Below are 70168 nucleotides of genomic sequence, written 5' to 3'. Positions count from 1 at the left end.
TCCTTGTCCTCCCTTGCAAGGTACAACTCCAATGAGGCTTTAGCTTTCCTGCTTGCCTCCCTACATCTTCTGACAACAGTCTTACATTCATCCCAAGTGGCCATCCCTTCCTTCCATCATCTCTAGACTCTCTCCTTCCACTTGAGTTTGCCCAACAGTTCCCTGTTGAACCATGTGGGTCTCCTGGCTCCCTTCCTGGACTTCCTACCCGCTGCATGCTCTGATCCTCAGCCTGGAAAAAGGGATCTTTGAATACAGACCAACTCTCTTGGGCCTCTTTGTCCTCTTAATACCCTGTCCCACAAGATGTCCCCTAGCAATTGCTTGAGAAGGCCAAAGTTGGCCCTGCTAAAGCCCAGGGCTGTGGTCCTGCTTGGTATTCTGTTCCTACCACAACAGATCCTGAACTCCACTCTGTGGCTGCTGCAGCCAAGGCTGCTCTCGACCTTCACCACTTCCACAAGACCCTGCTTGCTCATGAGCACAAGATCCACTAGTGCTCCTCTCCTAGTTGGCACATCCACCACCTGCGTCAAGAAGTGATCATCCATGCACTGAAGGCATCTCCTAGACTGTAAGTGGCAGCCATGTAGGTCTGCCAGCAGGTGTCTGGGTAGTAGGATGTGCTGCACCAGCCCTGGTACCCACCCACCCTCTCCTGGCCAATAGCCACAGCCTACTGCTGCCTGGGGAGGAGCTCAGTCTCTGCCTTGAGCTTGGTCAAGCCCTGAGGGGCTTTGGCCAGAATAAGTCTTGAGAGGGTGAAAGCTCTCGAGCCCCTGAAGCACCTGGCTAGGGCACTGCAGTGCTCAGCAGAGAGCAGGGCAGCAGCCTCAGAGGGGGCACAAAAGCAAGCGAGTCCCTGCCACGTCCCCCCAGGGCCAGATACAGCCAGAAGCACCCAGCACACACTTACATAGACAGCCACGTCTCTGGGAGCACTGCTGACAGCCACGGACAAGGAGCCTTCCTCAGGGACGTGCTGCAGAGCCACGGCACTCAGCTGGACTCGTGCTGGCAGCCTGATGACAACCTGGCCAGAATGCCCTGGGAAACACCAGCGCCTGCCCCGGGAGACATCCGTCTGCAAAGCAGCACAGGACAGCACTGAGACAGAAGCGAGTGCTGGGGCCAGCGCCGCTGCTCCTCTGGCCTGGAGCACAGGCGCCGTGTGCCTGGGGCTCTGCTCCAGCTGCAGGAGGAGGCACTGCCATGGCCTTGTGTGGAGCTGCTTTTTGCTTGGCAACAGGGGAAGGGAACTGCAGCGCTGTCCTTGTAAGCAGCTCTCAAAACATGCCCTGGATCTCAGCTGGATCCACCTCCAGCCCGGCCAGGCCAAGCTGGTGCCTCTGCCATCACTATTGAAGAAGCGAAATCTAAGCCAGAAGAGGAGGTGGTACAAAATGGAGCAGAGCATGGGGATCCCAGTCAGAGAAGGAGGAAGGAAAGAGCAGCACTGGACCAGAGACCCCCCTGTAGCCCGTGGTGAGAGAGCAGCTGTGTCCCTGCAAGCCGTGGAGAGCAATGGCAGGGCTGAGAGGCACCAGCAGCTCTGGGTCAGTGCACTGGTAGGGAAGAGGGTGGCAGCGGGGTCACAGCAGGGCCCCTCAGTCCTGATCCGCTCCCTTCCTGAGGGAAACTGCTGGTTTCTAGCAAGCCCTGCCCTGTCTTGGAGCTCTGGTTTCAGGAACCTGACCAACGCTGTGGGCTTCCACAGGAGCAGTGGCAGGCAGGCAGGCAGGCAAGCAGCACTGATGGTTTCTGCTACAGTACCTGCAGGATGGTATCAGGCCCATCCTCAGGGTACCTTCTGCTCAGAACAATGTTGAAGATGCAATTCCAGCTGCACCTGTAGGTCTTGGAAGTTCTTGTCAGGTCAATGGTGGCACCTGTGAGGAAGGGAGAGCAGATGACTGCAAGAGCCACAGATCAGGAGGCCTCGGTGCCCCGAGATCGTTGTGAGGCTGCTGAGCAGCTCCAGGCCTGTCACTCCTGTCCCTGTGGCAGGACAAGGGCTGAGGGTGCTGGGAGACAGCAGGCGCCCATGTGGGTGTCAGCAGAGCAAGGCTGAGGGCCTACTGCACCGGCAGCAAAGATGACCCAGCCAGTCCCCTTCCAACTGCCATGGAGAGGAGCAGAGTCCCTCCATCAGCACAGGAACGTGTGTGGGGGCAGCAGCAGGGGCACACACGGGCCGAGGGCAGGAGCGGGAGGCTCTCTGAGAGCCACGCTGCCACAGCCTTCCTCTTGGGCTGCAGCGAGCGTGGCAGCTCCCCCACTTTGGAGAGCAGTGCCTGGAGCACAGTCTCCTTGGGGCTTGCTGCACACAGGCACGGGGCAAGGAGATGGGGCTGCCTGTGTCCTTACCCAAGCTTTTCAGGGCCCAGTTAGACTTGATCATGTCTTCTAAACTCATCCCCAACGCTCCCTGGTCGTCTTCCTGGGAAAGCCATGAAGGAACACAGAAAAGGCCATCAGCAGGCTGCTCAGCGTGCCTGCTGGCACCCAGAGATGCAAAAGGTCGGCGTCAGCAATTGGAGGCAAGCCTTGTCCATGGAGCTGAGAGCTGCTGCTGCTGACCTGAGCCACAGAGCCTGAGAAACACTGTCTGAGGCTGTGGCTGTGAGCTGGGTTGACAAGGGTTCCCACACCCTCATGGGCACCCTCCGTGCTCTCCAGGTCAGCTGGGAGATGGGCTCAGGCCCTGCCAGCGGTGGCTGGCCCTCTGAGCGTGCCTGGCTCTCAGCCCTGCCTCAGGGGCGCAGGCAGAGCACCGGCACTACAAGGGAAAGGACGTCAGGAGTCCTGCACTGCCTGCAGCAGCTCGTTAAACTGGAGAAGGACCAGGGCAGGGCAGAAGCTCAGCCAGCAAGGCCCTGGCTGCTCCCTTGCAGGAGGTGCCCATCCCACCAGTGTCACCAACCTCTGTGCGTGCCTTTGCCTGCATCCTCCACGCTGCCAGCAGGGTCCCACAGTAAATGCCAACTGCAATTGACATCAGCAAGAGACAGTTATTTGCCTGGGGCTGCAAGCAGTCCTGCACTCACCTTGCCTCCTCCCTGTTGCCTTGGGCTGGGACAGCAGGTTAACTGGAGAGGTGGGGAACGGGAGCTGCAGAGAGAGGCCGCGTGCCTCTGCCCGGGAGCCATCAGCCCAGGCTCCAGGGGCTGCGCAGCCCTGGGCTCCAGCTGTGCTCGGGACCCCATTTCCCCTCCCTGCTTCCCTGAGCTCTGACACCAGGCTACAGGGGCCAGGGGAGGTAACTGTCCATCAGTGCCCTGCATGGCCCCTCTGGCAGTCTCCAGTTCAGGCTTGGAAATACACAGACCGTTCTGTCCCAGACACAGGCTGAGCCCTCTGGCTCGCTGCCCAGAGCAGCATTGTGCCGGAGACAGCACCAGCCTTAGCGGTCGTACAAAAGCTGGTCCCAGTCAAGGACATGCTCAGGAAGCACTTGGGCCCCAGAATTCCCACACACAAACAGGAGAGCTGCCCATCTGAGGGCTGCCATCCAGCACACACGGGCGTTTGCTCTCGCCAGCTCACCCAGAAGCACTGCAGGCACCGCCAAGAGCTTGTTTTCAAGGGCTGCCCTGAACCTCTTGCTTTCCAGGGGTGTCTTCAGCCTGAAACAGAGGGAGTCTTGTGGCCGTCAGTGAGTCGAGCCTGGAGCAAAGCCCTTCACAGGCAGATTTCCCTTTCCAGGCTGAAAAGCCAGTGTTTGGATGCCTGCTGCTGCCAGAGAGAGAGCTGGCAGAGCAGCGCCCAGGAGGAACACATCCTGTGCTCACCCTTCAGCAGTGCCAGCAGCTTTTGCCCAAGGGAAGGGCTCCAGGAGCACCTTCCAAAGGCCTTGACAGTCATGCTGGAAGCAAAGAGGTGGAGCAGACACGGAGACTGCATTTCAGCAGTCTTTCTGCTGGGGACCTTGCTCTCTGTCTGGCTGAGAATGCAGGCGTGCTCTCGCTGCCGTCACACAGCTCTCTCTAAGGGCTGTTTCTGCACAGCTGGGAAGCGCAAGAGCCTCGTCTGGCTTTGCTCTCAGGGCCCTCCCACACCTGCATGGTCTCTTGCCACAGCTGGGGTTCACCCTTTTCCTGTGCAAGTGGCTGGCTAGTGACTGTGCCAGCGTGGCCAAAGTTTGGGCCTCTGGCAGATGTGCGAGAGAGAGTGCCAAGGGGCTTTGCTCTTGGTTCTCCCTGTGAATGGCCACAGCCCCAGCAGTGCCCAAGCTGCGGTGCCCAGGGGGGAGCAGGGGGCAGCTGCCTGGGGAGGCCTCTCTGCTCTCTCCTGGACTTGTGCTGGCCCTCAGACCTTCCCTTTCTCCCCTTGTCCCCAGCAGAAGCATGCAGCACGTACCTAGCAAAGGTGTTGGAGGGTGGCGGGCGGTTCCACAGGCAGACTGCCAGTGTGCAGGCGAGGCTGAAGATCATCCCTGGGCAAAGAAACCAGAGAAAAGTCAGGCCTGTCTCTTAAGGCCTCTTCTCAGGGATGAGAGAGTGTTTTGCCTCCCTGCAGGGACACCGGCAGAAGACAAAGGCACAAAGGGCAGAGGAGCCTGCGCTTCTCCTGCCGCTGCTGCCACGGGCACAGCGCAGCTCTCCCAGCTCATCCCTAGGACCTGGCAGCAAGCAGCAGTGCTGAGCTTACCTGGAACCTCTCGGGCTCTGTGGTACCACGCCACAGGCCGCTCTGGAGCAGGGACCGAGCTGGGAGCTGATGGCAAGCTGACATCCAGCTCTACACTGATGGTCCTATGGCAGGAGAAACAAAAGAGGTGCCGCTTGCCCACTGTCTGCAGGCTGTGTGAGCCAAGGCCCTTGCCAGCAGCTGGGCTCTGGCAGCCTCCCAGGGCATGTCCCAGCTGCAGAGAGAGAGGGCAGCAAGGCTGGGCTGCTTCCAGGGCTCTCCCCTCTCCTTTCCCCATCCCTAGCTTCACAAGGCCTGCAGTGGGAGGAGAGGAACCAAGGTGGCAGCAGCCCAGCCAGCAGCCCAGCCCCATTCTCCCCTCATCCCTCCCTGCACCCCCTCGGACCTGCTCGCCTGGGCTGGCTCCGCTGCCTTTTCCTCTGGCTTCCGCGAGGGCCGTCGGCCTCTTGCCGCCGTTGCCTTTCTTCTCGGCATCTCTGGGCAGAGACAGGCTCCCTGCTCACACCCCAATCGAACCACACAATCGTTTGGGTTGGAAAAGCCCTTTGAGCTGCTGCAGTCCCAGCCCTCTCCTCACCTGCCAAGCCCAGCACTAACCCACAGCCCTCAGCACCTCAGCTCCACGGCTTTGGGATCCCTCCAGGGCTGGGCACTCCCTGGGCAGCCTGGCAGAGGGGCTGACACCCCTCTCAGGGAAGCAGACGTTCCTTTATGGCAGCGCTGGGTGCACGGCGGATCGCTCCACTCAACGTGCCCCTGTGCAATGAAACAACACTCCTCATACACATCAGAGAAACCAAGTGATGGTCTTGTACTTGGGCCTCACTGACACTGTTGGGAAGCTGTTTCTCTGCTCTGTTGTAAGGCTCTCTCCCTCAGCCACTCCCCAGGCTGGTTTTAAGGGCCTCAGCTCACAAGTGTCTGCACAACAGAGAAGTGGCCATTGGTGCTTTGAACCCTGTGCTTGCAATTCTCTCACTATTCAACTCAACATCCAACTCAGGTGTGTATAAAACAGCAAGTGAGGGTAGGAACTTGAGGTCTGTACATGAGAAATCTCTCAAGTCTGTTATCAAAGAGACTCCTGAGGAAGAGCAGTGAGGTCAAGAACACAGACACTCATGGGGGCAGGAATGAGGGTTCTGACAGGCCCCTCAGACAGCCTCCCCCTCCCATATTATGATGGGTCCATCAACAGAAAGACAGCCTGGGGCTGGGAAGGTGGAAGATCACATTGCTCACACTCGCAGCCTAGGACCAGGAGAACTCTGTTCAGATCTTCTGGCAAAACTTCCCAAAACTCCATGTCCCAAATAATCTTTAAGTCAAGGATTTGACAGATTGACAGAGCCCAGAGGCTGGTGATCAACGGCACAGAGTCGAGTTGGAGGCCTGTGGGCAGTCGAGATCCACAGGGATGGGTTCTGGGGCCAGTCTGGTTCAACATCTTCATCAACCACCTGGGTGAGGGGACAGAGGGACCCTCAGCAAGTTCCCTGCTGGCACCAAACTGGGAGCACTGGCTGATTCCCCAGAGGCTGTGCTGCCATTCAGTGGGATCTCGTCCAACTGGAGAGTTGGGCAGAGAGGAACCTGCTGAGGTTCAACAAGGACAAGGGCAGAGTCCTGCAGCTGGGAAGGAACAACCCCCTGCACCATGACAGGCTGAGGGTGACCTGCTGGAGAGCAGCTCTGCAGAGACAGACCTGGGAGTGCTGGCTGAAAATAAACTGACCATGAGCCAGCAACGTGCCCTCGTGGGCAAGAAGCCAATGGCAGCCAGGGGGCATCAAGAAGAGTGTGGGCAGCAGGTCAAGGGAGGTTTTTCTCCCCCTCTTCTCTGCCCTGGTGAGGCCTCATCTGGAGTCTTGTTTCCAGTTCTGAACTCCCCAGCTCAAGAGGGACAGAGAACTTCTGGAGAGAGTCAAGCATGGGGTCACCAAGATGATCAGGGGACTGGAGCATCTTTCATACTAGAAAATGCTGTGGGACCTGGGGCTGTTTAGTCTGGAGCAGAGGAGACTGAGGGGAGATCTTGTTAATAGATACAAATATCTAGAGGGTGGGTGTCAGGAGGTTGGGGCAGCACTTTTTTCGATGGTATCTAGCCACAGGACAAGGGGTGATGGGATGAAGCTGAAACACAAAAAAGTTCCACTCAACCATAAGAAAAATGTCTTTCAGTGTGAGGTGAGGGAGCCCTGGCCCAGGCTGCCCCGGGACGGTGTTGAGGCTCCTTCCCTGGAGCTCTTCAAGACACATGTGGGACATGTTCCTGTGTGACCTGATCTAGGTGGGACCTGCTTCTGCAGGGGGGTTGGACTGGATGATCTCTAAAGGTCCCTTCCAAACCCCCACCATTCTGTGATTGTGTGATTCTATGTGCAGAGCACTGGGCAATGGGGCATGGGAACAGTGGGATAAAGATGCAGCAGAAGCCACTTGGGTGGTTAACAGCAGAGGTTCAACTGACCGTCCTGGTCCTGCCCAAACAAAACCCCTGCACACTGTGGGAGGAGAAGAGGTCCCTGGAGTGCACCCAGGGCAGTGGCTGGGGAAGGCAGGATGGGCTGCACCTTGTAGGAAGGGCTCCTGGAGCCTTGCTTCAGGATGGGTTTCCCACGCACTCACAGCCTCCTTCAGGCATCCACCCGCTCCAGCGTGGGCTCCTCCATGGGCTGGGAGTGGCTCTCTGCTCCACCAGGCACCTCTCTGGGCTGCAGGGACACAGCTGCCTGAGGTGAAGCACAGAGAGATGCAAAGTACTGACAAGAAACACCAAGCATGAAACCTCCTTTGTTTTTTCATGCCAAAGAGATTTGCATTCTCATGTAGGCACTTGGAGTGGAAGCAGGTGCACAGATGAGCTGCAAAGCTGTGCACAAGCAGAAAAAGGGCTGCAGGCAGCTGGCTGCTGATGGGAGCTGGAGACAGAGTCCTCCTTGGGAAGAGGCAAGAACTCAACTCTGGTTGAGTCAGAGAGACACTCTTTGACTTGTGTGAGCTGCTGCTGCCGCCAGCTGCCGGAGGCAGCACGGCCACGTTCTCCCCAGGCCCCCGGAGCACAGTCTGTGCTGCAGTTTGTTGCGGGAGGGGTGTCCCATCCCTGCTTGTGCCTCCCTCCCCTGCTGGCCCCCTGCGTGGTGCCCCATGCAGAATGGCCCCCGCCCCAGCGCCCGCAGGCAGCGGCTCTGTGACATCAGCCCCGGGGCCGAGGTGCCGCGGGCAGCGCCAGCACTGCGGGCATTGCATGGGCCGCAGCGCTGCTGGGCACGAGCCCTCCCTCGGCTCTGGCAGCTGCCGCGTGTTGCCGCAGCAATGAAGCTTGTGCTGGTGTTTGTCGTGCTGGCCCTGTGCTGCTGGCCTGCGAGCGTGGCAGGGGACAGCTGTTGGTAAGTGGCTGTGGGAGGGAGCTGGGGCAGCCCTTCCCTGCAGGGTGTGCCGGTGCCACGAGCTGGGAGCCGGGCTGCCGGCACCACTCGTCTGCGGGGCGAAGGCAGAGGCCGGGGCCAAGGGTTCCCCAGCGGCCCCGCTGCCCGTGCGGCGCTTGCTGCGGAGGGCAGACGGCTGCCCTGCAGCCCCAGCAGCAGCCAGCCCTGGAGCAGGACACTCCTGACTTGCTCTTTGCAGGGGGAGCTGCGGCACCCGGCCCCTGGCTGAGCAGCCGTGGCGCGTGGTGGGTGGCGTGAATGCCCCTGTGGGGGCCTGGCCCTGGACCGTCAGCATCCAGAATCCCTGGGGAGCGGGCACCGGGCATTTCTGTGGAGGGAGCCTCATCCATTCCCAGTGGGTCCTGACCGCAGGACACTGCGTCGACTTCTACCGGTGAGTAGGAGCAGGGCAGGGCCGTCCCCCCGGCACTGGCAGGGGCCCTGTCTGCGGCCCGGCCTGCCGCTGGCGTGCCAGGGATGGCGTGTGCCGGGCACGGGCCAGGCTGGTGCCGCCGCTTCCTGGCAGCCTGGGGCCGGCGCTGCCTGGAGCCCAGGGCACGCCGGGGCAGCCGTGCCCTCCGCAGCGCGGCTCGCCTCTCTCCCTCGGCCAGCAGCAGGCAGGGCACCGCTGGGCTGGGCCGGGCTGCAGCGCACGGCTCCGCTCCCTCTGAGCCCTCTGCTCCCCATCTGCCTTCCAGGAGACTGCCGTGGTTTCGGGTGGTGGTCGGGGCCAACCAGCTGACTCTGACGGGCCCCGAGGTGCAGGTGCGATACACCACGCGGGCGCTGCTCCACCAGAGCTACTTCAACGTCACCGACTACGACATTGCCCTGCTGGAGCTGGACCGGCCCGTGGAGTGCAACCAGTACGTGCAGGTGGCCTGTGTGCCTCACCCCGCCGACGTGCTGGTGTCCCAGCTGAGAGACTGCTACATCGCTGGCTGGGGCCACACCACCGCACGAAGTGAGTTCCCCCGGGGAAAGCGCTGCTGTGCCCAGGGCAAGCCTGGCACGCTGGGGAGACGGCTCAGGCTGGCGCGGAGCCCAGGCGGGAGCCAGAGTCAGGCTGCGGGGACGGGCGGCTGCAGACGGGCCTGAGCTCCCTCAGGCTGCCACGGTGCTCAGGGCTCTGGGACACCTTTCTCGTGAGGAGAGCACCTGGAGCTCTCTGACCTTTGAGAGGAAACCTTCTCAATGCTGAGAGATAGCTCAAGGGCTGGGGTTTAGAGGCTGGGGCCAGGTTGTTTTGGCTGGGGGCCAGTGACAGGACGAGGGGTAAGGGGCAGACGCTGGAAGACGGGAAGTTCCCCTGGAAGAGGTGGAAAAATGTCTCTGCAGTGAGGATGCTGGAGGCCTGCACAGGCTGCCCAGGGAGGCTGTGGAGGCTCCTTCCCTGCTGGTTTCCAAACCCAGCTGGACACGTTCCCCTGCCTCCTGCTTGAGAACCAGCTTGAGCAGGGGCTTGGGCTGGATGAGCTCTCGAGGGCCCTTCCCACCCCCAGCCTTCTGGGACGCTGTGATTCTCAGCCACGGCCCCAAGGCAGCCCCACGGGAAAGATGGGTCCGGTGTCTCTTTGGCAAGGTGCAAAGCCAAGGCCCAGGGAAGGGCTCTGGCAGCCAGGGGAGGGGAAGTGTCCCACAGCTGCTGGGGGCTAATTCCTTGCTGTGCTCGCAGCCCACGGATCCGACGTGCTGCAGGAGGCCAAGGTGCGCCTCATCGATGCCAGGCTGTGTAACAGCAGCCAGTATAACAATGGGTCCATCCACAGCTACAACCTGTGTGCCGGCTACGCGCAGGGCGGCATCGACGCCTGCCAGGTAGGAGCAGCCGCGAGTCAGGCGCGGCAGCAGCCGCAGCCCTGTCCCACCTGGGGCTGCTGGGGCTCCCCAACACCCCCCTGAGCCTCTGTCCTGTGCTGCAGGGTGACAGCGGGGGCCCGCTGGTCTGCAGAGCTGCGGGCGCCAACTTCTTCTGGCTCGTGGGCGTGACCAGCTGGGGGAAAGGCTGTGGCAGAGCGCACAGGCCTGGGGTCTACACCTCCACCCAGCACTTCTACTACTGGATGCTGGAACAGATGCGCTCAGCAGGAAGGGCTGCTGCTCTCACCCGGGCGTGGAGACGTTTTCCCAGCGCCTCATGGCCCTTTCACCGGCCAACACAGGCACCAACCGCGGCACCAAACCCAGCGTGGAACTGGAATCCAACCAGCTCAGGACCCTTTACCTGGGAAACATTTGCCCCAACCGCGGCACCAACACAGGCACCAAACCCGGCGTGGAACTGGAATCCAACCAGCTCAGGACCCTTTACATGGGCAACATTCGCCCCAACTGCAGCACCAACACAGGCACCGGCCCTGACACAAACCCCAGCACCAGCACCAGTAGGCCAGGTTGGGTCCTGCCCATTTCCCCTCCAGAAGCTCAGGGATTTCTTTAGGCGGGTCCAGGAGCTCCTGCAGGCCATGAAGGGACAAGCGGCTTGAGCAGCAGGACGCTGCTGGAGGTGCAGGCCTGGGCTCTGCCCCTCTGCTGCAGGTCTTTAGCAGTAGCCATTAGGTTGGAGGAAGTAGAAGCTGTAGTTGCAGTGTGTCTGGTATCTTGCCCTGGGTTCAGCCAGGATCGAGTTCAGTCTCCCTTTGTGGTGTTCTATTAAACTGTCCTTGTCTCAACCCGTGTTCTCCTTTTGCTGCCACCACCACACATTGCTCAGCTCTCACAACGCCGCCAGACCAGGACCAGCAAGAGGAGGTCACACAGGAACTCCTCCGGGTGGGTTTGAATGTCTCCACAGTCCATCTGGGCAGCCCCTTGCAGGGCTCCCTCACCTCAACAGGGAAGAAGTTTTGCCTTGTGTTCCTTTGGAACCTCTTCTGTTCCAGCTTGTGCCCGTTGCCCCTTGTCCTGTCATTGGCCATCCCTGGGCACAGCCTGGCTCCAGCCTCCTCACACCCACCCTTGATGGATTTGTAAACACGAATGAAGTCACTCCTCAACCTCCTCCAAGCCCCAGCTCCCTCAGCCTTTCATCACAAGGGAGATGCTCAGCTCCATCATCTGTCTGGCCCTACACTGAGCTCTCTCCAGCAGCTCCCTGTCTGTCTGCAACTGAAGAGCCCAGAACTGGACACAGTATTCCAGATGTGGTCTCACGAGGGCAGAGGAGAGGGGGAGAAGAACCTCTCTCCACCTACTGCCCACAGCCCTTCTAATCCACGCCAGGATGCCTTTGGCCTTCTTGGCCACCATGGCCCATTGCTGGCTCATGCTCACCCTGCTGCCCAACAGCATCCCCACATCCCTTTCCCCTACACTTCTCTCTGAGTTCGTTCCCCAGCCTGGTGTCTGGGTAGTAGGATGTGCTGCACCAGCCCTGGTACCCACCCACCCTCTCCTGGCCAATAGCCACAGCCTACTGCTGCCTGGGGAGGAGCTCAGTCTCTGCCTTGAGCTTTGGTCAAGAACCCTGAGGGGCCTTGGCCAGAATAAGTCTTGAGAGGGTAAAAGCTCTCGAGCCCCTGAAGCACCTGGCTAGGGCACTGCAGTGCTCAGCAGAGAGCAGGGCAGCAGCCTCAGAGGGGGCACAAAAGCAAGCGAGTCCCTGCCACGTCCCCCCAGGGCCAGATGCAGCCAGAAGCACCCAGCACACACTTACATAGACAGCCACGTCTCTGGGAGCACTGCTGACAGCCACGGACAAGGAGCCTTCCTCAGGGACGTGCTGCAGAGCCACGGCACTCAGCTGGACTCGTGCTGGCAGCCTGATGACAAGCTGGCCAGAATGCCCTGGGAAACACCAGCGCCTGCCCCGGGAGACATCCGTCTGCAAAGCAGCACAGGACAGCACTGAGACAGAAGCGAGTGCTGGGGCCAGCGCCGCTGCTCCTCTGGCCTGGAGCACAGGCGCCGTGTGCCTGGGGCTCTGCTCCAGCTGCAGGAGGAGGCACTGCCATGGCCTTGTGTGGAGCTGCTTTTTGCTTGGCAACAGGGGAAGGGAACTGCAGCGCTGTCCTTGTAAGCAGAGCAGCCCCACAGGAGAGGCAGAGAGGAGCTGCAGCATTTGGAGCAAATGAGCATCGGAGCAGCCAGTGCAGGGCTGCCCTGTGTGTGAGGGACCCCAGGGGCTTGCAGGGAGGACGGGTGCAGAGCCCACCTGCCCTGAGGAGGGACAAAGGGCAGAAGCTATGGTGAACAGACTGACTGAAACCCCCACTCACTGGCCCCCAACCCCCCCAAGCCATTTGGGGTGTGGAGGGGGTAAAGACACTGGGATCAGGGCTCTGAACCAGGGAAGAGGAGGGGAGGTGTGGCAAAAAGGTGTTCTTAAAAGGGCTGGTTGGACTCTTCATTGTTGTATTAATCTGAGTTGTTTTATTTTGGCTATGTTTTGGGTTTTGAGGTTATGTTTCAGTTGATGTTGCATTACATTATTTTCTGTTTCCTTCCCCAAGCCCAGTAGCCTGCTCTGTTTTGTCCTGAACCTTAAGTTGCAATTAAGCTCTCCCTGCCCTTTGGCAGTTCTCAGCCTCTTCAGCACTTGAGGCTAATGGTGGTCTTCTGTTCCCTGATGGGCCTAAACCAGGACAGTGACCCACAGTGCTCCCCCTCCCCTGGGATGGCCTCTGCAATCATTCCTGGCAATACTTTAGAACTTCAGCTTCTACTAAAGGCACAGCACTGCTCACACTGTCAGCAAAAGTCTAACACTGAGCAGGGCTGCAGGGAGGAGGCAGCTGGGGTGCAAGAAACCCACTCCACAGTGGCTCCCTGGGACAGCAGCACGGAGGCTGGGACAGAGTGGAGACTGCGTGGGCAGCCCTGTGAGCTCTTGCAGAAGAAGGGAGCTGCAGGGTACTGTGGAACTCACAAGCTGCATGTTTGTGATGCCAGGAAAGTGCCAATCAGGACTCAGTAGCCAATGTGACTGTCAAGCAGGGATTCTTTCTGGCAGCGCTGGGCACACAGGGGATGGCTCCACCAAGTGTGTGCCCTGCTTAGAGCAAAACTTTCCACATGTCCCAGACTAGATCTGCATGTTCATTGCACCTTTTCATGAGTTCCCCCCATTGTCCTGCCTCAGCCCGCCCAGGTCACAGCTCCCTCACGCCGCCTTCGCTGAGTCACAGGGGCCTCTGAGGATGAAGATCTGAGTCTTCCTCACAGTGTATTTCTCACCTTTGGCTTCCTGGTGTTTGTCCAAACCACAGAACAGGCTTGAGCGGGTGCTGATTCATTTGTCTCACTCTGATGGGTCCAAGATAAGTTCTGCTCTTGCCAGATCACAACAGGAGTGAGATGTGCTGCAGTGACAGCTTCTTGTGACTCTAAGAGATCAGCCATGTCCTGAAGCTTGTACTGCCACAAGGGTAACAAGTTCCTAAATGGCAATATTTCAAATGGTTACAGATGTGTGCTTGCAGTTTTCTGGCCAAATGCTGCTTCTGTAACATCTGCAATTCATTGGACACCCTGGGCCAAGAGTCTGTCACTTTTCTAGCAAGCGCTGGGCTTTGGGTGCACCTTGCTCATCAGACTCTCATTATCATGGGGCTGTTTAGTCTGCAAAAGAGGAGACTGAGGGGGGATCTGATGAATCGTGACAAATATCTCAATGCTGGGTGTCAGGAGGCTGGGGCAGCACTTTGTTTTGTCTAGCAACAGGACAAGGGGTGATGGGATGAAGCTGGAACACAACAAGTTCCACTTAAATAGAAGCAAAGACTCTTTCAGTGTGAGGGGAGGGAGCCCTGGCCCAGGCTGCCCAGGGAGGCTGTGGAGGCTCCTTCCTTGCAGGTCTTCAAGACCCGTCTGGGCATGTTCCTGTGTGACCTGCCCTAGGTTGACCTGCTCTGGAAGGGGCGTCACACTGGATGATCTCTAAAGGTCCCTTCCAACCCCCACCATCCTGTGATTCTATGATTTTAATACCCAAACACAGCTCCATCCCAAAGCCCACCCACCTCCAAGCTGCCACCAGTCCTCACTGAGCGTGTGCTCTGCATTCTCCTTACCCCACACCTTTAAAAGCAAAGTGAGAGCATTACACAGCAATCCAGATGAAGGTCTGTGTGACCAGAGTCACTCCAGCCCCACCTCAAAGGGAAAGAAAGACTATAAAATGGCTTAAGAAAGGGGCTGTTGGGGAAGGCACCATCGTGAATCAGTCAGGGAAGGTTCCATCTCAGGCTGCCTCTGACTCCTGGGAGCAGCCAACGGCTGCAGCTCCCTCCCCCCACAGGGACACCTCTGGCTCAGAGCTGGTTGTGCCGAGGGCTGGTTGGGGAAGCTCAGAAATCCTTCTGCACAGTCGCTTCTCTCATCTCCTGCTGCACCATTCGCAGCCTCAGCTTCTGCCTGTGCTTTGGCACACGCTGTGTCCACCCCAGCAGCCCACCAGCACCTGGGGAACCTGTTGCTGCCAGCAACTGCACCGTGGCTTCAGCTGGGTGTCAGAGTCTCAACGCAGCTGGGGAAGGGTCACGAGAACCGCTGTGATGAGGAGAGGCTCAGGGAGCTGGGGATGCTGAGCCCAGAGGAGAGGAGGCTGAGAGGACACAGGATCACTCTCTACAGCTGCCTGAAGGGGGTTGTAGTGACCTGGGGGTCGAGCTCTTCTCATTTTTAGCTTGCAAAGTGGTACCTTTTGGAAGAAATCCTCATTTTCACCATCCAAAGTGAGAGTTTTCTCCTCCAAACCCTCATTTGGGGCCCATACCCTCCTTTTTAGCTTCCATTGCCTTCTTTGGAGGCCTAAGCCTCCATCTTAAGCTTTCAAACCTCACTTGGTGACCCAAACCCTAATTTTTGCTCCCAAAGCCCGATTTTCAGCTTCCAAACCTTGGGTTTAGATTTAAAATCGTCCTCTTCTACATCCAAACCATCATCTTTACTTTCCAAAGTCTCATTTTTGTGTTCAAACCCCCATTTTATGCTTCCTAACCCTCATGTCTTAGCTTCCAAACACTCAATTTTAGCTTCCAAATGCTCGTTTTGTGGCCCAGATGCTCATTTTTAGCTTCCAAAGCCTCTTTTTTGCCTTTTTCAACCTTATTGCCTGGATCCCAGCCCTCAAGATTTTGATTCCAAAGTCTCACTTTGTGGCCCAAGTTCTTATTTTGGGTTTAAACTGTTCCTTTTCAGCTTTCAATCCCTCATTCTCGGGTCTCAATCTCAGTTTTTAGCATACAAGGCCTCGTTTTTAGCTTTCCAAAGCATCCTATTGGGTAGATTTAGACCCAAACCCAGGTGTTATACACCTAAAAGAAGGATTTAGACCCTAAAAACTAGGCTTTAGGCCCAAAAAGTCAGGATTAAGACCCTTAAACCGGGAGCTTAGACCTAAAAAAGATGATTTAGACCCTAAAAGCTTGGGGTTAGACCCAAAAATGGGTCTACAACTGGGGGTTTAGATCCCAAAAACAAGGCTTTAGACCCTAAAAGCTAGACTTTAGATCAAAAAAATGAGGGTTTAGACCCCAAAACTAGGGTTTTAGCAATAAAAAAGAGGGTCTAGACCCTAAAACTAGGAGTTTAGACACCAAAAATGCATATTTAGATCCTGAAACCAGGGATTTAGTCCTAAAAATACAGATACAGACCCTAAAACTGGGAGTTTAGACCCGGAAAACAAGGATTTACACCCTAATAACAGGGTTTAGTCCTAAAAACAAGGATCTAGACCCTAATACTGGGACTTTACACATCAAAAAAGGGGATTTAGACCCTAAAACCATGGGTTTAGACTAAAAAACGGGGATTGAGACCCTAAAAGAGGGGTTTTAGACCGAAAATAAGGATTTAGACCTTAAAAACAAGACTTTAGGCCCAAAAAATGAGGATTTAGACCCTAAAACTGTGGGTTTAGACCCAAAAAATGAGGATTTAGATCCTAAATGTTTGGGGTTAGACCCAAAAATGGGTATACGACTGGGGGTTTTTCAGGTTCAAAAAGACCTGCTCCTTTTTAGCTTCCAAACCCTCATGCTAGGGCCCAGGTTTCTTTTTTTGTCTTCCAAAGCCTTGTATCTAGGTCCAAACTTCTGTTTTTAGCATTGAAAGCCTCGTTTTTAGCTTTCCAAAGCATCCCATTGGGTCAAACCCCCTCCTTTTGAGCTGCCAAGGCCTCCCCTTGGAGGGCACAAGCAGGAGCTGGGCAGATGCTGCCCTTGTGTGTCTCTGTGCCCGTGCGGCCGCTGCGTGCCGCGTCCCCTCACACCCCAGGCTGCGCATGGGCAGTGCCTGGGGGTACCCAGGGAGGGCCTTGGGTGGCCGCCCCTGTGTCAGCGTGTGCCCGGCACCCCGTGTCCCGTCCCTGCCCACCACACAGCACACACCGGCCCCAGCCTCTCGCCCCCCGCCCTGCAGGGAGCCCTCAGCGCTGAGAAGGGCCCCTGAGCTCAGCCTTCTCCTCTGCAGGGCCACAGCAGCTCTGGCTGGGATCTCTGTGCTGTGTCAGTGCCCCACAGAGAGCACAGACACACTGAGGCACAGACAGTGCTGCTGGGCGGGGAAACGAGCCCTCAGTGCCCTTGGCTGGCCGTGGGGGTCTGAGAGCTTGAGCAAGGGCGAGACACGGAGTGGTGTGAGGGGGATCCCTCTGCTCTCAGCAGGGGCTGGGGCTGTGCAGGCTCACAGGGGACGGCCACAAAGGGGCAGGAACAGGGCGCTGGGCACCAGGCAGGGGCACAGCCCGGCTGCCCTGGCTCTGCTCTCACCCACAGCCCGTCCTCTGGCCTCACAGCCCTCGCTCAGTTCTCCCTGAGGGCAGCAGAAATGCTGAGGGCTCCTGTGCAAATCCATCCCTGCACAGACACTGCTCTCTCCTGCTACACTCAGGGCAACTGAACCCCCCTCAACATCCCATTTCTGCTCTGTTGCCAGTTCCTCTCAGAGATGCAGTGAGAGAACAGAGCAGGGCAGGAGCAAGTCCTCAGCTGTTTGGTCTCTGCTGCAAAAGTACCACAAAGACAAAGCCTGGACTACACTCCTTCCTTGAACCATCAGCAGAGGAAGACAGCTTCAGACAGTCGGTGCACCCCTGCTATTACATCTGGGCACCAGAGACAGGACTCCAGTTTGGCAGCAAGAAACAGCTGCATTAGCTTATGGCAAGATCCTCCCCAGAAATGTGACACAGAGATGCCAGGACACACGGCAGGCTACAGGAATGGCAGCCTTGGTGGTGACCTGCTGATCTGTGCTGATCCACCTGCTCATACACAGAGAGAAAGGGAACTGTCCTCAAGAAATAAAACCCCATCTGCCTGAGATCAATGCTGTAACCATGGCTCACAGAAATGCCACCATGAAGTACTCGGGTCACTGGGCCAGTTCAAGGAACGCAGCATTTGCTATGGCACACCACACTGGGGAGGGGGCTCAGGATGAGGAGGGAACCCCAAAACACCCCAAAAGTCTTCAACACCCCCCAAGACTCTTCAAGGACTCAAAACAACCCAAAAGGCCTAAAAATGCCACAACTCCCCTCTCCAAAGGCTCCCACATCCTCCCAGTTTATCCCTCAGTAGCCTCCTCTCAGTAGCTCCCAGAAGTCCCAAATCCCTCCCCAGGAACCCCCAGTTCACCCCTAGAGGTCCCCAGTAGCTCCCAGTGACTCCCAGTTCTCCTCACTGCAGCCCCTTGTGCCTCAATGAGCCGCCCAGTAATACCCAGTAGCTCCCAGTTCACACCCAGTAACTCCCAGTACTTCCCAGTGCCTCCCAGTAGCCACACAGTTCACCCCTCAGAAGTCCCAAACAGCTCCTCACCAACTGCTCCAGCGTGGCTCCTTCCCACGGGCTGCAGCTCCTCACCGACTGCTCCAGCCTGGGGCCTGCCATGGGGGCAGCTCCTCACACCCTGCCCCAGCGGGGGTCACCCACCGCCACAACAGTCCCACGGGGACACACTGCTCCAGCCCGGGGCCCTCCCAGGCTCACAAGCGCTGACACAAACCTGCTCTGCACGGCCACCTCCCCACAGGCTCCCAGCTGCTGCCAGGAGCTCGCTCCACGATGAGCTTCCAGCACAGCCACAGCCTCCTGCAGCCCACGCCAGCGGGGCACGAGCAAGGGCTCCGCGCGGGGCACGCTGGGAACCCGAGGCCCCGCCCCCTCCGCCGCACGCCGCCTCCTGCCGGGCGCCGCCGCACAACTACAACTCCCGGCACGCACCGCGGCTCCCGCCCGCGGCTTTGGGCGGCAGCGACGCGCTGGGGAAGATGGGAAATGGAGGCTGCGGGGCGCCAACGAGCCTCCGCACCTCCCGCTTTTAGGGTCTTTATCCCAGTTTTGCAGATTAAACCCCTGGTTTTAGGGTCTAAATCCTTGTATTTGGGGTCTAAACACCCAGCGTTAGGGTCTAAGTCCTGGTTTTCAGTCTAAACTCCCTGTTTTAGGGTCTAAATCTCCTTTTTTTGGGTCTAAACCCACAGTTTTAGGGTCTAAATCTTCATTTTTTGGGCCTAAAGCCTTGTTTTTAGGGTCTGAATCCTTTTTTTGAGGTCTATACCACCTGGTTTTGGGTCTAAATCCTCATTTTTGCTGTCTAAACTCCTGGTTTTAGGGTCTGGATCCTCGTTTTTACAACTATACCCCTGGTTTTAGGGTCTAAATCCTTATTTTGGGCATCTAAACAACCAGTTTTAGTGTCTAAATCCTCTTTTTCAGTATAAATCCTACTGTTTAAGGGTCTAAAGCCTTATTTTAATGCCAAAACTCCTAGTTTTAGGGACTAAATTCTCTGTTTTGGTCAAACCCCCCTGTTTTAAGGTCTATCTATACCACCTAAATCCCTAGTTTCAGGGTCTAAATCCTTCTATTTGGGGATCTAAACCCACTGTTTTAGGGTCTAAACCCTCATTTTTGGGGTCTAAAGTCTAGATTTTAGGGTCTAAAGCCTTGTTTTAGGATCTAAACCCCCAGTTGTATACCCATTTTTGGATCTAACCCCAAACTTTTAGGATCTAAAGCCTCGTTTTTTGGGTCTAAACCCACAGTTTTAGGGTCTAAATCCTCATTTTTTGGGCCTAAAGTCTTGTTTTTAAGGGGTAAATCCTTGTTTTCGGTCTAGTCCCCCTCTTTTATGCTCTCAATCTCCATTTTTTAGTCTAAACTGACACTTTTAGGGTCTAAATCCTCTTTTTTGGTGCCCGTGCAGAGCAGGTTTGTGTCAGCACTTGTGAGCCTGTGAGCTTGGAAGACATGAAAAGGAGAGACAAACTTAAAATATCCAGAAGTCTGTTGTAATGTGGCAGATAAAGCTCTTGGCAGCTTCTAAGTTCAAGATCCTGGCATCCTTAGGGTGTTCAGGATCAGAACCAGTGCAAAAGCTTTTGAGATTCCTTGGCCCAACATGTAGACTAATTCACCTCTTAAAAGCATTCCAGTGTCAGTCAGGTTGTTCAAGGTGGGGAGAGCACATCATACACCTTTCCCCACTAAGTATGTGGAGGAGAATACAGTTATTTGCTTTATTGCTTTAGTTTTCCTGAGTATTTCTGTGTCTTAGTACATCTACTGCAATACAACAGCATTTTGAAGAGAGAGCTTAAGGAACCAATTTCACAATCAGCATCTTTATTGACACAAAATGGCAATATTTACAATCCTTAATCAAATTCTGACATGACAGCTTTCTGCAAGTTCAAGTCATTTTGTTGCAGGCTTTGACTAGTTGTATAGACTTGGGTTTTACTTTTTATGATGTCTGAAAGACTTTCATTTTTGTCTAAATATCATCATGGTTATTTCTCTGCTAGATTTAGTTTAACTGTAGAGTAACTTCTATAGCCAAGCTGCTCAGAAAGTTACTTTGCTTTCCTGTGTAATAGTCCATTATAATGATGATGACATCTAGATTTCAAGTTAAAATCTAAACTACTTTGCTAACTCCTGAAAAATCTCTTCTTCTGGACACTGCATAAAGACAACATCATGTTTTAGATAAGATGAGCTGGTTTACATTCCACTCTCAATAGCATTTCAAGTGCTGTTAAATTTTACCAACATCAGGACATTTTTAATTGTGCTTCTACTTGTGGTGGTTTAGCCTGATGTCCACCCAGTCATTAAATCACTCCCCCTCCTAAACTGGAGAGAGAGAGAAATATAACAAAGCACTTGTGAGTTAAGGACAGAAAGCTCACTCAGCAGTGAGCGTCACAGGCAAAACAGACTCAACTTGGGGAGAAAAGGTTTGATTATTACAAAAGAAGAGCAGGGAGATGAGAAATAAAACCGTCTGAAAAACCCCTCCCCCCACCCCTCCTCTGGCCAGGACTCCCCTTCCTTCCCCCCAGCAGCGCAGACCATGGGGCTTGTGCTCAGTTCATCACAGATGGACTCTGCCGCTGCTGCTGCTCAGGGAGAGGCCTCCTCACGCTTCCCACTGCTGCACTGTGGGGTCCCTCCCACGGGAGACAGTCCCTCCCCAACTGCTCCAGCGTGGCTCCTTCCCGTGGGCTGCAGCTCCTCACCGACTGCTCCAGCCTGGGGCCTGCCATGGGGGCAGCTCCTCACACCCTGCCCCAGCAGGGGTCACCCACCGCCACAACAGTCCCATAGGGACAGACTGCTCCAGGCCGGGGCCCTCCCAGGCTCAAACAAGATTTAGAGCCTACGTGTCTTCTTTGTCATTTGACATCCATGGCAGTCCTGCAACAGCAGCTGCAATGCTAAAAGCCCACGGTCCCCCAGAGATGCTGTGACTCACCTGCTGTATCATCTCTTTGCATCTCATTTCGACTCCTGAGAACTATCCAGGAAAATGTCATTCCATGGTTTTCATGGAGACACAGAAATGGTACTCCCAATTTGAGTCTTGCCTGAGAGATTGCAAAGTGTGGAGTGCAAGAGAAAAAGGTTCAGGGTGACGCCACAAAATCATGATCAAAACAATCTGCTAGTGAATGGCTTCCCCTGATACACAGTATGGTTGTAGGATGAACTAAAGTATTATGCTGGTTTTGAGTTTGTCATGCACATTTCACTTATCTTCATACAGTGAGGGTCATCTAGGTGTGTGTAGGGACTGACTAACCTGGAAAAGCTTAATTAAACTGACCTTGCTATGCACTCTGTAGAAGCTGTCTTAAAGCCAGCAGTAGAACAGTCAATATATGAAAAACCTTATTTCCCCTTCAGGATGTGGTTAACTTGTTTTTCAAACAAAGGGGGATTTTTTTGCCTGGTGTAACTTAGTCATAAGGTTGACCACAGCATCCTGTCTGTTGCTAGCGAGAGAAAATGAGTCGGGGGATGTGTATGTTGGGGTCTTTTGAATAATAACCAAGTTGCTATGGAAACTGTTTTTCCATCACACCACCTTACATTAATTCCTCTTGGCCTGTTCCTAGTCTCAATGAGTGGAAAAAAACCAGGATGCTTTTTTTTCTGAAATGTGCATTTTCCTTCCTCATACTCATATCAAACTGTCTTCTAACTGATTGCTCCTTAGACATGTGCCTTTCTGTTACCATGCAAAAGAAAGATGCATCAGAAAGGCCAGACCTCATTTGAATTTCTATTCTGACTGATCATTAGGTCAGTTGTGTTTCAGCAATCTCCATCTCAAAGTCATAAGAAAAAGCACAGAACAAACCACAGCATTTAGGCTTAGTAAAGCTTTCTTTTGGTCACCACTTCTGTAGCCTAAACTGCTGTGTGCCACACATTTTGCAGGAGAAATGCAGGTTTAATAAAGAAACACTTCCTTGGCTGAACATTATCTGGTTGAATTGAATCACTTCACATCCAACACAGGTCTCATCTACACTATAAAACTGCTGATGCTAAAGCTATCTAAAAATCATTAAAGCTATAAATAGCATCTACTCTGCCTGAATTCTCTCAGCAGTAATACATCAATAATGCAACATGCCTGTAAATGCTGTTTTTAAAGGGTCATATATCTATGAGGACTGGATTTTTCAAAGCTATTGAAGTGATGCAGAGCTTTATACTAACATGTACTAATAAACCTTATACTAACTTATCGCAATAGTATCAAGCTTATTTTTTCAGACAAAATAAATTCACACAGGAGCTGTAAAAAGGTCGTGGTTATCTCCTCACACAACCTCCCGGGTCCTCCAACTTCCTTGAGGGCAGAAACCGGTTCTGCAAGGGGCCAAGTGATATCTCAAGTTGCCCAAAGATCAGGGGTGAGAAAGCCTCAGCACTTATCAGCCTTCATCTCCCGAGGCCCCAAAGACCATCACCGGGAGACACCACGAAAAGGAAAGGAAGAAAAGACCTAATTTACATGCCAAATCGGGGACAGGTTGTGTCTTTGTCTAGGTGGATAATGTCACCATATGATTTTGTGACTTTGTAACAAATATAAGTCAAGCAAGTTGCCCAGGCGGGTGGGCAAGTTTATACACCCCCTGCCCCCACCGTGCCGAATAAACATCCTTCCTTATCACTCTTGGAGTTACAGAGTCTGTTTCCGCAAGTCAGAAGCAGGTTGGATGCTGCTGTGTAGAAGTGAGAACAGTGGCGTGATCAACTTCTACTTAGCAGGGGGTTAAGAAAAAATACAGTCTCCTCAGTTCACAGAGAAAAAGAAACAGCAAAAGCAGCTACAAGTCTTGAAATGAAATCCACTAGCCAGGCAGGACTCGGCAGTACGGAAGGTCTGAAGGGGAGGGTGCTCTGTTGTCTTCTGCGTGGTTGTTGTCAGTAGATTTGGCGTTGGCCGTTTGACCCGTTGTGCTGCTGGGACAAGCTCTCCAGCTGCTCTTCACAGTGCTGCTGCCTTGTTTCCACATCGGCCCTTTAATGCAACCGGGGCTACATGCCATTGTCTGACAGCTGTGAGATCAAGACAGGCAGACACTCACAAAGCTTAACCTGGACTATCTTTTGTGCCTCTTTGTATACCTTAATTTAAAAAGCCTCCCCTCTCCTCTCTCTCCTCCCACTACTTCACATGTCAGTGTTTTCAGAGCCTTGCTTTTAACCCCTTATTTGTGTTCATTTTTCTCCAGGCTTTGTGCTCTACCACTTGAAACAGTCAGTGAGATCTCTCTCAGGCACTTCTGGTAATACCTGAGTTGTTCTGGCAAAGAAAGTTTGCTGCAAAGAAAATCTGGGTACCAGACAGCAAGAACTGAGCTTTGGATATGAAAGGGGCTGTTTTCTTGGTGGTTTGGGAGTGACAATGGGACGATTTTCAGGTGGATTTTTTTGGTTGTTGTTGGGGATGAGGTTTAGATAAGCATTGTGCTTTTTCCCAGAAACCTACAAGAGTTATTTAAAGGGAGCAGGAGCAGGTGAACAGGTGTAATGACAGAGAACTACAAAAAGACAAGGGGTCATTCCTGGCAGGAGCTTCCAGTATTTCTATAGATCAAGCTATGTGCTTCCTTACCTCAGAAAAGAAACAGCTTGATGCTCATGAGTGCATTGAAGGCAATACTTTTTGCCAGCAGGACTCTCAAGCCCAACACAGTCACAGAGAGCATGTTTGTTTTCTCCCCTTCAGCATCTGTTCAGTGATAGAGAAAAGATGAGAGAGATCATGGTCTAGATTTGGATATTGTGACACTGTCAGAAAGTGGGAAAAAAACCAAACCCAAAGGTTATCGATTCAGGGGAAGATGACAGAGATACATGACAACAACATGGGAGGAGGATGTCTGTCTACACTGGGTTTTGCTTTACGATGCTTGTCTGCTGCTAAACCAGCTGCCTTTTAAAGCAGCTGTATTTTGATTCCCCTACCCCTGAGAAAATAGATTTGCATGCATTTACCACCAACATTGTCATGTATCTTCACAATCTATTAGGTAACTAACCTTGCATAGAGATGTCTGTGGTGTTGCAAATGTTCCCTGTTACTGATTCTTCAGCCTCCTTTTCTGCAGCATGATAATAAAAAAATGTTACAAATGATAGTCACATTTTTAAAAGGATTAAACAAAATGTTCACATGACCCTTCCCATAGGAACACGTGGGCAGTACAGCCTGAGGCTCCGCTGACCACTCACTAATTCTAAGATTAATGAAGAGGAGGAGATTTCTCCATGCATTTGCAGAAAACAGAAGAATTATTGAATTGCTTTGGGTTTAGTGTTTGAATGAGTAAAAAAATCAATCCCCTTTTTCAAGAAAAAGAAACAAAATCCCACCACTGTAACTTTTTGCTGTGTTTACAAAGGCTATTTCAGGCTGTGCCAAGATGTTTGCTTCCAGGGGGAAACTATTTAGTCATAACTAAATGTGCATTTTTAAAAAAGACTGTGCCTTACTTTTCTCCCAAAAAAAGTAACTCCAAGTTGTTAAACAGTTCAGATTGTTTATGCTTTTAAACATCTGTCATCTCCACTTGCTCATGTACCAGATGTCTTCCCCATTTCTGCTGGTTACCCAGCACAGCACTCACTAGCAGGAGAAACAGCAAGCATCAGAAGATGCTGCCTCCAGAAATAAGCTGCAGCTGTACCACAAAACTGTACCTAGCAATGCTTCTTTGCCATCGTGTTTGGCTGTGCAAGCCACCTCTGTGCCTTTTGTTGCACTGACCACCTTAATGGTATCGTACAACCCTTCTGATGTCAAAACGGGGGTATTTTGCTCATATATGGCTTCATTAGAGGACACCTCCAAGATGACATTCTTTGTATAGAACTTCCTTGCCAAACAAGCTACTTTCTCGGTGTTGCCATCTTCTTCCAGTTTCTCGACTTCATCACAATGACTTGTGGGTCAGAACTCCTTATGTTGTCTGTAAAAAAAATAAAGCATTGTTTGGGCATGATTTGGTTTGATGGCCAACTTGTCTGAGGTGCTGTCACTTAAAGTTCATATATATTCCAGCTGTGACTAATTCCTGGCTTTATCAATGACTAACTGCATTTTCTTCCTCATTATTTCTTACTGCTGCTTCTAAAAGATCAGATCAAAGGCAGAGAGTAGGGGGTTTTATGGGAGCTTTCAGTTCACAGGATTCTAAGCCTCCTTTTTTCCAAAGCTCATTTTTTATTTATAAGTAAAGGACTTGCAAACCAGAAGAGAACATTTATTTATTCCCTTCCAAGAGTCAAATTACACCGCTTTCTCAACAATTTAATTCCTAAAAATAACACTTTGATCAAGGACTGTCTTGCATATTCCAGAGACACAGGAGAATAACTGGTTTTCCTTAACTCTCCCTCCCCTCCCCCAAATCTTCTCCTGATGTGGCTAAAAGGTTTAACCACAGCAAGAGTAACAGGACAAAGAGATGTCAGTTTGTTGCTTCACTATTGTGCAAAGTTACCCCAATGAATGACATTGCAGAAATGAAGTGCTGCTGCTGGACTGGGGGACAAGGTTGATCTTTTCTAGAACAAATGCTCAGATGCAAGAACGACTTTTGTCTCTAAGATGGGGAAGTAGGAGAGAAGCAATCAGAAGTCTGTGAATTGTGGATCTCCACTTCTCCAGGAGTTCCTGACAAGGTCAAGAACTTTCAGCTGTGGGGAAAGTTTTCCTCACTAGACATTGCACGTGCTGTGAGCTATTCCGACACATTCGGGAGACAATGAAAAAGAGTAATACTGGTACTGGGTTCAACAAAAATTCTTTTGCTTGTTCTGAAAAGTGTGACCTTTCTCATCCATCTGCTGTGACATACTGTTTGTTCCACAGCTCCAGGGGCAGTTAGAAGTATAATGCAGAATTGGTATAATAAACTGATTTGAAGGGAAGAACAACCCGAGGCCAATGAACTTCTGATGTCCATGGACAAATCTTCTTACAAGCTTCCTTAAATTAGTGTAATAACCTTCAGAGGTAATGTTTTAGTGTTAAGAAACCAACAAACTTCAAGGCATGACAAATGTGCCCGAGCATTGGAGCTTTGAAAGAGCTTAAAAGATGCTGATAAGCTTTCAGAGGATTTGAAATCCCTGCTCTCTCATCTTTCCAAAGAGTTACTGTAATGGGAACATGACCTTCTTGTTCACTAGAAATAGGAAAGAATATATTGTAAATAGTTAACCAAGGGCTAGCAACCTTGTGATAGCTTATGAAACTGAGAAACCGCAAAAGATAAACATTACTGAACTAATCAACTACAAGTTGTTCCGAGTTTCAGACTTAAGCAGAGGACACCAAGAAAGACTACTGGGGCCTTCATAAACGATCAGCCGGAGGCAGAAAACGACCCCTAGCAACTGGGTGGACATGCGCGGAAGGACGCTGGAGGGGTGACGTGAAGGAGAGTATAAAAGGAGGAACAGAACGACTCTCGGTGCGGCAGTTGGTGGAGCGGTGACTCCCCCTGTCGCCCAGCGCTGTGCTTTGCTTTTTCTTTTCTGTATTAATAAATTGGTTTTAATTGGCTTAAATGGCCCATTGTGCTCATTTATAACAAGCTTGGTGCCGTGACTTGGATCGGAGGCCGTAGGGGAGGATTCTCAGTCATTAGGGGGGGCGCCCCACCAATTTGGTGGCCCCGGTGCTTGAAATCCACCCTCGACCCCGACCGACGAACCCCTAAAAGAAAGAAAAGAGAAAGCAAAGGGGATCCCGGAGTGCAATTAAGGCACTCCGGAAGAATTAAGGGCCCGGGGAACCCCCTTAAAAGTTTTGTGCACAAAGTCCGGACGAAGACGCGGGACGACGGTCCAGGGCGCATGAGTATTACGGGATCCGTCCGGGCGGGGGTTGGGATCCCGGAGTGCGACTGTGTGATGTGCATGAGAGGAGAGCTGGCAGCCAGACTCTCCAAGTGAGTGCGGACCCTCAGTAGTGCGGTTCCCACAGACCCGCGAGGGCTTGGGCCACGAACCAGGGGAAGCGAAAGTTGATTGTGTGAAAGAAGGCACTCCGGAAGACAGGGGAAGGGCAAGCCCCTGTGGGATCCCGGAGCGCTGAAAGAAGGCACTCCGGAAGAATAAGACAGGGGAAGGGTAAGCCCCTGTGGGATCCCGGAGCGCGGAAAGAAAGCACTCCGGAAGAATGGGACAGGGGAAGAGTAAGCCCCCTGCCGAGGTAAAACTCCCTCCAATACCTAAGGAAAGCCTGGCGCCAGGTACACTAGACAAGGATGAGGCCACAATGATTTATTGGAGGGAAGGAAATCTCTAAAAAGTGTTTTGGCCTATAAATGGTTTTTTTTTTTTTTAAAAAAAAAAAAAAAAAAAAAAAGGATTGGAAAAGGCTAGCCTTAAATATTTGGGTGAATAGCAGGCCGGCATAGGGTTTATATTGGTGCCCCTAAGTTTGGGCGATGTTAGGAAATTTAAGAAAGAAATGGGACACCTTTTAAAGGATCTGCTTGGAGTAGCCGAGCGGGTGGATCAATTTTTAGGAACCAACATATATACTTGGGAGGAATTACAATCTATATTAAACATCCTATTTACAGCAGAAGAGAAAAATAGGATCAGAAGGGAAGGAATGCGCATCTGGGATATGCAGCACGCGCAAGGGCCGGCAGCAGATACAAAATGGCTGTTACAAAACCCTAATTGGGACCATCAGAACCCGGCCCATAGAGTGCATATGCAAGATCTCAGGACAATAATTGTGCAAGGGATTAGGGAATCTGTTCCATGAGGACAGAATATTTATTAATAAAGCTTTTAACGAAAGTCAAGAAATGGATAGGAAACCCGAGCAAGGCAAAAGGGAACCAAGACGGAATGGGCGAGATAAACAGACTTGAAGGTGTGTTTTTATTGCGGAAAAAAAAAAAAAAAAAAAAAAGGACACTTTAAGAAGGAATGTCGGATGCGGATCAGGGATAAGAAGGAGTTTAAGGAGGATTAGGGGGGTCAGGGGCTCTACCTCTTGGGGACCCAGAAACATCGAAGGGAGCCCTTGATAAAATTGAAAGTGGGTCCCCAGGGCCAGGACATTACCTTCCTGGTTGATACTGGAGCAGAAAGATCTACACTCCAGTCATTACCTAAAGGGTGTAAACTATCTAGAGAAACTGTCACGGTAGTGGGAGCAAAAGGAGAACCGTTTGAAGTTAAAATAATAAAAGAGGTAGTGGTAGAATCAGACTCCAAAATGGGCATTGGGGACTTTTTATTAGTACCCGAATCAGATTACAACTTATTAGGAAGGGATATGATTGTAGAATTAGGTATTCAAATCAAGGTGGTGGAACAAGAGATCCAGATTAAATTGTGCCCCTTGAGATTGGAGGATGAGGAGAAGATCAACCCCGAAGTGTGGTATAATCCTGATAATGTCGGCAGATTAGAAATTACTCCCTTCAAGGTAACCATTAGAAATCCAGAAATTCCAGTAAGAATAAAACAATACCCAATGTCTTTGGAAGGGAGAAAAGGGCTGAAACCAGAAATCGACCGGCTAATTAAGCAGGGATTACTGGAGCCCTGTATGTCCCCTTATAATACTCCAATTTTACCTGTAAAGAAACCAAATGGGTCTTATCGTCTAGTACATGATTTAAGAGAAATAAATAAGAGAGCAATAGCTAGGTTTCCAGTAGTAGCTAATCCCTATACTCTATTGAGTAAACTGAGCCCGGACAACCACTGGTACAGTGTAATCGACTTAAAGGATGCCTTTTGGACTTGTCCTTTAGATGAAGCAAGTAGAGATTATTTTGCCTTTGAATGGGAGGATCCAGAGACAGGGAGAAAACAACAACTTAGATGGACGGTGTTACCCCAAGGCTTTACAGAGTCCCCTAATTTATTTGGGCAGGCTTTGGAACAAATATTGGAGGATTACCAAACTAAACCTGGGCTAACCTTGATACAATATGTAGATGATCTATTGATAGCAGGAAAAGATGAAGAAGCGGTAAGAAAAGAAAGTATAAAACTTTTAAATTTTTTGGGACTTAAAGGATTAAAGGTTTCAAGAGCCAAACTACAGTTTGTGGAAGAAGAAGTAAAATATTTAGGGCACTATTTAAAACGAGGTGAAAAGAGAATGGACCCAGAAAGAGTGCAGGCTATCCTATCATTACCAATACCTAAAAACAAGAGACAAATTAGACAAATTTTGGGTTTAACAGGATATTGTAGACAATGGATTGAGAATTATAGTAGTAAGGCCAGGTTTTTATACCAAAAACTGACTCAGGATGGGTGGATGAAATGGACTCAGGAGGACACAGAAAAACTGAGGGAACTAACGGGGAGTCTGATGCATGCCCCAGTTTTAAGCCTCCCTGATTTAAAAAGACCTTTTTATTTATTTGTTAATATAGAGGGAGGGATTGCTTTTGGAGTACTAACCCAAGAATGGGCAGATAGGAGGAAACCTGTAGCATATTTATCGAAACTTCTGGACCCTGTAAGCAGAGGATGGCCTACGTGTTTACAAATGTTAGCTGGATGTGCTTTATTAGTCGAAGAGGCTAGGAAAATTACCTTTAACAGCAATCTTAAGGTTTACTCTCCCCATAATATCAGGAGCGTGATGCAGCAAAAAGCAGATAAATGGATATCAGACACTAGACTTATGAAATATGAGGGAATTTTATTAGAAGCACCGAATTTCACCTTAGAAACAACTGCTATTCAGAATCCGGCTACCTTTTTGTTTGGGAATGTAGAAGAGACACCTTTGATACATGATTGTTTGATAACTATTGAAGAACAAACTAAGATTAGGCCAGACCTAGAAGAAGAAGAGTTAGACGAAGGAGAAAGGTTATTTGTAGATGGATCCTCCCGGGTGGTAGAAGGGAAACGTCAATCAGGCTATGCTATCATCGGAGGCACAAACTTACAAGTAGTGGAATCAGGGGCCTTAGATAAGTCCTGGTCAGCACAAGCCTGCGAATTGTATGCCATCCTTAGAGCTTTAAAACTTTTGAAGGGGAAGGAGGGAACGATATATACTGATTCTAAATATGGGTTTGGGGTAGTACACACCTTTGGAAAATTATGGGAAGAACGAGGATTAATTAACTCACAAGGGAAGGGGTTAGTTCACCAGCAATTGATAATTGCAGTAGTACACCTAAAAGGCCATCAAACAGGAACGGACCTCAAAACTAGGGGGAATAATGCGGAAATTACCTCCTGGAGGTCGACCCTTAGCTAAGAGACCATTTTCGAGCCTACAAATTGACTTTACAGAGCTACCTAAAGTGGGGCGAACAAGATATCTTTTGGTGATGGTGGATCATCTCACACACTATGTGGAAGCATTCCCAACTACCAGAGAGACTGCCCAAACTGTAGTAAAAATCTTGCTTGAAGAAATAGTACTGAGATATGGGGTACCCGAGACCATAGATTCGGATCAAGGGCCGCATTTCACTTCGAAAATAACTCAGGATTTAGCTAATGCGTTGGGAATAAAGTGGGAAAGACATACCCCATATCATCCTCAGAGCTCAGGGCGGGTCGAAAGAATGAACGGAGAGATAAAAAAAAACCAATTAACTAAACTGATGTTAGAAACTAAATTATCATGGGTCAAGTGTATACCACTGGCCCTATTGAACATTAGAACACAACCACGAGCCGATACGGGGTTATCTCCCTTTGAGATATTATATGGAATGCCTTACAATTTAGAGAAGGTACAAACAAACCCCAATATTAATGACAAAATTTTGAATCGTTATTTAATTATTTTGGCAAAGTATAGGAGAAGTTTATGGGAAAAAGGAATGTGGACCCAAAGACCTCCTTTGGATCTTGTGTTACATCAGGTGCAGCCCGGAGATTGGGTGTTAGTCAGAAGTTGGAAGGAAAACCCGCTAGTACCGAAGTGGGAAGGGCCCTATTTAACACTGCTCACCACAGACACCGCCATAAGAACAGCCGAGAAAGGGTGGACTCATGCAAGCCGAATAAAAGGGCCAGTAGACCCTTCCAACTTCCCAGAGTGTCCAGTTCCTCAGTGGAAAGTAAAGACACCAACAGACGACCTAAAGCTGGTATTAACTAAGGTTACGCCAGGGACGTCCGAACAAAGCTCATAGACTTGGAGGAAGGAAAGACGGTACGATTATAAATCCCTGCCCCTTAAGTAGTGGGAAAGACTGTCACCAGCAAACCAGGAAAGAATCCAGCGAAAGCTATTATTGACTTTGTGTCCCTATTTACCGAGCTTGAATTTTTAACAGCTAACTTTTGCATTTTTGTTAATTATTTAGCTTGCTGAACTTTTGTTTTAAAATTGGTACAAGTTAAAACTTGTAAGAAGTTGTGATAGATCCACTGTCAGAAAAAGGGAGGGCCCATACTTGCCAACCGTACTGGGAGGGATAGTTTGGGCATAACCTCAATCCGAGGCCTCAAAGCCGGGATTGGGGCCTCTTATTTGAATTTGGCAATACTGTTCTAACCAGCCTCTCGGCCCCCGCGAGGGTCAAGCCGTGGGCGAACCAACAGCTGCAGGTGCAACTCCCTGTGAACTCTCTCAAAGAGCGAGAGGAATGTAAGTTCCATCCCTAAAAGGATCCTTGCTGCCGAGAAGATAATAACCCTCGTAACTAGCAGCAAACTAGTTGACGGGCGAGGCAGAGGGATACTTGGTGAAAGGACGGAACCCCATGGAGCTTACAGGCAATGACCAAAGGGGCGAGAGGATTCGGGTTAGAAGAATGGGAAAGTTGAACAGACTAATTAACCATACACATACTGGCAGTGGATTTTACTCAACTTTAATGGGGATGTTGATGATATGGTTATTGATCAGGAAAGCGCTAGGAGACAATGTACCAAGCCATGAACCCTTCAAATGGTCACTTATCAGATGGGAAGATCAACGGGTCATTGCAACAACTACAACTTTGGGGGCCCCCTCTTTTAGGTGTCAACTGTGTGACATTATCCAGACCCAGCCCTGTAAGAATAAGGTAGGGTTCTATATGTGCCCAGCATCAAATCCAGGGAAGGCATATTGCAACTACCCTGGGGAATTTTTTTGTGAATATTGGGAATAGGAACAGGAGCAGCTGCCTTAATAAACCAACAAAAAGGTATGATAAACTTAAGAGCCTCAGTAGATGAAGATTTGAGTAGAATCGAAAAGGCGATAGATGGGCTAGTCAAATCAGTAAGGTCCTTATCAGAAGTAGTGCTCCAGAATAGGAAGGGTTTAGATTTATTGTTTTTACAACAAGGAGGGTTGTGTGTAGCCTTACGAGAGGAGTGTTGCACATATGCAGATCACACTGGAGTGGTGATAGATACCATGGCCGAGCTCAGGAAGCAATTGGAAAAACGTAAAAAGGAAAGGGAAGCGCAACAAAACTGGTATGAATCCTGGTTCAACCATTCTCCTTGGCTCACAACGCTATTGTCGACTATAGCAGGACCTCTAATAGTATTTATCTTAATATTAACCGTTGGGCCCTGTATATTTAACAAACTGATAAACATAGTAAAGGGAAGACTGGAGGCTGCACACCTGATGCTTGTTAAGGCGAAATATGAACCCCTAAACAGTGAAAACGCAGAGGACTACTTGGAGCTCAGCAGAAAGGAGCTCGCCAGGTTCAGTGAACAAAAAGAGTGAAATAGAAAAAGGGGGGATTGTAATGGGAACATGACCTTTTTGTTCACTAGAAATAGGAAAGAATATATTGTAAATAGTTAACCAAGGGCTAGCAACCTTGTGATAGCTTATGAAACTGAGAAACCGCAAAAGATAAACATTACTGAACTAATCAACTACAAGTTGTTCCAAGTTTCAGACTTAAGCAGAGGACACCAAGGAAGACTACTGGGGCCTTCATCAACGATCAGCCGGAGGCAGAAAACGACCCCTAGCAACTGGGTGGACATGCGCGGAAGGACGCTGGAGGGGTGACGTGAAGGAGAGTATAAAAGGAGGAACAGAACGACTCTCGGTGCGGCAGTTGGTGGAGCGGTGACTCCCCCTGTCGCCCAGCGCTGTGCTTTGCTTTTTCTTTTCTGTATTAATAAATTGGTTTTAATTGGCTTAAATGGCCCATTGTGCTCATTTATAACAGTTACTCTGAAACTTTTATATACTTTTCTTTTTCAGTTTCGAAGGCATTTTAGAGTTCAGTTCCCAATTCCAAGCAACACACACGAATGATAAAGGTTTCACAACTGCAGAAGCCTTAATTTCAACTACACAGCAGCAGCCTTCTCAAGGAATTTCTTATGACATACAAGTAATGAAACATGATTGCTTAAACTTGAAAGAGATGTCTTTTCAGGAAACAGTGGTCTCAAAATGATTCAGTAGCCAACAAATCATTGTGATTTCTTGAAAAATAAAATATCTTTGCCCTCAGATCATAGATGGAGAAACCAGGCTGGTTCCACATACAAATGTCAGGACAAGATTAGCAACATGAATTTTGATAAAATCAAGAAACTGAAGGGAATCATCTAGCGTGCTTCCTTGCCAGCCAGAGCTCAGCTTATGAAGGCTGGTTAGACAGACAAGAAAAGATTTACATGTCCAGCTTGTCAGGAGCATGCTGATGGATCTCTTTGCTAAAAAGAGGTGCATTAGGCTTTGAATTTTGCATGGCATCTGCCTTGCAGGGTGGTCAAAAGATCTTTCAGGTGTAACATTTTTCTCAATACAGGACACTTTTTTAAGGTTTGATCAAGGGGCCTTGATTTTACTCTCTTTGCCACCGGTACCCCAATACTGAACAACTGAGGTGAAAGCCAAGTAGTACTCTGACATAGCTTCACCTACAGCAAACAGATACCAAACAGGAATCAAACATTCACTGAATTCAGTTGACCTATTCAGTTTAACCCCAACTCTGAATAATTTAGTGTCAGGAGGTTGGGACGTCCCTTTTTTCTATAGTAAGTGGCAACAGGACAAGGGGTGATGGGATGAAGCTGGAACACAAAAACTTCCACTTGAGTATAAGAAAAATCTATTTTCCTGTGAGGGGAGGGAGCCCTGGCCCAGGCTGCCCAGGGAGGGTGTGGAGCCTCCTTCCTTAGAGCTCTTCAAGACCCACCTGGACATGTTCCTATGTGACCTGATCTAGGTGAACCTGCTTCAACAGGAGGGTTGGACTGGATGATCTCTAAAGGTCCCTTCTAACCCCCACCTTCTGTGATTCTGTGATTCTATGATTAAACTAGTACAGAAATGTTCATAAGGTTCCATTCAATGCTTTTGTATACCATCCTTCTCTCGTCTCAGTGCTGTGTTTCTCATTCTGACATAATAGAAATTCTTAAGGACTTAAATGTCAGCCTGCACAGAAACTTTATTTCCCTTTAAACTGTCAAAGCATGACTTTAATACTTAAATCATCTAACTGCATATGAGAATGTAATAGATAGAAAGCCTACAGTCTAAGTAGCTACTTTAAGGCATTAGGGAGTGTGAGTTACAACTCAGACAAGGTTAGTACATAAAGGACATCTACTTGGCTCCACAGTCAGTTGAGTGCTGTTCCCAAAAACAAGCGCAGCTCTAACAGTTTAAACATGTCAATCAAAAAAGGCTCATTTTGCTATTCCTCCCACATGCATTTCCTTTCCAGGTGCTGTAACATGGTTCTGCCAGAGTCTGCTAGTCCTGTGGTTTCTTTGTTATCTGAGAAGAGGCTTTTCATTTTTTCTCATCTCCAGCATTTTTAAACAGTCAATATACTAGCAAGCTGCTTCTCTGGCATGATGCACTGGGTAAGACTTTCAGCAGGAGCAAATGTACACAGTGCAATTGTGGTTGATAAAGAGAATTATTTCCAAAAGCATCAACTGAGCCCCATTATTTTGCATTATCTGAAAACACATACACAAATCCCTACAATTGCTTGCTTTTGGGAGGGATTTATGTACATACAGGACTCTTTATGTGAGAAACAAGAGCATCATACCAGCATTTCTGTGAATGCCTGAAATGGCAACACCACTGCTCAGTCTTCCCTCTCCCTGTCTTTTGTTTTCCTCTTGCCACATTCTACTATTCTCTGTGGCATATTTTGCTTCTTTCAACAAACAAACAAGCAAATATCATCTTCCAATCAACGTAGAGTGATGTTAAAATAATGGAATCTGGCAGTTTTGTCTGGCCCTACACTTGCAACTGAGGATTTGCTGGTTGGGAGGAACAAATCTTTCTCCAGAATGATAACTTTGTATTCCTTTAGCCCTTTGGAATTTGAAATGGACTTAAATTGTTCCAAAGCAGACATTTATTCCCATGCAAGACACCCAACAGACCTGGACAGATATTAGGCAGCACCTAAGGGAGTCCCAAGGCTTTCTGGAAGGAGAGCAGGATGTTTTAGAGACGTAACATTACATGGGACATTTCTGCAGCACTTTAAGGACATGCAGACCTCTAAAAGCATCGTAACAAGTCTTAAGGTATGCACCTGGACGTTCAGGATAACGAAGATCTACTTAACAAATTCACCTCCTGCCCCATTATTCATACTTCCACAAAAAACCTTGGGGTGACATCCACCTATTCTTTACATCATAAAATTCCAAATAGAGCTGGGAAGAACTAAGGCTTGTTATAATCCCTGCTCATCACATTTGCATTTTCAGAGCCTAGGCAACTTCACAGCCAATTTTCTTTCATTCTAAGCAGTCTTAGACATGAGGCAGCTGTGAAAATTTAAGCCCAAGGATATTTAAGCTCCTTTCTCCTCTGTTTCCATGCCAGTGGAATTATTTACCTGGTGAAACTATGAATGTGGTGTTAGTGTCACTTATGTTAAAGCTAAACATGAAGAGAAATAACAAAATAACTGCCATGCTCCATTCATCTCCTCTTCAGAGGAGCCTGAGGGGTGACCTCATTAATCTTTACAAATCCATAAAGGCTGGGTGTCAGGAAGATGGAGTCAGGCTCTTCTCAGTAATGTCCAATGATAGGACAAGGGGCAATGGGTATAAGCTTGAACATAAGAGGTTCCAAAGAAACAGAAGGAATAATTTCTTCACTGTGAGGGTGAGGGAGCACTGGAACAGGCTGCCTAGGTGGGTTGTAGAGTCTGGGAACATTCAAAACCCACCTGGATGAGTTCCTGTGTTTCTACTCTAGGTGGTCCTGCTCTGGCAGGGGAGTTGGACTGGATGATCTATCGAGGTCCTTTCCAACCCTTAAGAATCTGTAGTGTCAAAAACTAACTTCTTATACCAGAGAGCTAAAGATCCATCTGAAAACATCTCTCCACTGTCAACTCATGACTAAGTTGTTCATTCCTGCTCAAAATGATTCAGTGAAAATCCACTGGAGGGTAAGACACTTCACAGGAAATTTGGGCCAAATTGCTATCCAGTTAACACGTTAAGTAATGTGAGCCAGCAATGTGCCCTCGTGGCCAAGAAGCCAATGGCATCTTGGGATGCATCAAGAAGAGTGTGGGCAGCAGGTCAAGGGAGGTTCTTCTCCCTGTCTACTCTGCCCTGGTGAGGCCTCATCTGGAGTCCTGTGTCCAGTTCTGGGCTCCTCAGTTCAAGAGGGACAGGGAAGTGCTGGAGAGAGGCCAGTGCAGGGCCACCAAGATGATCTGGAGACTGGAGCATCTTTCATACGAGAAAAGGCTGCGGGACCTGGGGCTGTTTAGTCTGGAGCAGAGGAGACTGAGAGTGGATCTCAATAGTTACAAACATCTCAATGGTGGGTATCAGGAGGTTAGGACATCCCTTTTTTCTATAGTAAGTAGCAACAGGACAAGGGGTGATGGGATGAAGCTGAAACACAAACAGTTCCACTTAAATATAAGAAAAATCTCTTTTCCTGTGAGGTGAGGGAGCCCTGGCCCAGGCTGCCCAGGGAGGGTGTGGAGGATCCTTCCTTGGAGACTGGACATGTTCCTGTGTGACCTGATCTAGGTGGTTCCTGCTTCTGCAGGGGTTTTGGACTGGATGATCTCTAAAGGTCCCTTCCAACCCCACCATTCTGTGATTCTATGATTCTATGAAGTAATGCACACCCAGTGCTTGGGGATGATGGAGCAATAGCAATATATAGAGGCAGCCTTCCTTAGCAGGCTCAAGCTGAGGATTCACCTGGAAACCCTGGACAGAGTGATTATTACAGCAGAAAGTTCTTACAATGAACCCAAACTGTTAGATTCCTTCATCCTCCTCCACATTAACAACATTTTACAAATAACATAATGACACTTACTTGGCTCAACTGTGAGAGTCGTCCCACTTCCAAAAATAAGCTTATCTGTCCTCACACTGCTGATACTTACTGCAGTCAATCACTCTTTCCTTGTGGTATTCAAAAATGTTGTAAGAACAGGGGTTGAAAAGCCAGATATTTGTCCTAATCATCCACATGTGCAATCCCATGAGGATTTCCAGATCCACATTTTCTTCCAAAACTGGAAAGGGAAAAACAATAATGAAATAGTTCAATGATTTCAAAGTGAGGACAGAATTTCCAGCTTCTACCTTTCGTCCACCTTTTAGAGACCCTTTGAGCTCTATTCCCAGGATAAACAGAAATATTAAAAGAATGTTGCATTTGCCTCCTTAATCATTTCAGTCACTCAGCTTCTTTTTTCCCCAAAATATGTTGCCTTTTTTCCTCCTCTAGGTTTTTGTACAGGACCCTATGCTGTTTATATCATTGTGGTGACCCAGCCACCACAGTGATAGATTTCATTGCAAAAAACTGTCACTTCCTGCTTCTTTACTACTCAGAATTTGGATTCTAGTCATGTGACTTCTTGAGTGGTTTCTGATGCAATACACCACATAAAGAAATGTGATATCAGTAAACAGTGAAGAAACATGAAAATCCAGCACTTTTAGTGCTATCTCAAAGCATTTATGACAATCTGCTTCACCTTGAACCTGGTTTCAGTTCTCAGGAGTTTATCTGAGCTCTTATCTGGGCTCTAAAAGTTGGTGTCTGAGGGTCATTTAGTGCCTTAGAAAGTCTTTATGCTGGTTTGAGACAAGGAAGCAGGCAAAATGATTGTTCATAAACGCAGACTTATTGTGCACTGTTTGAGCTCAGGATCCAGAGAGGAGAAGACAATGCAGAAAAGCAGGACTGGAGCCCTGGACTTCAGGAGAGCAGAATCTGGGCTCTCCTGCTTAGAAAAATCCCATAGGTTATGGCCTTGGAAAGAAGAGGGCCCTGGAGCTGCTTGATTTTCAGAGATTAACTCCTCCAAGTTCAAGAATGTTTCATCTTGACGATGCAGCAAATGAAGAAACTTTCAAGAACATCTGTGGACCAGTTGCCCCAATCTTACCAATTTCTAACTACTTTCATTCTAAATTTCCTAACTCTTTCTGGACTTTCCAGTATTTATGGTCTCAAAACCTGTTTTCACGGGAAATAACAAACATCACATTTATGAACTGTTAAAACATTCCTTTGGATTAGCTGACAGTGGTTTGATGGAATCTGCCTTGATGTGCTAAAGCTGCTTATGCACTCAGGTATCCGATTCTTACTATCTCTTGAGTTATTTTTATAAGGGTTTTGGAAGGATTTTCCCAATTACTCCAGCACCTTTTTTTGTTTCTCAGTTTCTTTGCTCTTGTGAGCTAGATTATTTGACCACAGTGTTGGCTATTCTGTGGGCTATTATTTATTTACCTAAGCCCTTGGCTGAGCTTGAAGGGGGAAATATCTAGTTATGACTGACCAAAGCTGGCTTTTTAATTGGATCATGGAGCAGTCTCTGCATCTTCACACCCAGTTCTAAGACACAAAACGAAACAGCATTACTTCATCCTATTCACAAATCAGTGACTCCCCACTGATACAGTGGTTCCCCACTGTATCACTCCGTGTTTATTTGCATTACTGTTGTAATTACTCTTTATTGTGTTTAAGTGTTTTCTCCTCCTTATTCCCTCATTCCTCCCAGGAAAATGTTGAGATGTCTGATGTGATACTTTCAGTCTCTTGAAATGTTGGCAGAAGAAAGAGAACAAGCTCTAAATGCCTCCTGTAACAGACCTGGGTACATCCAGGTGCCTCTCTCACAGCCTTTGCCTGCTGCCAAGTCTTCCCAGAGCAGTGAGAACACACCCAGTTTGTCACTGGGCTCTCAGATGCAATTGAACAGCCTTTTCCCTTTGGGTGGCCACAGAAACACACTTGCCATCACAGCCTCCCACAAGTTGTTGCAGTACCTCTATGCCCCTTGCCAGGAAAGTCAGCTCAGAGAGGTGTAGCAAGTGCCTTGCCTTGAGGCCAGCAACAACCATCCATGATGGATTTAACCCCCCTCTTTCCAGGTCTGCTCTGGCCCTGCCTGTGTTGCAAGCACTGTGCCCTTTTCAGCCCTCTGCTGCTGCAGAAACAGGGTAGTGAAGTGACACCCTGTTTCCATGGGGCACCAGAAACCATGGTGTCTCTTTCCCCAAGATGCTGTTTGCTGATGACTCCATCAGCCTCCCACACAATCAGTTCCTTCATCTTGCTCAGAGCCCACCTGGCCAGTGTCTGTCTGCTTCAGTGAGGAGCAACAAACTGATCACTCCAAGGAGCAAAGACTGGAGTGATGCTGGTGTAGCATCAGACACTGGACTGGTAGGAGAACTAAATGGTTCTCTGTGAACTCAGCAGAAAAAGTTTAGCAGAGAAATAGAGCTGGCACCAGGAAGGAGGCAACACCTTCCCCTCTTCTGTGTCAGACAGGAGCTTTTTCTGATTTTCCCATTCAAAACACTAAGTGCATCTGAAGGACAAAGCCCTTTCTTTCCCAAGCTGGGATGGTGAGGAATCCACTCTCCTGCCCCTGGAATGGCTCTGAATGAGCACAGCAGGGACAAGGACCTCTCACAGGCAAGTAGGGAACAACTACACTGCCCTCCTGAAACCTGTTTTTTTTAAGATGGGCTGCAGTGCCCCATGAGCAGTTTCCAGCCCCAGTTACACCACCAGCCCACAAGATGAGTGAGCAGCAGGTTGGTGCATCCCCATCCCACCTCTGCAGAGGCTGGTCAGATGTCCAACACTGCTGTGCCCTGCGGGGATGGCAGGAAGGGAGCCAGGGGCAGGTCAGGCTGCAGCAGCCAGCACAGCTCCACAGAGCCCTGCAGAGCACAGGGGCAAGCTCAGTTCCCAGGAAACATCAACCCTTTCACTTACCTGTGATGGGGAACATCACCACACACACGGCAGCACACGTGGCCAGAGCCGCTCGCTCTTGCCTCTCTGCCCACAGATCAGCTCTGCCCACATCTTCCCTGCCTCAGCTTTGGTCACTGTACTCACCCCAGGCAGTGCTACAGGCTGGGACAGAGAGGCTGGAAAGCTGCTCAGAGGGAAAAGACATGAGTGTTAATTGGCAGCAGCTGAACATGAGCCAGCGGTGTGCCCAGGTGCCCAAAAACGCCAATAGATTCCAGGCTTGGGTCAGAAATAGTGTGGCCAGCAGAACCAGTGATGGAGGTAACGCCTCTGTGAAGAACAGATTTGAGAAGGGAGGTTGTTGGTCAGTTGCAAAACTGCAGCAGCCACAGGGAGGGAGAATGTGAAAACATCTGGGCAGACCCCAAGGTCAGTGGAGAAGGAGGGGGAGGAGGGTGCTTAGGCACTGGAAGAAAGACTCCTCTGTGATATGTGGTGAGGACCATGGTGAGGCAGCTGTGCCCCTGCAGTCCATGAGGTCCTCAGGGAGCAGAGACCCACTGGCAGCCCGTGGAGGAGCCCAGGCTGCAGCGGGTGGATGCCTGCAGGAGGTTGTGGCTGTGCTGGAAGCTCATCCTGGAGCGAGCTCCTGGCAGCAGCTGGGAGCCTGTGGGGAGGTGCCCGTGCAGAGCAGGTTTGTGTCAGCGCTTGTGAGCCTGGGAGGGCCCCGGGCTGGAGCGGTCTGTCCCCGTGGGACTGTTGTGGCGGTGGGTGACCCCCGCTGGGGCAGGGTGTGAGGAGCTGCCCCCATGGCAGGCCCCAGGCTGGAGCAGTCGGTGAGGAGCTGCAGCCAGTGGGAAGGAGCCACGCTGGAGCAGTTGGTGAGGGACTGTCTCCAGTGGGAGGGACCCCACAGTGCAGCAGTGGGAAGCGTGAGGAGGCCTCTCCCTGAGCAGCAGCAGCGGCAGAGTCCATCTGTGATGAACTGCCCACAAGCCCCATGGTCTGCGCTGCTGGGGGGAAGGAAGGGGAGTCCTGGGCAGAGAAGGGGTGGGGGGAGGGGTTTTTCAGACGGTTTTATTTCTCATCTCCCTGCTCTTCTTTTGTAATAATCAAACCTTTTCTCCCTGTTTTGCCCGTGACGCTCACTGCTGAGTGACCTCTCTGTCCTTAACTCACAAGTGCTTTGTTCTATTTCTCTCTCTTTCCTGTCCCATTTAGGAGGGGGAGTGATTTAATGACTTGGTGGACACTGGTCTAAACTACCACAACTCACCTGGCAGCAAAACCTCTCTGGGCAAATAGAGATGTGCTGTAGGGCCACCCCAAGTTTCCTCTGGAGCAGCACTGCACGCCGTTGCTGCTGGGATTCTGAAGATGGCCCCACAGCTCTCAAGTTGTCCCTTGCTCCTGTTACAGTCTCAGATCTAGGAAAAAAAAGCACAAATTCCCTATTCTGCTCCAAAGCTTCCAAATGACACTGTATTTCCCTCATTTTCTCTACCCAGTCCTCAGGCAGCTAAGTTGTGGGCTAGACTGAGTGAGCCTGAGCCATGCCCAAAACCACAGCAAGGCTATTTACAGACCCCACCAGCTGGGCCATGGCTGGGTGGGAACCAAAGCTAACAGCAAAAACTGTTTACAAAGGCGAAAAGGTTATGGAGTGTGACAGGGGTAAGGATCAGCCTGAGACATGGGGAGATGGCAATCAGAAGGGTCAGGACAGAAAGGGACAAAACCAACTGAAATGACCCTTTCAGAATCAACACTGGAAAACTGATGCTGTAACTACACAACTCTCCGGGGAGCAGCACTGAAAAAGTGTGGGAACAGTCCCCAGTTTTGAGGCCCAGAGTTGGGGCAGTGCCAGGAGGTTTCTGATGAAGCTCATTTACATTTCCCGTCCCTGTGTGTGCGAACAGCACAGAAGTAGCGGGCAGAGTCCTGTGGGCTCAGGGCACTTAGAGACAGAGCTGTCCTAAACCGGGAATTGTCCCGGGACACAGAGGCTCGACCATTCACTGCCGGTGCATGTTGAATCAGTGATGAACTAGGGGAGATAAAGGACACCCACTCCAGCCTGCCTCCGGGTGCCTGACGGTACCATCTTATTGCGCATGTCCCGAAGTTGAAGCCGTGTCCGCGGCAGGAGAGGAGCACGGAGTCCCCGGGCGCTCGCTGCCCTCCGCCGGCCTCCACCAGCCTCAGCTGCGCCCACACGCCTGCGGACGGACGGACGGACGGAGAGCGCGGGCACCGGGCACGGCGCGCCCACGGCCCGAGGACGGGCACCCGCCGCCCCAGCGCCCCCCGCCCGGCCCGGACACAGCCGCAACAGCGGGGCAAGCCCCGCACCCGAACCCTCTTCCCTCTCTCCTTCTCACTTTCCCTCGCCCTCTCCCGGCTTCTCCTTCTCTCTCCACCCGTCCCTCTCCCTGTTCTCCCCCTCCCTGTCCCCCTCCCTCCCGCTGCCGCTGCCCCCGCCCCGGGCTCGCCGCCCTCCTCGCCCGCCGCCTCTCACCTGCCGGCCCCAAGGCCAAGCCCGAGCCCAGCAGCCACGGCCCCGGCCCGGCCGCCATCGGCGGAACAAGGGCCCGGCGGGGCCGCACACGAGCCGAGCGGAGCCGAGCTCGGGCCCGCCGCTGCCCGCCCCGTCGCCTCGGCCCCTCGCCGCCACAGCGCCCGCGCCTCTGCCCGAAGCCCGCACGGCCGCCCCGGCCCGGCCCCCCGGCGACAGGGCCCCTCCGCGCAGGAGAAGGGGCGGCGCCACAGCACCGGCGCGGGCTGGCCCCCTGCTCGGCCCCAGCGCTCCTGCGCACACGCTCAGCCCCTGCCGAACGGTGCTGGCGAGCTTCAGAGCTGCAGGAAACGAGGGGACGGTGCTGCAGATGACCCGACGGCATCAAAAGGCTGCTCCGTTCGATCGGCGCTAAGAGCCGCGGCAGAGATGTGGCGGGGGGAGACGTGCGGGAACGGACAGCATTTGCCTTCAGCACATGTGCGGGTGACAGCGCTCTGCAACGAGCGGCTGATCCAGCGCAGGGTTGTGCTGCTGATAGCCTGAGGCACCTCAGCCGGCTGCCGCAGTGGGCTGCCAGCAGCCTCACAGAGCTCAACAAGCACTTAGGACACATTGCTGCACCGGGAGCAGAACAGCCCTAAGCACCAGGACAGTCCATGCTCACCCAGCTGGAAACAGCTCTGCAGAGAAACACCTCGGGGTTGTGGTGGACACCAAAGTTTCCGTGAGCCAGCAACGTGCCCTGGCGGCAAGGGCAGCCAGCGGCATCATGGGCTTCTCTCTCTACTCCTCCCTCTCCTCCCCGCCTGCGCGCCACCAACAGCCCTGCGCAAGGGACGGGCTGTCAGCCGGCAGCGGCAACTCGCGGGTGTCTCCCCGTGCCCTGCACCCCTAGCCCGCCCTGGCCCCGCTCCCATCCCCTGCCTGCAGGGATCGAGGCACAGTGCTTAAACGATCCTATACACTGCTGTTGCTCCTTGGCCTGTGCCAACCCTAAAGCTGAGGTGGGTAAAGAGAAAGTTTTTGCAATTGCCATGTGTAGTGGGTCTGGGATGATAGTGACTTTCCACAGCAGCTCCTGCAGTGCTGTGCTTACTGTTGATATCAATATTATGACTACCGCTCGCACAGCATCAGGGCTGTCCCTCCAGCATTCCTTCCCCCACCTTCACCAATAACTGTGGGTGGGCATGATCTTGGGAGGGACTATGGCCAGGACAGCTGACCCAGGCTGACCAAGGAGATATTCTGACGTCAGCTCAGTAATATAAACTGGGGGAGAGGAGCAGGAAGGGGAGGCGAGATTCATTTCTGGCCTTCCCAAAGCAACCGCTACGCGTACCGCAGCCCTGCTTCTCGGGAGGTGGCCGGACATCGCTGCTGATGGGAAGTGGAGAGGAACAGCTTTATCTGCTTTTGCTTTGCTTCCCGCGCGCGGCTTTGCTGCTTCTTTATTAAACTGCTTTTATCTCAACCCACGAGACTCCCATCTTATTTCCTCCCCTTCCCTGGCTTGCTGAGGAGGTGGGGGATAAAGCGGTGTGGTGGGCACCTGGCATCCAGCCAGGCTCAAACTACCACAGCGCCGGGCCGGCGGCCCTCCAGGAGTCGCTGGGGGTGGCCCTCGGGAGCAGCGCTGCAGGGCACAAGGGATCACGGGGGCTTTTTCCTGCACGGGCCTTCCCTCCCTGCACCAATGGCAGCAGAAGCGAGGAGCTTCCAGCCTCTTTGGGAACCATCCCGTGTCCCCGGCGCATCGTCACATAAAGGATGTCTCTGCTGATCTGACTTGGTGTAGAGAAGTTTTTCTGCCCCAGCACATTTGCAACAACCTCACTCAATGGAGATGAGAGAGTCTGAGGCCCCCACACACACACTTGCTGCCAGTTCATGATGAAAACCCTGGAGATTTGTTCCCCACGCATTCACAAGGCCTGTTGCAATCTTTCCCCGCAGCTGCTGGGCTGTTCCTCCTGCCCCTGCCTACATTTCTGTACTCTAGTTCCATTGGCTCTTATCTCTTTGACAACTTCCATCTCTTCTATCAGTTTCTAACCATCCTTTGACCAATTCTGTCTGTCTCTTTAGGATCACCCCAATTCAAGCTAACTTGAGGCCAGGCTGATTTGTTCAGGCTATAGGGTTTATGGCACATTCCTGCCAAATCTCTTCTCTCTGGACTGAACAACTCTCAATGGCATGTCACCATCAACTGAAGCTTTGACCTTGAACAAATATTGGAGAATGCTGACACACATTACCCACATTTTTCCTGACCCTGAACACTGATTTCCTCACACACATCACACCAGAGGGGCTTCAAACACCCTGGACACTGATTCCCTCACACACATCACACCAGAGGGGCTTCAAACACCCTGGACACTGATTCCCTCACACACATCACACCAGAGGGGCTTCGAACGCGCTGGACACTGATTCCCTCACACACATCGCATCAGAGGGGCTTCAAACCTTTTAGGTTCACACACTGGGCACAAATCATTTCCCACAGACACACACTGGCTGTTACAGAATAGTGGGGAGAGCAGCGGGGAGGGTGCTGCAGAGGCCGGCTCTGCAGGAGGCCTCAGTTTGATCCCTCACCAGTGACCTCTCCTCCTTCCTCTCCTTCCCTCCCCTGTTGCCATGTTGGGCTCCCTGGCCTCACCTTCCCTCTGTGCCCTGAGGCGAGCCCGCCTCTGATTGGCTGCGGGGCTGTCACTGCCCTGGCTGGGCCCGCCCTCCCTGAGGCAGCGTTTTCTCTGATTGGCTGAGGAGCTGTCACTCTCTCCTGGGCTGGGCCCGCCCTCCCTGAGGCGATGATGTCTCTGATTGGCTGCGGGGCTGCCACAGCCGTGGCTGGGCCCGCCCTCCCTGAGGCGCCGCCGCCGCCGATTGGCCGCGGTGCACACGTCAATCACGGCTGTGCCCGCGTCCTGGGCTGCCATTGGCTGTGCGGGGCTCTGGCTCCCCTGTGGGCAGCCGCTGCCAGTTCACCAGCTCTGCCTCTGGGCTCGGCGCTGCCCGAGCCAGGCTGTAACAAAGACCCGATGGACACGGAGGGACAGGAGAAAGCCCCCAGCCCTTCAGGAAGGTCTCAGAGCAGCCTGTCAGGCAGCAAGGGCTGGGAGGGTGGAACTTGGCTGGCCGACATGGATCCTAGGACCTCTCTACAAGGGTAGGACACCCGGGGCTGAGGGCTTCCTTCTATCACTCAGCGTCCTGGCGTTTGCAGGGTGGGCTGAGCAGACTCGCTGTGCACCATGAGGGACACCTCACACCTCAAAAGAGGGAAGTGAGGCAGAGCTTGGCTGGCTGAAAGGGTCCCCTGGCATCTCTCTGGAGGGGAAGGAAAGCTGCGACTGTCAGCGTTCCTCTGCCGCTCAGGCTCTGACGCTGATTTCTTGTCTCCGAGCCCCTCCTTCTGGCAGAGCAGCCGTCCTGAATGCGACTGACACCCCTCCCGCAGCCAAAGGGATGAGCAAAGTCCCTCACAGCCAGCCAGACTCCACATCTTGTCCCACAACACTCCAGCAAAAGACACCTTTCCCCTCAAAAACCCACCTGAACCCCACTTTTCCCCTCAAAACCTCACCCAAATGCCACTTTTCCCCTCAGAATCAGGAATTGTTTGGTGGTTAAAGCCCCTGAAGCTGCTGCAGTCCCAGTGCTCCCCACACCCTGCCCAGCCCAGCACTGACCCACGGCCTCAGCACCTCAGCCCCACGGCTTTGGGGTCCCTCCAGGGCTGGGCACTCCCCCAGCTCCCTGGGCAGCCTGGCACAGGGGCTCACACCCCTCTCAGGGAAACGGTTCTGCCTCAGCTCCAGCCTCAACTCCCACCCAAACTGCACTTATTCCCCTCAAAACTCCACCAATAACTCCACTTTGCCCTCAAATCTCTACTAAACTCCCACTTTCTCCCTCAAAACTCCACCAAAAACCCACTTTTTCCCCTCAATTCTCCACTAAACTCCCACTTTCTCCTCAAAACTCCTTCAAAACCCCACTTTTCCCCTCAAATCTCCACTAAACTCCCACTTTCTCCCTCAAAACTCCACCAAAAACCCACTTTTTCCCCTCAATTCTCCACTAAACTCCCACTTTCTCCTCAAAACTCCTTCAAAACCCCACTTTTCCCCTCAAATCTCTACTAAACTCCCACTTTCTCCTCAAAACTTCTTAAAAACCCCACTTTTTCCCCACAAAACCCCCAAAGCCCCACTTTTCCCCTCAAAACTCTAACAAACACTTTTTCCTCTAAATTCCAAGAAATCTTTTTTTTTCCCCACAATACTCCACCAAAATCCTACTTTTTCCCTCAAAACTCCTTCAAGATATGACTTTTTCCCTCCAAAACACCACAAAAACCCCACTTTTTCCTCAAAACTCCACTGAAATCCCTTTTTTCCTAAAAACTCCATCAAAATCCCACTTTTTTACTCTGAAAGCCCGCCAAACCCCCAGTTTTTCCCTCCAAACTCTGACAGAACCTCAATTTGCCTTCAAAATTGCACCACAACTCCATCAAAAAACCCCTTTTCCCCTCAAATCTCTACTACCACTTTTTCCCTCAAAACCCCTTCAAAACCCAACTTTTTCCCACCAAAACACACCTTTTCCTCTCAAAGGTCCACTGAACTCCACCTTCTCCCCTCAAAACCCCCCCTTTATCCCTTAAGACCCCAAAACCTCCCCTCTTTCCCCTCAAAACCTCCGTTTTTCCCCTCAACCCCCCCTTTTCCCCTCAAAAACCCCTCTTTTAACCCTTAAGACCCCAAAACCTCCCATTTTCCCCTCAAAACCGCATTTTTTCCCATCAAACCCCCATTTTCCCCTCAAAACCCCTCTTTTATCCCTTTAGACCCCAAAACTCTCCCTTTTTCCCCTCTAAAGTCTCCTTTTATCCCTTAAGACCCCAAAATCTCCCCTTTATGCCCTCAAAACCCTTTTTCCCTTCAAAACCTACTTTTTCCCTCAAAACACCACCAAAACTCCCCTTTTCCCCTCAAAACTCCCACTTTTGCCTCAAAACTTCACCAAAACCTCACTTTTTGGCTCAAAACTCCCTCCAAACCCCCCTTTTTCCCCTCAAACCCCCCTTTTATTCCTTAAGACCCCCAAACCCCCCTTTATCCCCTCAAAATCTCCGTTTTTCCCCTCAACGCCCCCTTTTTCCCTTCAAAACCCCTCTTTTATCCCTTAAGATCCCCAAACCTCCCTTTTTTCACCTCAAAACCCCTTTTTATCCCTTAAGATCCTAAAACTCCCCCTTTTTGCCCTCAAAACCCCTCTTTTATCCCTTAAGATCCCCAAACCTTCCTTTTTCCCCTCAAAACCCCCTTTTTCCCCTCAAAACCCCCCTTTTCGACTCAACCCCTCCTTTTATCCCTTACGACCCCAAAACCCCCCTTTTTCCCCTCAAAACCCCTCTTTTATCCCTTTAGACCCCAAAACCTCCCATTTTCTCCTCAAAACCTCCATTTTTCCCCTCAAACCCCCCCTTTTCTTCTCAAAACCCCTCTTTTATCCCTTAAGACCCCAAAACCCCTTTTTCCCCTCAAAACCCCCTTTTTCCCGCCTTTAGACCCAAAGCCGCCCCTTTTCCCCTCAGCGCCAGGCCCCGCCCCTCCCCTCGGCCCGTCCATTTCTCACGGGGGGGGGGTGCGAAACAAACCCCCCTCGTTTTATACAAAACCTTTATTCTGTAACAGTGTGTGTTGGGGTGGGGGGTCCCCCAAACCTCCCCCCCGCGACCCCCCAACACTGAGAGGGGGGAGCACAGCGGGTGCCAAGGGGGGACACACGCATAGGTGCCCCCCCCCGCCATCATCCCGAGGGCCACAATGCCGCCCCCCCCCGCCTTAAATCTCTTGATCTACACAATAAATACGGCGGGGGGCGGCTCAGGCGCGGGGAGGCAGCGGCGGGACCAGGCCGGGGGGGCACAGGCAGCGGAACGAGCCCGCGGTGTTGAGGCAGCGGCCGGGCTGGCAGCGGGGGGGGGCCGAACACTCGTCCATGTCTGGGGAGGGCGGCGGCACAGAAGGGGTTAATGGGGTATTGGGGGGGGGATGGGATGGGGGGTGGGGATGGGGAGGGCTCAGGGTGCTGGGGAGGGGGTTTGGGTGCTGAGGAAGGAGTTTTGGAGGGGGTTTGGGTGCTGGGGTGGGCTGGGTGCTGGGGAGGGGGTTTGGGTGCTGAGGAGGGCCCTGGGAGCTACGGAGGGGGTTGGGTTCTGAGGGAGGGGATCAGGGTGCTGGGGAGGGGGAGTTGGGTGCTGGGGAGGGAGTTTGGGTGATGGGGAGGGGGTTTGGGTGCTGGAGGTGGGCTCAGGGTGCTGGGGAGGGGGTCTGGGCACTGGGGTGGGAGTTGGGAGAGCTCAGGGTGCTGGGGAGGGGGTTTGGGTGCTGGGGAGGGGGTTGGGAGAGATCAGGGTGCTGGGGAGGGGGTTGGGAGGGCTTGGGATGCTGGGGAGGGGGTTTAGGTGTTGGGGGTGGGGTCAGGGTGCTGGGGAGGGTATTGGGAAGGGGGTTTGGGTGCTGGGGGTGGGCTCAGGGTGCTGGGGAGGGGGTTTGGGTGCTGGGGAGGGGGTTTGAGTGCTGGGGGTGGGCTCTGGGTGCTGGGGAGGGGGTCTGGGCACTGGGGTGGGCTCTGGGTGCTGGGAGGGGAGTCAGGGTGCTGAGGGGGAGGGGGATTGGTGCTGGAGGGATAAAAACGCCCCCCAAAGGGGTCCTGAGATGGGGGGGGGTGGGGGGCTACGCGCGACCTTCTTAGTGAGGCACTTGGGGTCCCATCATGGGGGTGCATGGAGGGGTCAGCTGGATCCCTCCCATTGCCACGGGGTGAGTGGGGGATGTTGAGGGGTCCCTGTGTTAGCGGGGGGGTGCCCCGAGGCTCCCACCTGAGCGGCGCTCGGGGCACAGGGCGCAGTCCACGCCCCAGGCGTGTCCGTACAGGCAGCAGCACTCGCTGTACGGCACCTGCCCGTCCCGCCGCGGCCGCCCGCACACCAGGTCCGGCCGCGGCTCCTGCCAGCACACGGCCCGCGCCGCCGCTGCGCGGGGGGCTGCCGTCACGCGCCGCGACCACCCCCCGCACAGCACCACACACCCCCAGATCCGCGCTGGCCCCGCCGAATGCGCTTGGGGACTCCAAAGACTCCCCCAAAAACACCCCAAAACTCCCCCTTTTGTCCCTCGGAACTCCACCAAAACGCAACTTTTTCACTCAAAACTCCACCAAAACTCCCCTTTTCCCCTCAAATCTCCTCTAAACTCCCACTTTTGCCTCAGAGCTTCACCAAACCTCACTTTTTGCCCTCAAAAGTCCCCCCAAACCCCCCTTTTATCCCTTAAGACCTCAAAACCCCTCCTTTTCCCCTCAAAAGTCCTCTAAACTCCCATCTCTTTCCTCAAAACTCCCCCAACACTCACTTTTTGGCTCCAAACTCCCCCAAAACCTCATTTTTCCTCTCAAAACCCCCCTTTTATCCTTTAAGACACCAAATCTCCCCCTTTTCCACTCAGAACTCCCCCAAAACCCAACTTTTCCCCTCAAATTTCCTCTAAGCTCCCACTTTTGCCTCAAAACTTCACCAAACCTCACTTTTGGACTCAACCCCCTGCCCCCAAAACCCCCCTTTTCCCCCTCAAGACCCCCAAACTCCCCATTTATCCCCTCAAAACTCCCCCAACTCGCACTTTTTGACTCACCCCCCCCAAACCCCCCCTTTTTTCCCTCAAAACCCCACTTTTGCCCCTCAAGACCCCAAGACTACCGCTTTTCCCCTGAAAACTGCCCCCAAACCCCCCTTTTTCCCCTCAAAACCCCAAATTCCCCATTTATCCCCTCAAAACTCCGCCAGCCCTCACTTTTGGACTCAAAACTCCCCCAAAACCCCCTTTTTCCCCTCAAAACCCCCCTTTTATCCTTTAAGGTCCTTGAAACTTCCCCTTTTCCCCTCAAAACCCCACTTTTCCCCTCAAATCTCCACTAAACTCCCACTTTCTCCTCAAAACTTCTTAAAAACCCCACTTTTTCCCCACAAAATCCCCAAAGCCCCACTTTTCCCCTCAAAACTCTGACAAACACTTTTTCCTCTAAATTCCAAGAAATCCTTTTTTTTCCCACAATACTCCACCAAAATCCTACTTTTTCCCTCAAAACTCCTTCAAGACATGACTTTTTCCCTCCAAAACACCACAAAAACCCCACTTTTTCCTCAAAACCTCTCTTTTATCCCTTAAGATCCCCAAACCTCCCTTTTTTTCACCTCAAAACCCTTTTTTATCCCTTAAGATCCTAAAACTCCCTTTTTTCCCCTCAAAACCCCTCTTTTATCCCTTAAGATGCCCAAATCTCCTGTTTTTCCCCTCAAAACCCCCTTTTTCCCCTCAAAACCCCTCTTTTATCCCTTTAGACCCCAAACCCTCCCATTTTCCCCTCAAAACCTCCATTTTTCCCCTCAAACCCCCCCTTTTCCTCTCAAAACCCCTCTTTTATCCCTTAAGACCCCAAAACCCCTTTTTCCCCTCAAAACCCCCTTTTTCCCGCCTTTAGACCCAAAGCCGCCCCTTTTCCCCTCAGCGCCAGGCCCCGCCCCTCCCCTCGGCCCGTCCATTTCTCACGGGGGGGGGTGCGAAACAAACCCCCCTCATTTTATACATTTTATTCTGTAACAGTGTGTGTTGGGGTGGGGGGTCCCCCAAACCTCCCCCCGCGACCCCCCAACACTGAGAGGGGGGAGCACAGCGGGTGCCAAGGGGGGACACACACATAGGTGCCCCCCCCCCCCCGCCATCATCCCGAGGGCCACAATGCCGCCCCCCCCCGCCTTAAATCTCTTGATCTACACAATAAATACGGCGGGGGGCGGCTCAGGCGCGGGGGAGGCAGCGGCGGGGCCAGGCCGGGGGGGCACAGGCAGCGGAACGAGCCCGCGGTGTTGAGGCAGCGGCCGGGCTGGCAGGGGGGGGGGCCCGAACACTCGTCCACGTCTGGGGAGGGCGGCGGCACAGAAGGGGTTAATGGGGTATTGGGGGGGGGATGGGATGGGGGGTGGGGATGGGGAGGGCTCAGGGTGCTGGGGAGGGGGTTTAGGTGCTGGGGAAGGAGTTTTGGAGGGGGTTTGGGTGCTGGGGTGGGCTGGGTGCTGGGGAGGGGGTTTAGGTGCTGGGGGAGGGGGTTTGGGTGCTGGGGAAGGAGTTTTGGAGGGGGTTTGGGTGCTGAGGGAGGGAGTTTGGGTGCTGAGGAGGGCCCTGGGAGCTAGGGAGGGGATTTGGGTGCTGGGGAGGGGATTTGGGTGCTCGGGAGGGGATTTGGGTGCTGGGGAGGGGGATAGGGAGGGGGTTTGGATGCTGAGGGAGGGGATTTGGGAGGGGGCCTGGGTGCTGAGGGAGGGGGTTTGGGTGCTGGGGAGGACTCTGGGTGCTGGGGAAGGGGACCCGAGTGCTGGGGAGGGGATCAGGGTGCTGGGGAGGGGGTTTGGGTGCTGGGGAAGGAGTTTTGGAGGGGGGCTGGGTGCTGGGGAGGGCTCTTGGTGCTGAGGGAGGTGGTTTGGATGCTGGGGAGGGGGTTTGGGTGCTGGGGGAGGGCTCAGGGTGCTGGGGAGGGGGATAGGGAGGGAATTTGGGTGCCGAGGAGGGAATTTGGGAGGGGTTTGGGTGCTGGGGCAGGGCTCTGGGTGCTGGGGCGAGCTCAGTCTTGAAAGGGGGCTCCTGGTGTTGGGGAGTGGTCAGGGTGTTGGGGGAGGGGTCAGTCTGGTTGGGGGGGTTCAGACTGAAAGGGGGCTCAGGCTGATTTGAGGGAGTCAGGCTGGTTTGGGGGCTCAGGCTGGTGTGGGGGTGTCTGTGTTTTGGGAGGCTCAATCTGGTGTGGGGGTGTCTGTGTTTTGGGGGGCTCAGGCTGGTTTGGGGGGTTCAGGCTGGTTTGGGGGTGTCTGTGTTTTGGAGGGCTCAGGCTAATTTTGGGGGGCTCAGGCTGGTGTGGGGGTGTCTGTGTTTTGGGGGGCTCAGGCTGGTTTGGGGGCTCAGGCTGGTTTGAGGGCTCAGTCTGATTTGGGGGTGTCAGTGTGTTTTGGGGGGCTCAGTCTGGTTTGGGGGCTCAGGTTGGTTTTGGGGGGCTCAGTCTGGTCTGGGGGGCTCAGTGTGTTTTGGGGGACTCAGGCTGGTGTGGGGGTGTTTGTGGTTTGGGGGCTCAGGCTGGTCTGGGGGGCTCAGACTGGTTTTGGGGGCCTCAGGCTGGTGTGGGGGTGTCTGTGTTTTGAGGGGCTCAGGCTTGTTTGGGGGGCTCAGGCTGGTGTGGGGGTGTCTGTGTTTTGGGGGGCTCAGGCTGGTTTTGGGGGACAGTGTGTTTTGCGGGGCTCAGGCTGGTGTGGGAGTGTCTGTGTTTTGGGGGGCTCAGACTGGTTTTGGGGGATAGTGTGTTTTGGGGGGCTCAGGCTGGTGTGGGGGTGTCTGTGTTTTGGGGGGCTCAGGCTGGTGTGGGGGTGTCTCACCGACACAGTCGAGCTGCGCCGGGCCCAGCCGGTAGCCGGGGTCGCAGCTGCAGGTGAAGCTGTCGGGGAGCCGGACGCAGCGCCCGTGGTGGCACCCAGTGAGCACCAACACTCCTCCCCTGGGGCTGGGGGGGTCAGGCTGGGGGTCAGCACCCCAAAATACATTCCCTAAGGAATACATTGACCAGGGTCTTGTAGTTAAGGTAACAGCCAAGGTAACCGAAGGAATACGTTGACCAGGGTCTTGTAGTTCAGGTAACAGCCAAGGTAACCTAAGGAATACGTTGACCAGGGTCTTGTGGCTAAGGTAACACGTCCCCATCAGGTGTGGTATGTAACTCTTGCAGTTTGATCCTTATGTGATTCAAAGGAATACTTACTTAATCCATAGGTGTGTGAGTTATTTGAAGTGCTGAGCTGATTGGTCTCTTACTAACTAGGTGCTTAACAAGTGCTTCTGGTGGTGATAAGTGGTTCACTAAAATAATTGTGTGTGTGCAAGAAGAAGGGACCTTTAGAGATGATCTAGTCCAACCTCCCATGGCAAAGCAGGTCCACCTAGATCAGGTCACACAGGAACATGTCCAGGTGTGTTGGGAAGCCCCCCAGAGAAGGCTACTCCCCACCCTCCCTGGGCAGCCTGTGCCCATGCTCCGTCACCCTGACAGTGAACTAGTTTTTCCTTAGGGTTAAATCATAGAATGATAGAATGGTAGGGGTTGGAAGGGAGCTTTCCCCTTCTCCTTGGCTCCTTGACCACTTGTGAGAGTTGGTTGTCACGAGCACTGTGCAGGAAGCTCCTGGCCTGTGTGTGCTTGGCTGAGTGGCTTTGCCAGCAAATATCAGGGGTGTTGAGGTCCCCGTGAGGACCGGGGATGATGATTGTGAGGCAGCTCTGAGCTCTCAGCATCTGAGACTCGATGTGTGCCTCGAGGAGACTGAACCTTGTGGACAAGTAACGTGTGATGTGAGCTGTGTGTTGTAGGAAGCACCGCAGCAGGAACAGGCTGAGCTGATGAAGAACGAGGTGTGGAGGCTCGTTGGCGCCCCGCAGCCTCCATTTCCCATCACCCCCAGCGCCTCGCTGCCGGCCAAAGCTGCGGGCGGGAGCCGCGGTGCCTGCCGGGAGTTGTAGTTGTGCGGCGGCGCCTGGCAGGAGGCGCCGTGCGGCGGAGGGGGGGGGCCTCGGGTTCCCAGCGTGCTCCGCGCGGAGCCCGCGCTCGTGCCCTGCTCGCGTGCCGGCTCCTCCTCCTCCTCCCTCGGGCTCCTCTTTGTCCTCAGGGTCTCTGTGAAAGGATTCTCGCCCTGGAAAGAGAAGATTCACAGTGCTCAGCGGACCGGGGATGATGATTGTGAGGCAGCTCTGAGCCGTTTCTTCGAAGGCCCGATGCACTTCTTCTTCCTGCTCAGGTGGCCTAGAGTAAAGTGCCATAGTAGGATCACCCACACTAGCCTGCCCCTTTGTTTTCACCCAAAAGCACTCACCCCAGCCCTCATCCCCACCCAGGCAGAGCTCAATGTGCTCTAACTGCTCTCTCACCTAGAGAACAACTCCAGCCCCTCGGCCCAGTTGCCTGTGTTTCCTAAACAGCACGTAGCCATGGCTGGCTGTGCTCCAGCCCCGTGAGCTGGCCCAGCACGTCCGTGTCACTGGCGTGAGATCATGGGCGCCCTATCTCTGCACCCACATCTCTAGTTCCCCCTGCTCACTCCCCAGGCTGTGTGCGTTGGTGTACAGGCAACACAGGGGCTCCCTCCAGCAGATGGGTTTCCCTGGCCCCTGGCAGGCCACACCTTTCCCCCCTCCTTGTCCCATCTACGGACGGGTGTCTCGATGCCTCTTCACAATGAGTCACCCCCAAGGAGCAGCCCTTGCTTTTTACAGGGCCTGTTGCCAGGGGCACAGTTGGTGGTGTATTGGTTGTTGAGATTTGCCCACCCAGACCGTGTTCATTCATGACCACATTTATTAGAGCTACAAAGGTATAATTTATTGGAACACGGGAGGGAGGGTCACGAAGGGGAGAGGGTCGTGTACCAGAGAGTGGCAAAGCGGAGAGGGGAGAGGGTCGCGATGCGGAGAGAGCCTTGAAGTGGAGAGGGACGTGGAGAGTGTCATGAACATAGAGAGGGTCTTGAAGCTGGAGTCCTGAAGCTGGAGTCCTGAAGCTGGAGTCCTGAAGCGGGGAGTCTTGAAGCTGGAGTCCTGAATCTGGAGTCCTGAAGTTGGAGTCCTGAAGCTGGAGTCCTGAAGCGGGGAGTCCTGAAGCGGGGAGTCCTGAAGCTGGAGTCCTGAAGCTGAAGTCCTGAAGCGGGGAGTCCTGAAGCTGGAGTCCTGAAGCGGGGAGTCTTGAAGCTGGAGTCCTGAAGTTGGAGTCCTGATGCGCAGAGTCCTGAAGCTGGAGTCCTGAAGCTGGAGTCCTGAAGCGGGGAGTCCTGAAGCTGGAGTCCTGAAGCGGTGAGTCCTGAAGCTGGAGTTCTGAAGCGGGGAGTCTTGAAGTGGAGAGGGTCACATAGTAGAGAGAGTCGTGAAGTGTAGAGGGTCGTGGAGGGGGTCGTGAACTGGAGGGTCTTGAAGTGGAGAGGGTCGTTAAGCGTGAGTCGTGGAGACAGTCTTGAAGTGGAGAAAGTTGTAAAGCTGCAAGGCTCTTGGAGAGGGTCTTGAAGTGGTGAGTCATGAAGCGCAGAGTTGTGGAGGGTGCCCGAAGTGCAGAGTCTTGAAGTGGAAAGGGTCATGAAGCAGAGAGTCGTGACCTTGAGATGTTTGTGAACTATAGAGTGTCGAGAAGCAGAGAGTCGTGAAGTAGAGAGGGTTGTGAAACTGAAAGGATCGTGGAGAAGGTCCTGAAGTGGTGAGTGGTGGAGGGTCGTGGAGAGGGTCGGAAGCATCGAGTCTTGGAAGTGGAGAGGGTCGTGAAGTGGAGAGTTGTGAAGTTGAGAAGTTTGTGAAGTGTAGAGAGTCTTGGAGAGTCGTGAAGTGCAGGTGGTGGGAAGCACAGAGTGGTGAAGTGGAGAGGGACGCGAAGCGGAGAGTGGTGGAGAGAGTCGTGGAGACAGTCACGAAGCTGAAATAGTGAAGAGGGTCGCGAAGCGGAGAGTGGTGGAGAGAGTCATGTACCTTAGAGTCCCGGAGTGGGGAGTGGGGAAGTGGGGAGGGTCGTTTACCTTAGAGTCATGAAGTGGGGAGTCGGGAAGTGGGGAGAGTCGTAAAGCAGAGAGGGTCACGAAGCGGAGGGTCCAAGGTCTTGTGCTGCAATGGATTCTGACACTAGAGCGGCACTCTGACATCAATATTTCCGTGATGTTGCAAAGAGGAGCCTTGGCATTCGTTTGTAGTGCCGGGACCCATACTGTGGTGGATCGACCTCCATGGGCTCTTCCCGATCCTGAGGTGGATCCACCTCCATGGGCTCCTCCTGATCCTTTGGTGGATCCACTTCCATTGGCTCCACCCTGTCAGCTGCTGGAGGAAAAGCCATTGCAGCAGGAGCAAGAAGAGTTGCGGGAGGAGGAAAAAATGGTGCGGGAGGAGGAAAAAATGGTGCGGGAGGAGGAAAAAATGGTGCGGGAGGAGGAAAAGGGAGGGGAAAGGCAGCCATCGGTGCAGGGGGGCAAGTCGTTGTTGCAGGCATTGCTGGAGGAAAGGCAGGAGGTGCTGGAGGAGGAAAGGTGAACGTTGGTGGTACAGGAAAAGCCATTGGTGCAGGGGGAAAAGCTGGCGGAAAGGCAGGTGCTGCTGGAGGAGGAAAGGCAGGTGTTGCTGCTGCTTTGTTGATCTTGAGAAGTCTCTGAAGCCACATCTTCACCCTCCTGAACTTCTTCCCTTCTTGGCCAGGCAGAGATGAGCAACTGCTGTCTTTGGTGCTAAGGATCCCCGTCCAAGTGTGTGGAGGTCACGACGCCAGGAGCTCTGCAGCTGAGAGTCAAGTGCCGTGTGTCCGTTGGTATGCTAATGGGGTTAACGGACATGGCAGGAGACAGCGTGATGTCAGCAGCACACGCTGGGGTGAATGCAAATGTCCACGCGGACGACTGTGATTGGCTCCCGTGTGTGTTGGCTTGGCAGCGTGAGCTTAGGACTAGATGATGGTCAAGGCCTTTTCCAAGCAAACTAATGCTATGATTTGATGAAAGGTAGCGTGGTGTGGGAGGAAGAGGAGGGCTGTGAAGGGGCAGAGGGCCCCTTCCTGGGAGTGTCCCCTCTGTGTCCATTGCTAAAGGAGGGCTGTAGCAGGGATTGGGTCTGACCTGTGGTTTCTGGGTGTTAAGTAGGAGAAACACAGCACGTCACAAGGCAAGGCTGCTGCGGCTTTCAAAGCTACCCTTGAACTGGATTTGTGACTTAGGCACCTTGATCTTGTAGAGAGGGCTTGGATGGGATTGCCGAGTGGGTGGCCTCCACAGTGCTCCAAAATATGCCTTTCTTGGCTGCTGAGAAGTGCCAGTGGGCTGATGCTTCTTGTCCAAGTGGTGCTTTGCAGCCCTACTTTCCTGACTTTGGGCCAGAGCCCTTCCGAGTGGGCTTGTCAAGCCCCAGAAGTGCCTTCTAAGCTGCACTGGATCTCATGGATGTGAAGCTGTGCCGTTCGTTGCCTTCTCTCCTTTGGCACTTAGTGCAGGGAGCTTTGGCTGCTTGTCTGTCAGCATCAGGATGTTGTGAGTTCAAGGCTCCTGCCTTCCATTGGCTGCATCCTGTTGGCTCTGCAGACTGGGAGCAGGCTGGCATTTTTCAGGCAGGAGCAAGGTGGTTCTGATCCTCTGGCACTATCAGAAAGCATCAGTGTTTGTGCTGTAGCAAGACTGAAAAGAGTCCCCCGCAGAGAGTGACTGGGAAGAACAGGCAAGCTGCTGCTGCCAAGGAAGGCTACGTCTTTCTGTCCAGCAAAGGCTTTCACGTTTATTGCCAAGGCATAAGGTGCCCATCATGCGCAAACAGTTGCAAGGTGTCTTTGGAAGGCAGCAAAACCTGTTGCTTCCTGATCTCGCTTCACGTCTCCAACGTTGCTCTGCATGAAGCATCTGAAGGGTGGAGAGGAGTGGGTTGGTATCTAAAAATCAATCCTCGTTTTGCTTTAATTCTAAAGCAAAGATATCCTTGTGTCCTCTCATCTTGAGAAAGAGGATCCTGTGTGTAGTCAAGCACATAGTTAAGTACCTTTATCTGGTAAGGCCATTGTTGCTGCCTGCAAGAAGATAATGTGCCCAGAGCTGCTGGAGGTGGGATTTGAACTCCTTCTCTTGTTGCAGATGGCGGAAGCTGTGCAGACTCAAGATCAACCAATGGAGGAGGAGGTGGAGACCTTTGCCTTCCAGGCAGAGATTGCTCAGTTGATGTCTCTGATGATCAACACTTTCTATTCCAATAAGGAAATCTTTCTGAGGGAGCTGATTTCCAACTGATCAGAGGTAAGTCCTTTAAGGTCTGCCCTCATTCATGTCAATAAAGCTGCTAGAATGTTAAAAACCAGGCAATGCTAAAGCCTGCGTCTTCTTTTAAAGGCTCTGGACAAGATAAGGTACGAGAGCTTGACAGACCCAAGCAAGCGGGATTCTGGAAAAGACCTGAAAATTGACTTGGTTCCAAACAAGCACGATCGCCCACTGTGGATACAGGCATAGGGATGACCAAAGCTGACCTGGTCAACAACCTTGGTACTATTGCCAAATGTGGTACTAAGGCTTTCATGGAAGCACTGCAGGCAGGAGCTGATATGTCCATGATTGGGCGGTTGGGTGTTGCTTTCTACTCGGCCTACTTGGTTGCAGAAAAAGTGCCAGTGATCACCAAGCACAATGATGATGAGCAGGACGCTTGGGAGTGGTCAGCTGGAGGATCTTTCACTGTCAGACTTGATAATGGTGAGTATGAAATGTCTCTGCTCAAGTATGCTTTCTAGAAGGTTTTTGGTACTGGGATACCTAATGTATTCATTGAAAATGAAAGGAATTGGGACTAGTCATGTGTCAGGTGAAGCCCAGGCCCAGTTGTTCTCATACCATTCCTGTTTGAGTAGCTGTTGGTACCAAAGGGAATGCTTCATAATGAACAGTAAGCTTTCAAAGCTTGTAGATATCAATATTTCTGTAGGTTCCTACAGTTTATCTACAGAAACTTGAAAGAGACCATGTGAGTAGATTAATGAGTTTCAAATCTCTTAGACTTGCCTGAAGCACCTTCTAGGTACGGTCAGCCCGAGGAAGTGTCTGTGAGGCTGTTCCTGTGCCCAGAAGTTTCCCTTCTCCCAGTAAAGATACTGCAGGACTTAGTCAAAGAAAATCTGCTTTAATATTCATTCCAAAGTCAAAGTGTAGGCTTCTGCTGCACAAATTAAAGCCGTCAACACCGTTCTAGGTGAACCTTTGGGCCCTGGAACAAAAGTCATCCTGCATCTGAAGGAAGATCAGACTGAATACCTGGAAGAGCGGCAAATCAAGGAGATTGTGAAGAAGCACTCTCAGTTCATTGGCTACCCCATCACACTCTTTGTACGTACCTTGCTTCAAGTTTTTACAAGGCTATTAATACATTTCACAAGATCTAGGTAAGTCACGTCATTTTAAGGGTTGGAAGGGACCTGGAAAGCTCATCCAGTGCAACCCCCCTGCCAGAGCAGGACCACCTAGAGTAGGTCACACAGGAACTGATCCAGATGGGTTTGGAATGTTTCCAGAGGAGAGTCCACAGCCCATCTGGGCAGCCCCTGCCAGTGCGGCCTCACCTGAACACTGAAGAGGTGTGTTTCTTTGGAAGCTCTTACGTTCCAGCTTGTACCCATTGCCCCTTGTCCTAGAGCACAGCCTGGCTCTATCCTCCTCACACGCAGCCTTTATGGCTTTGTCAACATGAATGAGGTCACTGCTCAGTCTCCTCCAAGCTCAAGAGCCCCAGCTCCCTCAGCCTTTCATCACAAGGGAGATGCTCCACTCCATCATCTCTGTGGCCCTGTGCTGAACTGTCTCCAGGAGCTCCCTGTCCTTCTGGAACTAAGGAGCCCAGAACTGTGCTGCCCGTTCCCAAAGGAAAACACAAAACAACCGAGGTCGTTTCATGCGGTGCTTTATTGAGGGCCCTGGGGACCTGAGGACTAGTGTCCAAAGTCAGAGCCCCCACTAACAGAAAATTTCACAGAGTTTATATACTTTCCACAAATGATTACTTCATCAGGTCCCCGTGATGTTTACCAGTTTTCTTAGACTTTAGGATTATGTCGTGCTCTTTCATGTAGTTACTTGAGACAACGCTTATCTGAATCCACAGCCAGAAATTTCCATAGATAACAAACAGGTAAACATTCGAGATAACGATTTCTTTGAGAAAAACAAGATTCAGGTTCAGCATTCTTCACTAATCTCTTTGCTTTGTTTAAGCAAGAATGCACAAGCTCAGCATGCCCCACTAGTTCCCTAGACTGCTAGGTTACATCAACATCCCACACTGCTCACTAGGCCTCGATACAGACCTTAGCCTAACTACTTCTAACTTTCCATATACAGTAATGCTAACAAGGGGACTGGAGCATCTTTCATATGAGGAGAGGCTGCGGGACCTGGGGCTGTTTAGTCTGGAGAAGAGGAGACTGAGGAGAGATCTTATGAATATTGACAACTGTCTCAATGGTGGGTGTCAGGACGCTGGGGCAGCACTTTTTCCCATGGTATCTAGCAACAGGACAAGGGGTGATGGGATCAAGCTGGAACACAAAAAGTTCCATTTCAACATAGGAAAAAACTCTTCCAGTGTTTCAGTGAGGGAGCCCTGGCTCAGGCTGCCCAGGGACGGTGTGGATGCCCCGTGCTGGGAGGTCATCAAGACCCGCCTGGACACGTTCCTGTGTGACCTGATCTAGGTGGGAGCTGCTTCTGCACTTGGGTGGTTGACAGCAGAGCTTCCACTGACCGTCCTGGTCCTGCCCAAACAAAACCCCTGCACGCTGTGGGAGGAGAAGAGGTCCCTGGAGTGCAGCCAGGGCAGTGGCTGGGGAAGGCAGGATGGGCTGCAGCTCCCATGGGAAAGGGCAAAGCCACTGGTGGGATGGTCTGTGCCCAGGAGCCTGGCTGTGCTTGGTGGGTGATGAGAAAGGATGGGGAGACTCGATGTGTGCCTCGAGGAGACTGAACCTTGTGGACAAGTAACGTGTGATGTGAGCTGTGTGTTGTAGGAAGTACCGCGGCAGGAACAGGCTGAGCTGATGAAGAACGAGGTGTGGAGGCTCGTTGGCGCTCCGCAGCCTCCATTTCCCATCACCCCCAGCGCCTCGCTGCCGGCCAAAGCTGCGGGCGGGAGCCGCGGTGCCTGCCGGGAGTTGTAGTTGTGCGGCGGCGCCTGGCAGGAGGCGCCGTGCGGCGGGGGGGGGGGTGGGGGGCCTCGGGTTCCCAGCGTGCCCCGCGCGGAGCCCGCGCTCGTGCCCTGCTCGCGTGCCGGCTCCTCCTCCTCCTCCCTCGGGCTCCTCTTTGTCCTCAGGGTCTCTGTGAAAGGATTCTCGCCCTGGAAGGAGAAGATTCACAGTGCTCAGCGGCACAGAGCCCAGTGTGCGGCCTGTGGGCAGCGGAGTTCCGCAGGGATGGGCGCTGGGGCCGCTCTGGTTCAACAGCTCCGTCAGGGAGCTCACTGCTCACTAGGCCTCGATACAGACCTTAGCCTAACTACTTCTAACTTTCCATATACAGTAATGCTAACGACTGGACACTATTCCAGATGTCGTCTCACGAGGGCAGAGTGGAGGGGGAGCAGAAGCTCAGGATCACAGTCTCCAAATCACTGAGAAAAATGAAACACATCTTGATGTGTTGTCAGTGGTAGTTGAGTGTAATTGAAACGAGACAGTATAAATTACATCAGCACATGGAAATACACCAGCACTTGTGCCTGGGCACGCAGAATGCAAGGAGGAAAGTACCGTTTCCCTGGTGCCATTTTCAGGCCAAAGAAGAGAAAGCGGCCTCGTTATCCCAGGAGATTTGTCCAAGCAGGTCTTTGAAGAGGCCCAAGTCGGCTGGCCGAAGCCCAGGCTTGCAAGCCAGTTTGGCATCTTGCTGCTTCTCCATAGCAGCTGGAACTGCACCATTTCATGGTCACTGCAGCCAAGGCTGCCTCCAACCTCCACATCCCCAAGCAGCCCTTCTTTCTTGGTCAGCACAAGGTGCAGCAGCACACCCCTCCTCCTTGGCTCACAACATTTGTCCAGTGCAACAGCTTAGTGTTATTGCTTGTGTTTCCAGACCAGTAAGGAATGCACAAAGAGGTCAAGAGACTTGCTGGAGGGGAGGAGGAGCATGGATGAGACAGCTGGCAAGAGACCTCAAGTCTCCTTCCTCCTATCCCTGTAGTTTTCCCTGAAGACCATTGTTGTGCGTATGAAATAAGACGGGGACAAAGGCTGTTTTCCTGGTAGTCTGATGTAGTCTTGAGGTCTGTGTAATAAACCCGGAGTCTGTTAGAATTCCAGCATATAATATAAGGACCCTGTAATGAAATGAGTAATACAGACAGAGAGATATTTGTAACTATTAATAAGGTCCCTACTCAGTCTTCTCTTTTCTAGACTAAACAGCCCCAGTTCCCGCAGCCTTTCCTGGTATGAGAGATGCTCCAGTCCCCTGATCTTCTTGGTGGCCCTGTGCGGGACTGTCTCCAGAAGTTCTCTGTCCCTCTAGAGCTGAGGAGCCCAGAACTGGACACAGGATGTCATTGCTGTGAGTTTCATCTTTAGAAACATTTCCCTTCAAGGTGTTTACATTGAAATTCAAGGTGTTCTAGATGTGCCAGACCACTCGGGAAAAACCACTGGGTTTTGCCCTCTTAAGACTCAGCTGGTGGTGTTGGTAACCTCAACCATCTTTTGAGGTGAGTTGAGATAGAGCTGTGCGTGCTCAGGTTCTCAGCTGTGCTCGTCACCAAATGTTCACTTGAAATATTCCATCATTCACTTCCTCTTCTCACTTACCTTGGGGTCTGCGTAGACACTTGTCCCTCATGCAACTCCTTCCACTTCCCAGAAAAATAAGCTTCCTCTACTTTCTTCCTCTGACAAAGGGGTTGTGGAGGGTGCCCAATTGGCTCAGCCCCAGAGGTGGGTCTTACTTAGAGACAGGGAAATTTTTGAGCAACTTAGCATTACCATAAGGACCAATATTACAGCTCCTTCCCTGGGATCAGAACCAGCTCTACACAGAGCCAAGACGTTAGCTAATGTTGTTCCTTGTGTGTGTTTGTGTTTGTTTGTCTTGTTATTCAACCAGTTGCAAACCCTTGTTTTCAAATAGAATCCTAGAATCATAGAATGGTAGGGGTTGGATTGTTGACGGATCCGCAATCCATGAAAAACTTCCCTACACAGGAATGCAGAGAAGCAGGCACTTCTTTATTATGCAGCGCTGGGAAGACACGAGGGATAGCTCCTCCATAGGTGCTTCCTTGTTAGTTACCATTTTCAGGGTTTTTACAGAGCTGAAAGAAAAGGATCACATTTGCCAACACAAGCATGCATAAAATGTCCATCTGTCAGTTTAGCCCTTCACCTTGATTGGTTCCCAACAAACACAAAATTTCCAAAACCACAGTGATTGGTCAAAGAAAGATATCAGTCCCTTTGTTTTAGTAACAACTAAGGTAACAGCCAAGGTAACCTAAGGAATACATTGACCAGGGTCTTGTAGTTAAGGTAACAGCCAAGGTAACCTAAGGAATACATTGACCAGGGTCTTGTAGTTAAGGTAACAGCCAAGGTAACCTAAGGAATACATTGACCAGGGTCTTGTAGTTAAGGTAACAGCCAAGGTAACCGAAGGAATACGTTGACCAGGGTCTTGTAGTTCAGGTAACAGCCAAGGTAACCTAAGGAATACGTTGACCAGGGTCTTGTAGTTAAGGTAACAGCCAAGGTAACCTAAGGAATACGTTGACCAGGGTCTTGTAGTTCAGGTAACAGCCAAGGTAACCTAAGGAATACGTTGACCAGGGTCTTGTAGTTAAGGTAACAGCCAAGGTAACCTAAGGAATACGTTGACCAGGGTCTTGTAGTTCAGGTAACAGCCAAGGTAACCTAAGGAATACGTTGACCAGGGTCTTGTAGTTAAGGTAACAGCCAAGGTAACCTAAGGAATACGTTGACCAGGGTCTTGTAGTTAATGTAACAGCCAAGGTAACCTAAGGAATACATTGACCAGGGTCTTGTAGTTCAGGTAACAGCCAAGGTAACCTAAGGAATACGTTGACCAGGGTCTTGTAGTTAAGGTAACAGCCAAGGTAACCTAAGGAATACGTTGACCAGGGTCTTGTAGTTCAGGTAACAGCCAAGGTAACCTAAGGAATACGTTGACCAGGGTCTTGTGGCTAAGGTAACACGTCCCCATCAGGTGTGGTATGTAACTCTTGCAGTTTGATCCTTATGTGATTCAAAGGAATACTTACTTAATCCATAGGTGTGTGAGTTATTTGAAGTGCTGAGCTAACTGATTGGTCTCTTACTAACTAGGTGCTTAACAAGTGCTTCTGGTGGTGATAAGTGGTTCACTAAAATAATTGTGTGTGTGCAAGAAGAAGGGACCTTTAGAGATGATCTAGTCCAACCTCCCATGGCAAAGCAGGTCCACCTAGATCAGGTCACACAGGAACATGTCCAGGTGTGTTGGGAAGCCCCCCAGAGAAGGCTACTCCCCACCCTCCCTGGGCAGCCTGTGCCCATGCTCCGTCACCCTGACAGTGAACTAGTTTTTCCTTAGGGTTAAATCATAGAATGATAGAATGGTAGGGATTGGAAGGGAGCTTTCCCCTTCTCCTTGGCTCCTTGACCACTTGTGAGAGTTGGTTGTCACGAGCACTGTGCAGGAAGCTCCTGGCCTGTGTGTGCTTGGCTGAGTGGCTTTGCCAGCAAATATCAGGGGTGTTGAGGTCCCCGTGAGGACCGGGGATGATGATTGTGAGGCAGCTCTGAGCCGTTTCTTCGAAGGCCCGATGCACTTCTTCTTCCTGCTCAGTGGCCTAGAGTAAAGTGCCATAGTAGGATCACCCACACTAGCTTGTCCCTTTGTTTTCACCCAGAAGCACTCACCCCAGCCCTCATCCCCACCCAGGCAGAGCTCAATGTGCTCTAACTGCTCTCTCACCTAGAGAACAACTCCAGCCCCTCGGCCCAGTTGCCTGTGTTTCCTAAACAGCACGTAGCCATGGCTGGCTGTGCTCCAGCCCCGTGAGCTGGCCCAGCACGTCCGTGTCACTGGCGTGAGATCATGGGCGCCCTATCTCTGCACCCACATCTCTAGTTCCCCCTGCTCACTCCCCAGGCTGTGTGCGTTGGTGTACAGGCAACACAGGGGCTCCCTCCAGCAGATGGGTTTCCCTGGCCCCTGGCAGGCCACACCTTTCCCCACTCCTTATCCCATCTACGGACGGGTGTCTCGATGCCTCTTCACAGTGAGTCACCCCCAAGGAGCAGCCCTTGCTTTTTACAGGGCCTGTTGCCAGGGGCACAGTTGGTGGTGTATTGGTTGTTGAGATTTGCCCACCCAGACCGTGTTCATTCATGACCACATTTATTAGAGCTACAAAGATATAATTTATTGGAACACGGGAGGGAGGGTCACGAAGGGGAGAGGGTCGTGTACCAGAGAGTGGCAAAGCGGAGAGGGGAGAGGGTCGCGATGCGGAGAGAGTCTTGAAGTGGAGAGGGACGTGGAGAGTGTCATGAACATAGAGAGCCTTGTGAAGCGGTGAGTCCTGAAGCGGTGAGTCCTGAAGCGGGGAGTCCTGAAGCGGTGAGTCCTGAAGAGGGAGTCCTGAAGCGGGGAGTCCTGAAGCTGGAGTCCTGAAGCGGTGAGTCCTGAAGCGGTGAGTCCTGAAGCGGGGAGTCCTGAAGCGGGGAGTCTTGAAGCGGGGAGTCCTGAAGCTGGAGTCCTGAAGCTGGAGTCCTGAAGCGGTGAGTCCTGAAGCGGTGAGTCCTGAAGCGGGGAGTCCTGAAGCGGGGAGTCCTGAAGCTGGAGTCCTGAAGCGGGGAGTCCTGAAGCGGTGAGTCCTGAAGCGGGGAGTCCTGAAGCGGGGAGTCTTGAAGCGGGGAGTCCTGAAGCTGGAGTCCTGAAGCTGGAGTCCTGAAGCTGGAGTCCTGAAGCGGGGAGTCTTGAAGCTGGAGTCCTGAAGCTGGAGTCCTGAAGCGGGGAGCCCTGAAGCTGGAGTCCTGAAGCGGGGAGTCCTGAAGCAGGGAGTCTTGAAGCTGGAGTCCTGAAGCTGGAGTCCTGATGCGCGGAGTCCTTAAGCGGGGAGTCCTGAAGCTGGAGTCCTGAAGCTGGAGTCCTGAAGCGGTGAGTCCTGAAGCTGGAGTCCTGAAGCGGGGAGTCTTGAAGTGGAGAGGGTCACATAGTAGAGAGAGTCGTGAAGTGTAGAGGGTCATGGAGGGGGTCGTGAACTGGAGGGTCTTGAAGTGGAGAGGGTCGTTAAGCGTGAGTCGTGGAGACAGTCTTGAAGTGGAGAAAGTTGTAAAGCTGCAAGGCTCTTGGAGAGGGTCTTGAAGTGGTGAGTCATGAAGCGCAGAGTTGTGGAGGGTGCCCGAAGTGCAGAGTCTTGAAGTGGAAAGGGTCATGAAGCAGAGAGTCGTGACCTTGAGATGTTTGTGAACTATAGAGTGTCGAGAAGCAGAGAGTCGTGAAGTAGAGAGGGTTGTGAAACTGAAAGGATCGTGGAGAAGGTCCTGAAGTGGTGGAGGGTCGTGGAGAGGGTCGGAAGCATCGAGTCTTGGAAGTGGAGAGGGTCGTGAAGTGGAGAGTTGTGAAGTTGAGAAGTTTGTGAAGTGTAGAGAGTCTTGGAGAGTCGTGAAGTGCAGGTGGTGGGAAGCACAGAGTGGTGAAGTGGAGAGGGACGCGAAGCGGAGAGTGGTGGAGAGAGTCGTGGAGACAGTCACGAAGCTGAAATAGTGAAGAGGGTCGCGAAGCGGAGAGTGGTGGAGAGAGTCATGTACCTTAGAGTCCCGGAGTGGGGAGTGGGGAAGTGGGGAGGGTCGTTTACCTTAGAGTCATGAAGTGGGGAGTCGGGAAGTGGGGAGAGTCGTAAAGCAGAGAGGGTCACGAAGCGGAGGGTCCAAGGTCTTGTGCTGCAATGGATTCTGACACTAGAGCGGCACTCTGACATCAATATTTCCGTGGTGTTGCAAAGAGGAGCCTTGGCATTCGTTTGTAGTGCCGGGACCCATACTGTGGTGGATCGACCTCCATGGGCTCTTCCCGATCCTGAGGTGGATCCACCTCCATGGGCTCCTCCTGATCCTTTGGTGGATCCACTTCCATTGGCTCCACCCTGTCAGCTGCTGGAGGAAAAGCCATTGCAGCAGGAGCAAGAAGAGTTGCGGGAGGAGGAAAAAATGGTGCGGGAGGAGGAAAAAATGGTGCGGGAGGAGGAAAAAATGGTGCGGGAGGAGGAAAAGGGAGGGGAAAGGCAGCCATCGGTGCAGGGGGGCAAGTCGTTGTTGCAGGCATTGCTGGAGGAAAGGCAGGAGGTGCTGGAGGAGGAAAGGTGAACGTTGGTGGTACAGGAAAAGCCATTGGTGCAGGGGGAAAAGCTGGCGGAAAGGCAGGTGCTGCTGGAGGAGGAAAGGCAGGTGTTGCTGCTGCTTTGTTGATCTTGAGAAGTCTCTGAAGCCACATCTTCACCCTCCTGAACTTCTTCCCTTCTTGGCCAGGCAGAGATGAGCAACTGCTGTCTTTGGTGCTAAGGATCCCCGTCCAAGTGTGTGGAGGTCACGACGCCAGGAGCTCTGCAGCTGAGAGTCAAGTGCCGTGTGTCGGTTGGTATGCTAATGGGGTTAACGGACATGGCAGGAGACAGCGTGATGTCAGCAGCACACGCTGGGGTGAATGCAAATGTCCACGCGGACGACTGTGATTGGCTCCCGTGTGTGTTGGCTTGGCAGCGTGAGCTTAGGACTAGATGATGGTCAAGGCCTTTTCCAAGCAAACTAATGCTATGATTTGATGAAAGGTAGCGTGGTGTGGGAGGAAGAGGAGGGCTGTGAAGGGGCAGAGGGCCCCTTCCTGGGAGTGTCCCCTCTGTGTCCATTGCTAAAGGAGGGCCGTAGCAGGGATTGGGTCTGACCTGTGGTTTCTGGGTGTTAAGTAGGAGAAACACAGCACGTCACAAGGCAAGGCTGCTGCGGCTTTCAAAGCTACCCTTGAACTGGATTTGTGACTTAGGCACCTTGATCTTGTAGAGAGGGCTTGGATGGGATTGCCGAGTGGGTGGCCTCCACAGTGCTCCAAAATATGCCTTTCTTGGCTGCTGAGAAGTGCCAGTGGGCTGATGCTTCTTGTCCAAGTGGTGCTTTGCAGCCCTACTTTCCTGACTTTGGGCCAGAGCCCTTCCGAGTGGGCTTGTCAAGCCCCAGAAGTGCCTTCTAAGCTGCACTGGATCTCATGGATGTGAAGCCGTGCCGTTGGTTGCCTTCTCTCCTTTGGCACTTAGTGCAGGGAGCTTTGGCTGCTTGTCTGTCAGCATCAGGATGTTGTGAGTTCAAGGCTCCTGCCTTCCATTGGCTGCATCCTGTTGGCTCTGCAGACTGGGAGCAGGCTGGCATTTTTCAGGCAGGAGCAAGGTAGTTCTGATCCTCTGGCACTATCAGAAAGCATCAGTGTTTGTGCTGTAGCAAGACTGAAAAGAGTCCCCCGCAGAGAGTGACTGGGAAGAACAGGCAAGCTGCTGCTGCCAAGGAAGGCTACGTCTTTCTGTCCAGCAAAGACTTTCACGTTTATTGCCAAGGCATAAGGTGCCCGTCATGCGCAAACAGTTGCAAGGTGTCTTTGGAAGGCAGCAAAACCTGTTGCTTCCTGATCTCGCTTCACGTCTCCAACGTTGCTCTGCATGAAGCATCTGAAGGGTGGAGAGGAGTGGGTTGGTATCTAAAAATCAATCCTCGTTTTGCTTTAATTCTAAAGCAAAGATATCCTTGTGTCCTCTCATCTTGAGAAAGAGGATCCTGTGTGTAGTCAAGCACATAGTTAAGTACCTTTATCTGGTAAGGCCATTGTTGCTGCCTGCAAGAAGATAATGTGCCCAGAGCTGCTGGAGGTGGGATTTGAACTCCTTCTCTTGTTGCAGATGGCGGAAGCTGTGCAGACTCAAGATCAACCAATGGAGGAGGAGGTGGAGACCTTTGCCTTCCAGGCAGAGATTGCTCAGTTGATGTCTCTGATGATCAACACTTTCTATTCCAATCAGGAAATCTTTCTGAGGGAGCTGATTTCCAACTGATCAGAGGTAAGTCCTTTAAGGTCTGCCCTCATTCATGTCAATAAAGCTGCTAGAATGTTAAAAACCAGGCAATGCTAAAGCCTGCGTCTTCTTTTAAAGGCTCTGGACAAGATAAGGTACGAGAGCTTGACAGACCCAAGCAAGCGGGATTCTGGAAAAGACCTGAAAATTGACTTGGTTCCAAACAAGCACGATCGCCCACTGTGGATACAGGCATAGGGATGACCAAAGCTGACCTGGTCAACAACCTTGGTACTATTGCCAAATGTGGTACTAAGGCTTTCATGGAAGCACTGCAGGCAGGAGCTGATATGTCCATGATTGGGCGGTTGGGTGTTGCTTTCTACTCGGCCTACTTGGTTGCAGAAAAAGTGCCAGTGATCACCAAGCACAATGATGATGAGCAGGACGCTTGGGAGTGGTCAGCTGGAGGATCTTTCACTGTCAGACTTGATAATGGTGAGTATGAAATGTCTCTGCTCAAGTATGCTTTCTAGAAGGTTTTTGGTACTGGGATACCTAATGTATTCATTGAAAATGAAAGGAACTGGGACTAGTCATGTGTCAGGTGAAGCCCAGGCCCAGTTGTTCTCATACCATTCCTGTTTGAGTAGCTGTTGGTACCAAAGGGAATGCTTCATAATGAACAGTAAGCTTTCAAAGCTTGTAGATATCAATATTTCTGTAGGTTCCTACAGTTTATCTACAGAAACTTGAGACCATGTGAGTAGATTAATGAGTTTCAAATCTCTTAGACTTGCCTGAAGTACCTTCTAGGTACGGTCAGCCCGAGGAAGTGTCTGTGAGGCTGTTCCTGTGCCCAGAAGTTTCCCTTCTCCCAGTAAAGATACTGCAGGACTTAGTCAAAGAAAATCTGCTTT

At 52.1% G+C, this 70168-nt stretch overlaps 1 protein-coding gene and 1 long non-coding RNA gene across 2 annotated transcripts; both read right to left on the bottom strand.

The window, feature by feature from the left end:
- Window positions 1–2365: 2365 nt before the first annotated feature.
- Window positions 2366–3620, bottom strand: LOC133629238 (uncharacterized). Its single transcript, XR_009820989.1, has 3 exons — window positions 3547–3620; window positions 2924–2985; window positions 2366–2440 (listed from the first exon to the last, which is right to left on the bottom strand). It is a non-coding gene; the product is annotated as an uncharacterized LOC133629238 (long non-coding RNA).
- An 18852-nt stretch (window positions 3621–22472) lies between these two features.
- Window positions 22473–42616, bottom strand: LOC133629261 (Ig heavy chain Mem5-like). Its single transcript, XM_062019915.1, is given in 9 exon segments — window positions 22473–22894; window positions 23454–23570; window positions 23881–23943; window positions 24542–24766; window positions 24769–24810; window positions 37119–37177; window positions 41620–41632; window positions 41954–42259; window positions 42559–42616. Coding segments are annotated over 8 exon segments (882 nt in total). The 3' UTR covers window positions 22473–22894; window position 23454.
- Between the last annotated feature and the right edge of the window lie 27552 nt (window positions 42617–70168).

Source organism: Colius striatus, unplaced genomic scaffold, assembly GCF_028858725.1.
Source record: "Colius striatus isolate bColStr4 unplaced genomic scaffold, bColStr4.1.hap1 scaffold_35, whole genome shotgun sequence".
Classification (NCBI taxonomy): Eukaryota; Metazoa; Chordata; class Aves; order Coliiformes; family Coliidae; genus Colius; species Colius striatus.
This window is presented reverse-complemented; position numbering and strand designations above follow the sequence as displayed.